This window comes from Vigna umbellata, chromosome 3 (genome assembly GCF_029865625.1).
Source record: "Vigna umbellata cultivar VRB3 chromosome 3, Vumbellata_1.0, whole genome shotgun sequence".
Classification (NCBI taxonomy): Eukaryota; Viridiplantae; Streptophyta; class Magnoliopsida; order Fabales; family Fabaceae; genus Vigna; species Vigna umbellata.
In genome coordinates, this window is record NC_142167.1 from 3,046,674 (window position 1) to 3,116,913 (window position 70,240).

The 70,240-nt window shown below is 35.5% G+C and overlaps 9 protein-coding genes across 26 annotated transcripts in view; 2 read left to right on the forward strand and 7 right to left on the reverse strand.

Annotated features, from left to right (window-relative positions):
• Positions 1-2,856: 2,856 nt before the first annotated feature.
• On the reverse strand, positions 2,857-7,437 carry TOM2B (tobamovirus multiplication 2B). Of its 4 annotated transcripts, XR_015784691.1 has the most exons (8): positions 7,246-7,437; positions 6,449-6,514; positions 6,283-6,347; positions 5,957-6,047; positions 5,579-5,676; positions 5,422-5,499; positions 4,250-4,359; positions 2,857-3,122 (listed from the first exon to the last, which is right to left on the reverse strand). XR_015784691.1 is itself a non-coding variant. In XM_047326722.2 (5 exons), the coding sequence occupies exons 1-5, from the start codon at positions 7,417-7,419 to the stop codon at positions 5,638-5,640; spliced, it is 435 nt and encodes a 144-aa protein (XP_047182678.1). In that variant the 5' UTR covers positions 7,420-7,435; the 3' UTR covers positions 5,201-5,637. The 4 variants fall into 4 exon arrangements, 1 of the variants encoding a protein (XP_047182678.1); XR_015784692.1 differs by lacking the exon at positions 4,250-4,359; XR_007029723.2 differs by lacking the exons at positions 2,857-3,122; positions 4,250-4,359 and having other exon boundaries at positions 5,201-5,499.
• Positions 7,438-13,828: 6,391 nt separating this feature from the next.
• LOC124848893 (uncharacterized) lies at positions 13,829-18,106 on the reverse strand. Of its 9 annotated transcripts, none has more exons than XM_088109865.1 (5): positions 15,892-18,106; positions 15,698-15,754; positions 15,561-15,611; positions 15,434-15,485; positions 13,829-14,594 (listed from the first exon to the last, which is right to left on the reverse strand). In XM_088109865.1, the coding sequence occupies exon 1, from the start codon at positions 17,188-17,190 to the stop codon at positions 16,015-16,017; it is 1,176 nt and encodes a 391-aa protein (XP_087965991.1). In that variant the 5' UTR covers positions 17,191-18,106; the 3' UTR covers positions 13,829-14,594; positions 15,434-15,485; positions 15,561-15,611; positions 15,698-15,754; positions 15,892-16,014. The 9 variants fall into 9 exon arrangements, with proteins under 9 accessions (XP_087965991.1, XP_087965989.1, XP_087965992.1 ...); XM_088109863.1 differs by having other exon boundaries at positions 15,561-15,625; XM_088109866.1 differs by lacking the exon at positions 15,434-15,485.
• A 1,868-nt stretch (positions 18,107-19,974) lies between these two features.
• LOC124848895 (uncharacterized) lies at positions 19,975-20,794 on the reverse strand. The gene has a single exon (XM_047326721.2). It carries the CDS (start codon positions 20,608-20,610, stop codon positions 20,161-20,163), a length of 450 nt encoding a protein of 149 aa, XP_047182677.1. The 5' UTR covers positions 20,611-20,794; the 3' UTR covers positions 19,975-20,160.
• Positions 20,795-24,778: 3,984 nt separating this feature from the next.
• LOC124848894 (uncharacterized) lies at positions 24,779-25,530 on the reverse strand. Its single transcript, XM_047326718.2, has one exon. It carries the CDS (start codon positions 25,326-25,328, stop codon positions 24,897-24,899), a length of 432 nt encoding a protein of 143 aa, XP_047182674.1. The 5' UTR covers positions 25,329-25,530; the 3' UTR covers positions 24,779-24,896.
• Positions 25,531-36,349: 10,819 nt separating this feature from the next.
• Positions 36,350-38,062, reverse strand: LOC148201406 (uncharacterized). Its single transcript, XM_088108862.1, has 2 exons — positions 37,937-38,062; positions 36,350-37,214 (listed from the first exon to the last, which is right to left on the reverse strand). Exons 1-2 carry the CDS (start codon positions 38,060-38,062, stop codon positions 36,441-36,443), a joined length of 900 nt encoding a protein of 299 aa, XP_087964988.1. The 3' UTR covers positions 36,350-36,440.
• On the forward strand, positions 37,444-41,911 carry LOC148201407 (uncharacterized). Of its 3 annotated transcripts, none has more exons than XM_088110239.1 (2): positions 37,444-41,025; positions 41,557-41,911. In XM_088110239.1, the coding sequence occupies exons 1-2, from the start codon at positions 39,529-39,531 to the stop codon at positions 41,767-41,769; spliced, it is 1,710 nt and encodes a 569-aa protein (XP_087966365.1). In that variant the 5' UTR covers positions 37,444-39,528; the 3' UTR covers positions 41,770-41,911. The 3 variants fall into 3 exon arrangements, with proteins under 3 accessions (XP_087966365.1, XP_087966363.1, XP_087966364.1); XM_088110237.1 differs by having other exon boundaries at positions 37,445-41,325; positions 41,557-41,910; XM_088110238.1 differs by having other exon boundaries at positions 37,446-41,353; positions 41,557-41,724.
• Positions 41,821-42,595, reverse strand: LOC148201408 (putative pentatricopeptide repeat-containing protein At5g08310, mitochondrial). Its single transcript, XM_088108864.1, has 2 exons — positions 41,961-42,595; positions 41,821-41,845 (listed from the first exon to the last, which is right to left on the reverse strand). The coding sequence occupies exons 1-2, from the start codon at positions 42,593-42,595 to the stop codon at positions 41,821-41,823; spliced, it is 660 nt and encodes a 219-aa protein (XP_087964990.1).
• A 19-nt stretch (positions 42,596-42,614) lies between these two features.
• On the forward strand, positions 42,615-51,043 carry LOC148201409 (putative pentatricopeptide repeat-containing protein At5g08310, mitochondrial). Of its 2 annotated transcripts, XR_015785088.1 has the most exons (3): positions 42,615-42,758; positions 46,522-48,285; positions 49,542-51,043. XR_015785088.1 is itself a non-coding variant. In XM_088110236.1 (2 exons), exon 1 carries the CDS (start codon positions 43,772-43,774, stop codon positions 46,238-46,240), a length of 2,469 nt encoding a protein of 822 aa, XP_087966362.1. In that variant the 5' UTR covers positions 42,766-43,771; the 3' UTR covers positions 46,241-46,339; positions 46,522-47,751. The 2 variants fall into 2 exon arrangements, 1 of the variants encoding a protein (XP_087966362.1); XM_088110236.1 differs by lacking the exons at positions 42,615-42,758; positions 49,542-51,043 and adding an exon at positions 42,766-46,339 and having other exon boundaries at positions 46,522-47,751.
• A 14,589-nt stretch (positions 51,044-65,632) lies between these two features.
• LOC148201410 (uncharacterized) overlaps positions 65,633-70,240 on the reverse strand; it is a 5,777-nt gene continuing 1,169 nt past the window's right edge. Inside the window, exons 2-3 of one of the 4 annotated variants that reach the window (XM_088110293.1) lie at positions 69,466-70,240; positions 65,633-66,490 (exon numbers count right to left, since the gene is read on the reverse strand). The exon at positions 69,466-70,240 is cut by the window's right edge and continues 135 nt beyond it. In XM_088110293.1, coding sequence (XP_087966419.1) covers positions 66,088-66,490; positions 69,466-70,240 — 1,178 coding nt within the window. In that variant the 3' untranslated portion in view covers positions 65,633-66,087. Of the gene's footprint in view, positions 66,491-69,333 lie in introns of those variants that run through there. The other 3 variants (XM_088110292.1, XM_088110294.1, XM_088110290.1) reach the window with 3 other exon arrangements.

A 70,240-nucleotide genomic window follows, 5' to 3' on the forward strand; every position in this document is an offset into this window, starting at 1 on the left:
AGCTTAGCTCGAAGGGAAGTGTTTTTTTTTTCTTTCTCCAAATGAAGTGCTCCCGCAAAGAACCCCTAAGGCAATAGTGCACCAAAACGCTCCGCATCACTAATTGGATTTCAGCCCACCAACGTTTGGAACAGCAGTGCTCCCAAAACACAGTCGTTTCCAGCAACCCAGCAGTGAAGTTCAAAAGCGTTTTCAGCACTTCAGTGCAATTTAGAATCAAGTGCAGTGTTCCAGGGCCCAAGTGTTTTTCCAACCGCAACCATCAACCCAAATGCTTTTCAATGTACATTGCACCAACGGCCCAATTGCCTTGCATCTGTAACCCAATTTTTAGGGCCTTTCTACAATAAGAAAATGAATTAATGCCCAAAAGAAAAATAAAAGAAATATTTCAGCAATTCAAAAATTAAAAGAAAAGTAAAGAAAAAGATTTTTATTAAAAGATTTTCTCTAAAAAAATTTAATATCCTAATTATTTACAAATACTAAAAATTACTTCTAAAAACCTATTTTTAACTATAATTTTATAAAACTAAATAATTAAGAGAAAAATATAGAACTAGCCTAATTCTAAGAAATTAAAAACTAAAGAAATCTAAGAAATGATTTTTAACAAAGAAAAATATGTAAATCTAGAGTGTTATCAATAAACCTCAACGAAGGCTATTATGGAAGAAAACTAGAATTCTATAGCAACAGAGGAAAAGAATGACTAGTTCTGTAACGATACTATGCAACAAGACCTTTTGTGGGTTATAAAATTTAGATATTAACTCTATGCATATGGGTATAGACTTCAGTTTAACCTTAAAGTAAAGTCTATACTTTGACATCTATGTAAAGCCTTTTAAAAACACAGTAATATATTTTAAAATATTTATATAATTATAAACTTTGACACTTTAAATAATAAAACCTATATTTATGGACATAGACTTTTGTCATACTTGAATAAATGCATATAGTTATGAAATATTTAACATGAATGTAGAAAACTGTCGGGAAGTAACATGAAGTACAAAAGCTCCGAAAAGTAATTACAGATTGTAAAACTACAAGTTTTAGCATTTAAGGGGTTAGTGATAATTGTTATTATGGTATTGGTTCTACCAAAAAAAACCACAAATAATGCATCATTTAACATGAGTTAAAATACACATTTTCTTACCATGTTAATATAATTTACTTTCTAAAACACTGTAGAAAGAAAGGCTAGCTACTTCTTGTTGATATAGAACTTAGTAACTATATCCAACTTTAAATAAAACTAGATATAATAATATAGGTATTAGATATTGCCTTTTTAAATTAAATTAATAGTTTGATTGTGATTGTAATTTTAATTATACTTTCTTATATAGTCTCATTCATTTCAAATATTTACCGATATTGTTCATGAGAATGTAGTTACTCACTTTTAATGAAATTTCCCTCTCAGCATGTTTTTTCCGTTAAAAACTTACATTCAATAAACCTATTTATTATAAACTTTAACTTTTATGAGAATAAAAGCAACTTGTCTAAATTTTCTCCTTTTGTATCATCATCATCATGGTTATTTCTTCCTCCATATATTTCATCATGCATCCCATAGATTTGTCAAATAACTTATTTACCTTTATCTTTTTTTCTTCATCTTCTTTGTTCCACACTCTTCATCTTCTTTTTCTATTGAAAAATATGTTATAATTTGCAATTTAAAATATGTTTTTATTTTATATTCCAAATTATGTATTCTGAAATTTAAAACGAAAACTCTAAATTAAAAGGTAAAATTAACATTTTTAAGTGTATGAGTGTACAGGAAGAAATGGCCCATCATTCCAAAAACAAATTGCATACAACAACATGATGTTGGTTGGTGCTGGTTAGAATTGTTGAGTTTTTTAAATTTGGACTAACAAAAAACTCTATTTTTACAGACAAAATTCGTGACGAATAGTTGATACCACGAATATTTACTACCTGCAAGTTGCAGGTACTTTAATATCCGCTTATAAACAAATTGGTTATGAGTTTTATTTTTATTTTTTAAATGGATATCTATACGGATAGCAATCGAGTAGTAGATGAATTTTTTTTTTTCAGATCAGGTTGCATGTAGACAATGAAAAAATCATCACCATCACCTTATATCTGCATTGTTTCTTGTCTTGTGTGTTTGAAAAAATTTCACCAGTCAAATTTTGTTACTGCAGTTGATTATAAGAAATATGTTTCATATGCCAAAGTAAAAAGTGAATTTAAAATATCTTAGTTCATTTAAATTTCAAATTTATCTAAGAATAGTTCAGACAGGATTGTATATTAAGAAAGAATTAATTTAAATGTTTTAATGGATGATTGGAAGGAAAGAACTTCATTTATATATCTTAACTACTATAAAAAAACATTTATTAATAAAATATATATTTCTCCTCTATGTGTCAAACTTATGATTGCAATTGGTGAAAACTCAATAACCTTAATTTACACCTTAAGATGAGAATGACTTTACCCTTCGGAAAAAACAATCAAACTGCTCACAAATTAAAAGGAAGTTAATAATAAAATATTTAAGAGACATAAAAAGATCAAAATAAAGATGAGTTGAGTGTCTTGAGATTTTGGTATAATAAAAAAAATGTTTCATATATAAGTATAATTCTTATTTACCTGAAACAAGTCCTGTTCCCCATGAATAATTTTAAACAATGAATACGAATAGCAACAAATAATTTCAAATATATTTATCTCATACAAATATAGAAATATTTTATCAAAAGTACATAATTCAAAAAACAAATTTGAAGGACAATCTAATAAATCTCAATACAAGTAATAAAATAAATCAATAAATTAAAATAATAATTAATAAAATAAGAAAGAAATTAGAGATGCAAATTAAGAAACGAATTTCATGTCAAAAAAATAATTAATTATAAATAAGATCGACAATGAAGATCAGACATAATATATTCAGTACTCTAAGTTATAAATCATCAAATAATACTAATAATTGTACTAGGTAGCTCCAAAGTCTTGCTTGTCATCATCAAGTGCTTACTTTCAAAGCAGTCTCAATATTTTCCACAATTTGACAAAAAAAGTTCAGCTGTGTGAACTTGTAAGGATGTTTCTTCCTGAAATACACCAATCGGATTTTGTTATTAGGAACACATTATATCAATTCCGAAAATATCCCACTCGTATTCTGGATCAAAATTTCCAGAAGCATGTGATGGTTGCAGGAAGAAACACCCACTTGGTAACTATGCTGATAATGGCATTAGTAAAATGAATTGGTGATAGGGTGTATCCACAAAAGAATAAGTTAAAAAAGGATTGATGAAGAATCTCCCAAAATACATGCTAAGGTTATGCAAATTGGTTGAAAGGTATACACTTTATTCAATAGGATCAATGATTAAGTTCAAATTGTTGTACATAAATAACACTTTTTTTTATCAGAGAAATCATGTAATTGGTTTCTTATATTAAGAGATACGGTAATCCTTTTTATATAAGTTCATGTATTTGATGTTAATATATTGGGTGTTAAAATTCCATCTTTTAGTACTTATTTATTTTAGTTATAACATATTATTAAAGTCGTAAACGAACATTCTAACTCAACCTAACCGGTCATTTATAAAGTTTTTAATTTTTAAGTGAAATGCAATTTTTTTTATAAACGAATTATTTTGGTTCAGTTTAAAAAAAATACTACATAAAAAAATCAAATATATTTTTAAAATTGAAATTATATTATTGAATTTAAATTTAAATTTTAGATATAATTTATTATATAAATGATAATGTATGTGTAAGAGCATTGAAAATCGTGTCTTAGATATGATGTGTTTTAAATTATGAGAATAAGTTCTTTTAATATTAAAAGTTTAAAATATGAATAAAATTTCTATAAACGAGTTTTATTATCTAAAATCACATTATTTTTCTAAACTTCTTTTATCCAGAGTTCACTACCCTCTTTAAAAATTTTAACCTCTTGAGTAACCCTGAGACAAAATCTTTAACTTTATCCAATCAGTTTCTGTAAAAGAGTAAATTGATTTCTACTTTTTTCCTTTGTCTGTGCTTTTTTTGTTTTTTATGTGCATGTGAGCAGTTCTAGCTTGCATGTGAGACCTTGAGTGTATGTTTTGACATATGAAAGTTTAGAGAGTAGGTATCGTGATGTACTTCCAGTCATTCAACTTATATAGTGATAAATCAGGTAAGAGAGAGAATGGTAAGAGGTCTTTACCCTGGACTTCAGATCTTCTTAGGTGTCAAAGATTAACCTCGTGAGTTGTAAGGTGATAACCTCCTGTGTTTATGACTCTACAGAGCATAAATACTATTACGAGTGCACACCTACAATAAAGTCCTATGTCAAAGCATGTATCCGGATAATTGAGTTTAGAGTCAATTGTATGTATGTTCTTATGAGTTATAATATTTTATAAATGTTGAACAAACATGTGATATGCTTAAATTGTTTTATGAAGTTTTTTTTTGAATGCGGGTTTATCCTACCTTCTTTTCTTTTTTATTTTTTTTCTCTTTTGCAATGGTCACATCTCGGTGTGAACACATGATGAGTTAAGTGCTGGCATGCCTTTAACGAAGGCCGAAGATGTTGTCAAGTGATATTTCATGTTTTAGCTAGCTAAATGTATAGTAGTTTCTTGTCTTTTGTAAAACTTGTATAGTTTCTCTATGTTCTTGTACATATACTATGTTAGTATAATTATTACACAAGATAACTGTATTAATAGGTAAGTGATCCACTTTATTTCTGATATTGCAATTCTGTACTTCAACAATGGATCAAAGTACCATAATAATCAGAAGAGAAACTGATTAGATTATGCACAAATAACAAAGGGAACTATAGCAACAAGAAAAAATCCAGTTCATCTAACAAAATCAAAAAAGACAAAATATAAATGTCACCCAAAGAATAATTTTCATCAGTTTTAATACTCCCCGTACTCTTCAAAATTGTTTTCCCCTGTTCCTTTTTGGATCGTTTTTACTGGCTTGATTAACTGCATATGAAAGTTAAACTTTGTCTATCTTTCTTAACTATATCAGCAAGGTGTCAAACTTTGTATTCCCTCTTTCTTCTATACACCCAAATCTCTTATTTATAAAAAGAAAAAATAACTAATAGTTGAATTTTTGTAATAACAAGAATAGAAACACAGGGGCGTATGTAGAAGTGCCATCATAGAATTGTTTTTTTTTTTCTCTCTTTGAAAATGGTGCATTCTGTAGCAAGTAAAACAAAATTGACTTACTTAAAAGATACACCACTTTCACATAACATTTGGCAATGCACCAGAGTTGAAAAGAAAACATAAGATTAAAATGGACGGAAGTACATTACAGGACACAGATAGCCAATTGTCACCAAGCAATTAAAAGCCTAACCTTGAGTTCTTTGGACAACATTCCCAATAAGAAACTTGGACACTGTGATTAGTACTCAACAGGTTTCTTGGTTGAACGCTTTATCAGAAGATGGAACATTTTGTTATTTGATGTGCAGGAAAATTGCAAGGAAACACAGCAGGTCTAAGATCCAAACCTTCCAAAAACTCTGCATGAATTGATTACAGGTGACACTCCAAAACTATACAAGTTTGTTTAACTGATCCGTTGAGAATGGTTTCCCGGTTCAAGTTCCTGTTAAGAAAAACAGTGAAAATGATCAGCCACACAGTACCAAAATCATCCACAAAGCTCACCTTCTACATTTTTCTTATTATGTTCATTATTCCTTTCTTTTATTCCCATGTAGAGCAAGGTTCATCTTAGAATTATACAAACAAAAAAGACTTTGTCGTAAAGTATACTAGTTCCTAGCTTTCTCCAATCAAAACATACACTCTAAATATTAAACTTTACTTTCAATTATAAAACAATATTTACAACTGTATAGGTAACAACGCTATCATATTTACACCTGCTGAAGAGGATGAGTTCGTGATAGTGCACTAAGCTGGCTACTTTCCATATTTGAAAGCACCTGAACCACAGTCTTCAGATGCGGAACACTGCAAATTCATGATCCACATCAGCCACAGTCAAAACAAAACCCACGCAATGCACTGAATTTCACACCAAATCATGATGCACTAAAAAAAAGAACAGCACTAGGCGTCAGCACAACATCTTTAAGATGCATAATTAGCACTATACAATTTAGCTCAACGTTTCAACTCAAAACACTTCATATGCACCCTAGTTCCAAAGTAAAGCTTATTCAAGTAGACAAGAGAAGGTTCTGACTTTTGTAGCCCATTTTCCATGTGTGCATCCAGAGATGATATCACCTTCGGTAACTGCTCCAAAATCTGTGCAACAAAAAACCGAAAGCAACCATCATTAAACACTTTTCCACATTGATGAGTCATCTCATCTACAACTATAACCCTGCATCACATAAATATAATACCTGCTCTGTATTCTTAATGGTGGGAACCATAGCCAAAAGGTTCTTAGGAAGCTTAACCAGTTGAGCCTGCAAACGATACAAAAAGGGCAAAAAATCAGAGGTTAATTTTGACACACTCAGCAAAGCTAAAGATTTTGGTTAACAGTGTACACATTTTTACTGTCAATTACTCTTTGAATTTTGGAGTAACTTAATTGTTCACTTCCAATTTATAGACTTTCATCGTCAATCAATCAGACATTACCGTAAGCACGACCTTCAAAGAAAGAATTCACTGTAAAATAAACAAATTTAACATATAAAATAGCACACGAATGCGTAAAAGTGTTAAAAACTTTCAAGGCAAACAACAGGTCTCTAAATGCTAAAATTGATAATAATTTATTTTCTGAAAAAAAAAAACATTCTTATTTAATCCTAAATGTGTAAAAATATTGCAATGCATCATGCTGTACAATTCAATAATAAGTTGGTCTCTCATTTAGTATCAAAATTGGTCCTTTAAAAATATTTCATTGGTCCTCAACCATTAAAGCCTAATAAATAAAATGATCTTGCAAATCCTAAGTACAAGTCGTCACTGTGTCAATATTTTTCACAGATAATAAATCAGAATTGTCGCCCAATCATGAACTAAACCCTAACATCAAACAACAACATACAAAACAATCAAAACTGGTCTCCCATCAAAAGGTCATCTGATCAAACATCAAAATTTTATTATTGAAAGCAAAGTTTTATTATTATTTTTTTTTAATTTTTGAAATTTCAATGAATTGATAGTGTAGATGTGGTACCTGGGCAGGAGAAGAGTGCTGCATAAGATGGAGGAGGTTGGAAGTGGACTGCACCGCCTGCGAGATCTGCTCAGCTACCGTAGCCTTCGCCGTCCCTCCGCCGCCGATCGATTCAGGTGCCGCCATTCTTCGCCAGAACGAAGTTTGACCGTTTATTAAATTGTCGAGGTTCATTTGTCAATGCTTTATTGGTTCATGCTAATGGTTTTTTTTTTTACTGGTCTGAATCAGAATTATGGCTGTTAATTCCAATATGGTGAAAGATTAAACTGTTAAAAGGGTTGATTTTGGGGACAGTTAATTATGCCCATTAACTCTAATTAATTAGTATTAGTTTTTTTACATTTAAGACTAGGCAAAAGTTAGCAAAAAGGAAAATAAATATAAATAATAAGTTTAAAATATTAGATTTTATATCATAAAAGAAATAAGATAAAAAGATTACGATTTTAAAAAGTTTAATAAATTCTTTTTAAAAAAATTAAAAATCACGAAATAACACGTGACACATTTTGTTCATTTATTGTTAACAAGTTAGACGGTGTTATGAAAAAGGATTAAATTAAACATAAATTATAAAAAATGAGACTATATTAACATTAGAAAAAGGGATATCATACTGAACAAAGTTCACGAAAATAGAGACCAAAAATGATGTTGAGCCTAATTTTTTAATTATTATTACAATAAAAAATATTATTAAAGGATAAAATAATTTATATTAATAAGTATAAAATTAATTGTTGTTCTTACTCGAATCTTGGGCAAGTACTTTTGGATAGGTGGCGAGATCATAATAGTAGTTGGATTTCTCTTTTTTGTGTGGAAAAAGACTTCTTGCATTTGAGGGAGAAGATTGATGTTGTGTAGGTTCAATATACACACATATCCATAGGTCTCCACACTAGTAAGCCCTCATAGATTTGTTTTTGGTACCACTCCAAAAGGCCTCTTACTAAAGGAGATATTTATGTGTATATAGACTCATGTTTATTTCATATTTTATCCGATGTGGGACTTTGTTTGTACCCAACAAAGATCCACCTGCAAAAGACTTTGTAAGCAAGTTAGAATCTTTTATAATAAGGTCAGAGGGATTATGAAGTGAATATTCCTTAAAGAATACTAGTTGTATTTATAAGATTAACATAAGTCATAGACTTATGTTTTTATTAAGAAAAATACTTACTTGAGGAGTATAATAACAATATAATAAATGGTAGCAAAATGCTAAATAATAACCAACATACCAAAATATCGAGATTTAGTTATGTAAATATGGCCTGTATAGACATATGTTGGACTATTATACAATGAAGAGGCTTAAAAGGTCTTGTTGGATCATGTTTTTTAATATATCTATTAGGTTGGGTAGGAACATAAGCCTCCCAATCTCGAGAGTTTGGTTTGGAATATGAGGTCATATCGTACCTTGAGCCTACTTGTGTAGTTTGTAGATGGATAAACAATTGGGTATGTGGATTGGCCTTGAGGACCCTATTTGCAAGTGGATTGGCCCTAAGGCCGTGTTTGCAAGTGGATTGGTCTTGGTCGTTTAGACTGAGCATATTAGGTGTGCATTGGTTGTGGATCTTATTCAATTTTGACCATTGAGGTCGAGCTTATCTAGCATGGATTTGACTGTTGAGGCCGAGACCATTGAGTATGGTTTTGGTTGTTGAGGTCGAGTTCATCAGTGTGGGCTTACCCATTCAGGTTGAGCTTTGAGCTCTTTAGATAGGTTGGCTATTCGGTTGAGATCCTTGACGCGATCAAATTAATACCACTAAACTATAACAACTTCGGTATTGCTAAGATAGTAACCACCAAAATAGAAAGGATAAATTCAACCCTAAGTTATCTCCTAACGAACACAAAATTAATTTATAACAAATTAGTTCTTATAAAAACTATACAAAATGGGTTAGTCAAATAAAATAATAGAAGTAATAAAAGAAATTAAAAGATTAAAGAACAAAATAAGAAAAGATAGAAAGAAATAAATCTATAAAAAGATTTAAAAAGATAAAAAAACAATGATAAAAAATAGGTTGGTTTCACTGTTTTTTCGAAATAAGATTCATCAATAGTTATCTAAAGATTATTGTTCAATTAATTATTATCTTAGATTTTCAAATTAATAAATGTAAATTCTCAATTAATTTGTTAGTGTTCTCACTTTTAACCAAAATACATTCTCAATTAAAAGCAAAAACTTTGTAAATTAGTCATGGTAAATTTAACGAAAGTACATTCTCAATTAAATATTATTGTGCCTAATTATATCTATTATTTTACCTTTTATATCAAGTAAAAAGTTAATTAGCCAAAGTACATTCTTGACTAATTCTTCTTAAAGTTTTTACCACTAATCAAAGTACATTCTCAATTATTGGAAAAAACTCATTCAATCACATATAAGCTTCTAACTTTAATCAAAGTAAATTCTCAATTAAAATTAAAAATTGTTGGACTCATATGATTGATATCTTATGTAGATTTCACACCATGCTAACTTGCTATAATGTAAAAATCATTACTTTTACATGATTAAGAAGCAAAAAACATAAATAAAAATAAATCACAACAAGAATTAAAAAAATAATTATTCATCTAATCTCATAATCTAGTTAAGAAATTACAGCATAATCAACCTCGACTTAATGTTGGAAGTCTCACATTGACTAGAGATAATGCCAATTTATAATATATAAGTGGGTGTAAACCTCACCTTACAAGTCGGTTTTGTGGGGTTGAGTTAGGCTTAAAGTCCACTTCTTAACATGGTACCAAAGCTATGGTTAGAGTTTATCTATTAGGCTAATTTATAATATATAAGTGGGTGTAAACCTCACTTTACAAACCGATTTTATGGGGTTGAGTTAGGCTTAAAGCTCACTTCTTAACATTTAACACTCCATGAAATGTGGAAATAACATGAAAATATAACAAGAAATGGTGGACAACATGAGATAAGAGAGACAGGATGAAATTTGAACACCCAAAGGGTTCCTAAGCTCCCCTAATGTGTTTCCCTAAGTCTTCTATATATAAATTGGATTGAGCTTTCTTCCAGGCTTTTCTGTTGTTGTAATATTCTTTATGATAATGTAATCTTTTCCTATTACCTTCTAAATAATTCAATATTTTCAATATATATTTGAATATTTTCAAGATATATTTGATTACTGTGGAGATCTAAAAATATTTGAGAAAATATTTGCTAGATTAAAATTTTTTTTGCAAATAATATCTTTCGATATTTATTTATATAGTTAAATAAGGTAATTATTTAACAATATCAAATAAAGTATCTTAAGATATATTTTTTCTCAAATTATCTTTAATCATAAACATTTATCAATTATCAAAACCCTTTTAGTAGAAAAAATACAGAAAACCTCAAGATCCAATTTTTTCTTGTATTTTCCCTCTCCTTAACTTAGTAAAGTTTCTTCAGTTTTTCATGTTATGCTTGTATTGACTTTTTGTGGTCTTGATTATTTACTATTCTTGGATTTATCTTTAAGGTGTCATGATACTTTAACTAATTTATTTCCACATCTTAATGAGTTCAACTTAGTTGTAGCTGCACTAACATACTTCAAAATATCCAAAGAACATTTATGCAGCTAAAAAACTATTTTTAACATGTTTTTGTATCTCATGCTAAATAAACCCAATTATAACAAATCTTAATTAAAATATTCTATTAAAGTACATAGCCTGATTAAGAATCCAATATTAAAAGTCAAATGAAGGCATAAATATGCACTCATCAACATTCAACTCAACTTGAGCCGAATAACCAAGTATTTGAGTTCTCTTCGGAACTTACAACAAATCCACAGATGGATTTTCTACAAGGTACAGACGATTAACTCTCAACGAGAGGATATATGTTCAAATACAATACAATCTGTAACACTTGAAAGTGTTTCTCTCTTTTCAAAGATTTTTCTCTCAAAAGATATTGAGTGTAAGACGATATAAGAACTCTTTAAGCTTTTCTCTCTTTTCACATTGTTATTCTTCTTATGTTATCTTTCTTGCGTTTTTCATTAACAACATCTTTTCTCCAAACTTTCTTCTATATATATAGCTTCTCTTGAAATATGATTGTTAGACTTTAGTATACTTTGTAGGGTCCAGAGCTTTTTCTCATAGCCTTAAGCGAAACTTGAGCTTGTACGATGTGACAGAGCAAATGACTTCAAAGAAACATTTCCAAAATGTTCTTCTCCTCTCACAACGTCTTTTTCTTGGGTATCATATTCTTATAATATCTTTATGCTTTATTGATTTGCATGGATATCAAGAAACAAAGTATACAAGCATCGAAGTACTTTTTTGTATATGCATTAAATGTTTTGAACGTTGATAAGTGTTAACCAATGTACCGTGTTCAAGACATTTTATCATTTGTCATTTCATTAATAAATGCATCATTTGACAAGACAAATATATATAAGATGTTTTCTCATGGCTAAAGCGTTTAGCGGTCACTTATCAAACAATATTTTCTCTTGACAACTTTGCTTGATATAACATTATATTGAGTGAGAAACTTATTTTAGCTTTAGTGTTATATAAGAAAAAGACTTTTGTTTTCATAAGAAACTAACTTATTTTTCTCATATATTCTATTAAGAGATTTCAATGAGAGATATTTTCTTTTAGACGTTATTTATGATTTTGCTTTAGACAATCTATTCTCGAGACAATTTTGTCTTAACAAACTAAGGCTACGCAAAGAGTTCTAAGCTCCCTAATGCATTTTCCTAAGTCTCTTTATATAACAATTAGACTGGACTTTATTTAATCTTCTTTATGATAATGTAATATTCTCTAATTATCTTTTAAATAATCCAATATATGCAAGATATATTTGGTTGTTGTGGAGATATAAAAATATTTGAGAAGATCTTTACTAAATTAAAAAAGATTTGATAAATATTATTTTTTGATATTTATTGATATAGTTAAATAAGATAATTATTTAAAAATATCAAATAAAATATCTACAAATACATTTTTCCCAAATTATCTTTCATCATAATCATTTATCAATTATCAAAACACCTTTTGTAAAAAAAATAAAGAAAACCACAAGATCCAATTTTTTTTGTTTGTTCTCTCTTCTTGACTTAGCTAAATTTTTTCACTTTTTCATGTTTTTCTTCATGCAATTGGCTTCATTTCTAATGAATGATTTTGATTAATTAATATTCTTTAGTTTATTTTTAAAATGTCATGAAGCTTTAAATAATTATTTTTTACACTTTCGTGAACTTAGTTCCAATTGCTCTAAACACTTCAAAACATCCAAAAAAAAAACATTTACGCAACTAAAAAATTATTTTTATCATAAATATGCCTGCTCAATTCAAGTAAAGTCCAATTTTCTTGGATCCTTCTAACTATTGCCCTGTTGTTTGGCTAAGAGTTTGTTATTAGTGGGGGAGGTAAAGGTGGTTATTAGTGGGGGAGGTAAAGGTGGAATAAGAAGATGTGGAAAATGGGATGGAGGTGAAGGAACAAAATAGGGTGGAAGTGAGGAGGAATATGGGTGCCGGTGGAATTGGGAGAATGGGTCCCAAGAGGTGGAAGAAATTAGGGAGGTATAGTAGGAAGGAAGAAGGAAGAAGATGAGGACAAATTTGTCTTTTTATTTTGTTTATGGAGGTGAAGAAATAACCCTATAGAAGTTATGGACTAAGCCCATCACTACTCGATCTACCTCTTTACTCTTTCCACATTTCTATTTTTTCGAACAAAATCAATTTTTTTCAATTTAAAAAAATAAAATTGAAGAAAAATTACTCACATTGCTAATTAAAATTAAACACTAATTTAAAATTTTATATGTAAAATAAAAATACTAATTACAAAATCTAAAATCATGCTCATTTTACATGTATTAGAAATATATTTACAAGTACTTTTTCATGTAGGACAAGTGGAAAGTTCAAATTTTCAACTAAACAGGTAGTTGCATTTCGTAATACATACTAAATAAGAGATTGTAAACACTATTATTGTCGAGGCTGCCACGGTTACTGTCGTCATATTACACAGGAAGAAAAGAATGAGAAAACACGAGAAAAAAAACTTACTCTAGAAAGTTTTTTAAAGATTTGACTTTCGAAGAAGTTACCATACTAAGATGACTTTCAAAGAAGTTACTATAAAGCATACAAATTTAACATAAGATAATACATTATTGCATCACTATTAAAAACTTTTAGGGTAAATAACCATTTAGGTATCTTCAGAGTAGTAATTGATGATAATATTTAGTTCCTAGAAAAAGCAAAAACTCTTATTTAATCCTAAATGTGTAAAAAATTGTTGCAATTGCATCATGCTGTACAATTTATAAATAAATTAGTCCCTATTTTAGTTTCAAATCGCTCCTCGGAAAATAATTCACTGGTCCTTAATCATTACAGCCTAATAACAAAATAATCTCAGAAAACCTAAGTACAAAGTCATCGTCGGGATACTTTTTTTCACAGATAATAGATCAGAATTGCCGCTCTATCGTGATCTAAAATTAGTCATTGATTATTATACACTCAAGTATCAAAATGATCATTTATCATTGTAATTAAATTCTGATTACAAAATTTAACATTTATAAGCAATTGTACACTTTCACTCTATTCTCATAAAATTCATAAACAAAACCCTGACACCAAACAACAAGCAAACAAACTTGCCCCTATCAAAAGGGACATCTGATTGAACATCAAATTTTCAATATATAAACCAAAATTTTGCTTATTACTTTAAATTTTTGAAGTTTCAATGAATTTGCAGTGTTGATATGATACCTGGGCATGAGAGGAGTGCTTTATAAGGTGGAGGTTCGGAGGTGGACTGCACCAACTGCGAGATCTGTCAGCAACCGTAGCCTGCACTGCGTCTCCGCTGCTGCTGACTGAGCCAGGTGTCATCATTCATCGCCAACTTGTCACCCAATTTCATAAAATAATAAGTTAACCATACAATATGACATTTGAGTGGCTGACCGAAACAGCAAACTCCATCTTTGAAGCAAACAAAAACAGAAGCTGCCGAAATGCATACTCAGCAGCAAATCCTCTGATTTGTATATCACTATCCTTTCAATTGTTGTAGCTATCACTATATAACTCCACTTCATAAGCCCTTTAATAATTCCAAATCCTTCCCATGCAAGAACATTAGTTAAAATAACAATATTTCATTTGCTAGCTATCACCTTAAGGAATTGCTGATGCCTATAGAGGGCCTTATGACTTCAGAATTTGGAAACTTCACATTCATATCCTATAAGCAGATGACAGGAAGAATGCTGACAAGACCTGCATATGTCCAAGGACTATATAAACTATTTCGAGTTGGGTTACATGTTGCACCTGTAATTTCAATATCAGCATGGACAATTTCTTCTTTAGAATTGTATTCCCACTGCCTTTGCAATTGGATTTTTAGTTTCATAAACATTAATAAATGGGTTCATGTTATCTGAGAATATTTTATATCTCGTTAAAATATAAAATCTATATCATAAATTTCAAGGTGTAGGAACATATTATAATTGAATAAGTTCAATTTACTAAAACAATCACACAATTATTGTAAAAATAAGGGGCAGTGAATAACAAATCAGTTGCAGATGTAAATGTAATTCACGCAGACACATTCACAGTGCAATGCTCGGCACAACCTTGCTGGCTACACCAAGAGAGCAAACCACATTATTTGTGTCATCAGAAGTACCTGCTATATTCATCACTTTCAACAACTGCCCCAATCAATATCGTAACATATAATATAATAATATAATATAACAGTATAATAATACTTTCACTTTAATTACCACCAAATCAAAACAAAACAACAATCCATACAAAAATTTGACATTTTTTACAAAAAAAATGAATATACTCAAAGATAGGTTGAAAAAAGATCTCAGATGAGTAAGGGAAACATCATATCCAGTACCAAATAACCACCTTCAGCAGTTAAGCGGGCAATTATTTTATCAGGATCTGTTAACATAGATTTTTCATCTTCATCGTTATTCCTTTTACTTCAATCAGTAGAATATTTTCCCCCTAAACTTCAATATAAGTATATATAAAATGAGGATTCGAAGTTAAAAGAAAAAAAGGGAACATGTTGAAGCAATCATTCTCACAAAATTATGACAGGGCTCCATACAGCCACAATTGCACCAGCATCACTTTTGACTGCAGAATAATCAAACCTTTATCAGACACATTAACTGACCCATTATGTGACCAAAACAATTAAATGCACCATACCTTTTGGAAAAGGTCATTTCATTCATACATCTCCTCACCAAAGTCCAAAATCTGTCGGGTACGAGCTGCATTGGCCACTAAGAGTAAGTTGCTAAATAATAAAATCAAATTAAAGTATTCGAGGTTGTTATTATTACCTCAACTGTAGCTAAGCAGATACTCACATGGTACACAATTTCCAAAACAATGTGAGCCTATAATGCAAGAAGTTCAACATATTTATATATATTAGGATGAATATACTAAAGCAATTAAATGCAAACAACAAGAAAAAAGGAAGCAAGGTAATAAGACATACATTAGAACTGAAACCTGGATTTCTGGTAATCACCTGAATATTTAGATTCTAGGCTGAACGATACACAATGTGACCTCAGCATGTGAGCTGACTGAAAACAAACACATCCTAGGACTAATTGTATCACATCACATCATGGACTCATGGGGGTGGTTGTCATTTGTCATCCTCCAAAACACTATCAATAGCAACAGACAGACACCCAGAACTCCCTTCCCTTTCAACAACACACCGCACAATCTTACCCCACATCCCCATCTTGGGCACAAACCCCTTCCCCACCATATCCCTAACAACCCACTCAACCTCCCCAACCACCCCACTCTCACAAAATCCCTTAACCAAACCCTTATAAGACTCAAAACTAGGCACAAAACCTTCTACCCCCATCCTCTCCACAACCTTCTTAGCCTCGTCAAACCTCCCACCCTCAACCAACCCACACAAAACCTCATTATAAGACCCGCCATTAGGGGCCACACCCTTCCCCATCATCCCCTCCAACACCCTCCACCCCTCATCCACCCTCCCTCCCTTCCTCAACCCCCCAATCAAAATATTGAAAACCGCCACATCAGCATCTACACTTCCACCCTCCATCCTCTCCAACAACCCAAAAGCCTCCTCCATCCTCCCTCTTTCAGACAACCCCTTCATCAGTGTCGCATAGGTCCGTGCATTCGCCTCACATCCCAGCCCAGGAAACTCCTCCAGCAACTGATACGCTGCATTTAACTCCCCCTGGGCACAAAGCCCCTTGATGAGGATGTTCAACGAGCAAGCATCAAGTGTCACACCGAGCTTTGGTGCATGGAGGAAGAGGTTGTGTGCCGCACAGTAGAGACGAGTGTTAACCAGAAGGTTGAGGACAAAGTTGAATGTGCGTGTGGAGGGGGGGCAGGGCATTTCGTGGAGGGTGCGAAGTGCGTCGTCCACACGCTGAAAGGAGTGAGCATAGGCTTTGATAAGGGTGAAAAAGAAGTTATCAGAAAATTGACGTCTTTGGGGGCGAGGGAGGGTGAGGGCATGGTGGAGGGTGAGGAGAGGGTTGAGGTGTTGGGCCTGGGCAAGCTTGGCAACAAGGGTGGTGCAAAAGGGTTCGGTGGGGTCAAAGTCCTTGCGGCAGGTGTAGAGGTTAAAGAAGGAGAGGGTGGAGGAAGGGTCTGTGAGGGAGGTTAAGAGTGTGGTGGCTTCTTTCGGAGTGAGCCAGTCTTTGTGTTTCAGACGCGCCAGGATGGCGGCGTCACTATGAGGGGTTGTGGAAAATGGGGATAACAACCTGAGCAAGGTGGGTTTCAGAGGGACAACACGACAAAGAATTGGTGAAATCATTTCTGTTCTTGCTATATGTGGACTGGTCTTGGATTGATTAATATAAATATGGCTAAATTGGATTGATCACGGAAGAACATAAGAACTAATCACTCAAACCTACAAACCAATGATAATTTAAGATCATTTCCCAGTTAAACAATGCTATGATAAGACATTATTTGTTATCCTTTTACGAGATTAAAAGGATTTAAAAGAAGTAAACAGGACACCAATCTATCAAAGACCTAAACTCCAAAGACCCACTCTTCTCCATTGAACAACTCGTTTCATTCTCCTAAACACAACTCGTTTTATCACCAAACAGAGAATCACGAAGAGGAATCATAGAGTAACTGAAAATAGAGAGCAAAGCTTGAACAAGAAAAACGTCCCGGTGAAGCTCCGGCGGTGGCGTCAACTCCGAATGGCGCGGTGTGTCTGACCGTCGGAGATGCGGTGGAGACGAGCTCTGGTCTTGGGAGTGCGGAGGAGCTCGCGTGAGAGAAGAAGAATGAGAGGAGAAGTCGCACGCCACTAGTTCGCGCCGGCGACGGATCCAGTATGAACCGGAGGTGAAAGCAGCGACGTTGGGCGGTCACCGGAGGTGCAGCGGCTGCGGGTTCAGGAGGCAATTTTTTCTGCGCGTTAAGGAAAAAGTAGAAACCCTCAAGGTTTTTGAAGAAATGGGTTGGGCTGACCCTTGCTTCGCACACACCCCTCCTTTCATCCCCAGACCCCCTGAGTTTTATAAGCTCTATTATTTTACTTACTGCAGCACCCTTATTTGTTGAACCCCATCCTCTGTTTTGATTTTGTGTTTTGAGCCTGTTCTTATTCTGTTGTTTGCACCCGTACGTTTTCACTACTTACACTCCATTACCTTTTGGGGTTAGGTTGTGTTTTACTTTTCACAAACCTTATTCTACTACTCATGCTTCTACCTTTTTTATTATTTAGCATCCCATACTAACTTTTTATTAAATATAAAAAATAAATGTTTTAAAGTAATAATAAATATATAAAATTAAAAATGATAGTTTTTTTTTTGGCTTTTTCTTTTATGGATATATATGCAATATATATTTCGTTAATTGATAATATATATGCAATTGATAATATAGCTGCGAGATAATATATTCAAAACCGTAGTTAATTGTTAGATTTATATAATTGGAGTTTTCAGAACTGCCAATAATATAAATAATTTATTTTTTTTATTATTCAAATGATTTTGCAGTGTCTTAATAATAAATCAAAATAAAATAATATGAAACGAAAATAATATTATATAAAATTATATATTACAACACATTGCATAATATTCATTGCAAAAGAAGAAAAAATCAAATAGTATATGTAAATCATCTAAGCATTCATGTCAAATAACACTTCTATATTTTACAAGAATGTTTTGAAGAACATTTCATTTTAACTGTTGGGTACAAACAATGTTATGGACAATTGTTTAAAGAGTGCAATTTATTGAACTACTAACAACAGAAGTCATATTTGTTGATAGAAAGCTTACCCTAAGTATCTCGTTAAGTTGTTGACATGGCAATATAATTTACATTGTAGTAGAGAATCTGTATTATTTGGGAAATTTTGTATAGAAACAAAATAAAATATATAAATAAGGTACTTTGTGTAATTAATTAAGAGACAGAAAGAAAAATAATGTTTGTAAAAGTATTGTATGATGTGTTAAAGTCCAATTACAAATAAAGTCTTATATTGGAAATGGAAGTTCCAATATAAGATATTCCAGATACACTAAATAAATTCAACTACAATTACAATCAAATAGATATTTCGAAATCGAAAATTCTAGGTCCAGTAAACTAATATAATTATAATAAAATTTCATTGATGAGACCTACATTTTGATGTGCAATTCCAAATCCCCTGTCAAGTATGGTTATGTGAATATGTGAAGAGTATGTGTAAGACTTCACACTATCCATAAAATATAATGAATTAAAGAATAAAAAAATAGATTCACAAACTAAATATTAGAGCACCCCAAATGCTATATTTTCCAATAAAAAAACATTTTTTAGCATATATATATATATATATATATATATATATATATATATATATATATATATATATATATATATATAACTCCCTTAATCTCATTTTATTTGATGTTTAAGATTTGGAAACTTATATTTTAACCAAAAACTGTTAGTGGAAACTTATTAGTTAAAAAAATAAAAAGAAAAATAGCAAATCAAACTAAACATCACATTTACTTTACTTTACTCTTTCACTAACAAAGGAGGGATGAAAGTGAGTTAGAAATGGAGAAAATGTAATGGAAGAGGGAAATGTTACTTTACTTTACCCTTTCACTAACGACCCATTTCACCTGCTTTTTTAATTACAACAACTCACATTACTTGCGTCTGCTAAGCCCATCCATAATATTCATTTTCTTAATTTATTATATTATTTAAATTAAGTTTTAGTTAAATTAGTAGTGTCAAAATAAATTAAAATTCGCGGATCAATCTGAACTACTATGAATTCGGACTGATTTAAGTTTAAAAAAAATATAATTTTTTTATACGATATAGATTTTAATAATTTTCTTTAAAGCAATCGTATACTTTCTTTATTTTTTTTTCTTTTCTTCCAAAGTTGGACCTATATCGATTAAAGAAATAGAAAGATGAACCAGAGTAGAAAAATTGGAAGAAAAAATATATGATAAAATATATATATATATATATATATATATATATATATATATATATATATATATATATATATATATATATATAAAGGAGAAAATGATTGAACAATTACTTTAGATTCCTTTGCTTGTTAATTCAACATCTAGTGAGGGCTTGCCATGCCAAAGAGCTTTCTTCTGCTCATACTGAAAATCTCATCCTATTTTTTTTTTATAAAAACATTTTGAGGGCTACAACATGGATGAATTTACATGTTAACATGGAAACTAATTATTATTACAAGACATCAATTGCATGGCATGTCTTGCCACAAGGAATTGTAATTATGATCTCCCATGTAGTTGTTTGGGAAGACATAGTGTTCCTCTCCACAAGGGTCAAAACACCAACTCCTATCTTCAAATGGGTATGATGGCATCAAATCACCAAATTCATTTGATGAATTACCCCAATCAATTTCTTCCATTTTCCATGATTCACTTCCACACTCTTCCATGTCATTCCTCTCAAACTTTTCAAAACCTGTGGATGATGCTGAATCATCATCGTCCTCCTCCATCTTATTGCTTCCTCTAATTTCAGCCTCAAAAGCCCTAATCAAGCTATCCAATCTCTCATCATCACCCTCATCACATAGTGATGGTTCTTCCATCAATGACATTAGAAGAGCACCATTGATTTGCAACCCATCATCCCCCTTGATGAAAGCCAAACCCTCACAAACTTCAGATGCCATTTTTTTTGTTTCTTGTCTCTCAGGAAAAGAACAAAAAGATAAACAATAATAGAGAGATAGAGAGAGAATTAATGTATAGTAAGAGATAATTAAGAAGGTTTAGATGAATGAATTGAATGAGCCAAAGGGGGGTTTATATAGCCACTCAAGAAGGGGACATTGCACCCACCATGAGCCAGACAGCCATGTGAACATGTGCACTCAAGAAAACTATGTTATATTATTGTTTGATCATGCATGTTGCATATCCATATAGCATAGAGAAATTAAGAAAAAGTTGTGGCAATAATTAAGAAAATGTGTGTCTATGTGCTCGTGTGCTCTGGCAATAAGGACGGCTTGAAGTAAGCAAGATCTCATGGAAAAGAAAAAGCCATAGAATCTGACCCAAAAACCTCATTTTTTGTGAGTGGGACAAGGAAACATGAAAAGACAAAGCTTTTAGTGGATGAAAATGAAACCTCTACTTGCAATAAAGTGGGGAATAGTTTTTTTGCATAGTATATAGTAAATGGGTTTTGCATAAAGTGGGGAATAGTTTATATACAATATCACTTGATGGGTGTCTATGTGCTATGGCATAATTAAAGAACAACTTCAAAATAGATAAAATAATGCTATTCCTTTTAATAATTCCTTCTATATCTCTCTTATAAAAAATATTAACATTTTAAAAGGGTACATATATAGTTCTTTAACTAGAGCAAGGACTTGATCAAATATGGAAACAATAGTTGACTAGAAGGACACACGATCCTTCAACTTTTAAGCATAGTAACATGAAATTGATTACTTGTGGAAACTATCTGTCTACCATGAAAGCTAGATAAGAATATAGTGAGCATTGAATACTAAATTGGAAGCTTCACCAGTGATAGTTGACAAGGTTCCAAAATGATAAGAGTCATGAAAATGAAAAGGATAAAAAGGTAAGCAGTCTTTTTTTTTTTAGAAGGTGGAGGAGATGTATACTTTATGATTATAATTAGAGTGAATTATCAAATAATTATTACATGAACATTTCTTATATAACTAGATAAGATATGCAACACTAATATTATGGTCATAGATTGTAAATCTAAGTTGTAGATGTATTTTCTCATAATTTTTAAAGTTTTCACTTAATTATTTTTTTTCCAGAAAATAAACGAAAATAACGATATTTAATTTTTTTTTGCTATAAAATACTTTATTTTTTTGTAGAAAGAATATTCTTTTTTTAAAATGAAATATTTGAGTATAATTTGTTTTCTTAATAAGTTTTTATAACTTATTATTTTTTTCCATAAAAGCTGTCAATTATCGTATTTAAAATAAAATAATGTATAAACCTCTTAAAAGTTGATTTAATAAAGCCTATCATCATCCTTTATTAACGAAATAGGCTTTAAAACTTAAACATTTTTTTCTTCCTATAATCCTTTATCAAAATATTTTGTTCTCCTATCATGATTTTTATATTAAAAAAGAGAATATAAAATGAATATTGATAAATATAAAAATCCTTTATCACCAATATTATTTTTTCTCTCATTTTTTTCTTGTTATTATTGGTGAGTGTTTATAGTTTTTATTTTTTATTTTTGTAGTTATATATGAGCAAACTTTGAAAAAAATTTAAAAACTAGATAATTCTTTGCCAAAAAAAATACTTTTAAACATACACATCCTTATTTATCTTTTAAATGTCAATGTTTAAAGTAAAATCTTCTTTACTATCTATGCTTAAAGATCTAGTGTCTTTGGTATGAAAGAACACTTTAGTATATATGAAGATTATCTTTTCCCCACTTGAAATTCTTTAAATTTAGATAAGGTTCCAATGCAGAAAAAATAGATTCCACTTAAATTGATATACATGTAAAATCTCTAGAATAGGATGGGAGAAGAAAAAAAATCTCCACATCATCCACATTATATAAAAATTGTAGGCACCTAAAATCTGGTTTGTGGGGTTGTGTAAGATTTTGGGTAAGTTTTACATTTGTGCAAGAAGGATTTTGAAAAGATATGCCTCCAATGAATAGTTAAGGCATGAAAGCAAGTGGACCCAATTAAGCAACAAGAGATTGATGATAAACCATTGTTTGTGACCACCCAACTCACATTTAGATGTTTGTGGGGTTTAATTAAGATACCTAGAATATATCACTTTAAAATAATGGATGGTGAATGAACCACTCCCATGTGATGTGCATCATTTATTGGGGAATTAAGCATATATTATATTTTATGTTAATGAATTGAATGTTGACAACCAATGCTACTCTTTCAGGCATGAAGCCAGAGTATCTTGTACCATGCTTTATTGAAAAAAGGGTGACTCTATATGCCACCACAATAATATATATATTTAATATATTAGTCAAAAGTCATTGTAACAAGAAACATGATCATGGATATTCTAGCAACAGGATCCATGCTTTGCACATTAATTTGTGCTTAGTGCTTTCCCCTCATTATGCATTTCTGCAATAATGACCAAGATAAGCTTCTCATCTCTTTAGTGTATGTACTTTTGAAGAGAAATATGCCATGATGTAAAAGATAGTTTTTTTCAAAGATAATTCTCTTTTACTCTTTTTCTTTTAATTGTGTAATTTTAGTACACATTTTAAGTTTTTATTCCATCAAATTGATTTTATTATATATATTAATGTTTTAATAAATTACTAATGTATTTAAAGTTATAAACTGAAAAAGGGAGAGAGAGAATTATCTTTGTTTTTCTTTGCTGATCTTGTTCATGTTTTTAGACGGCGGAAAAATGAATAATAATTAAGTATCAAAGGAAAGAATAATAAAAGTTATATTTATTTGATTGTTTTTTAATATACATCTTATGAAAATCATTCCACCACAATGTCCGTGCTAAATGAATGAAAGAAGATACGTTGTAAACACTGCATATAGGTATACATGTTTTTTTTTTGTAATTTTTAAAATTTCGTGGAGGCATGATTAGGTTAGCCTTGGACCATTAATGAAGAAGGATCAAGAAACAAGTTGAAAACATGAATTGAAGGCACGAAGAAGGAGGTCCCACATAACTTAGAAAAGCATTTTCAAGACTATTTTTTATTTTTGACAGAATACTTTTGTCAATGGTTGTAAAATTGTATTTTTATTCTCATATCTTAAGATAAATGTGTAAGGGTAGCTACTTGTAATTATCAATTTTTTAATTACAATTATTGGTTGGTAAAAATTGATTACAACTTCACTCACTTTAGATATAATAGTTCGAGATGTGAACAAAATTCTTGAAAATATATTAAGAAAGATATAATCTTCTAAATCAAAGAAAAATTGATTCTGTTTTCGTTGTGGAGAACGAAGACAATGGTTTAACATCTTATAGGTTATAAAGAGTCTGAATGTTAAGTCCAACTGTTATTTTTATTATAGTCAGAAATATTTTGATGCAAAAATCAGTAAAAATTTCACAGATACATGTAAAATCACTTATTTCCTTACTTTATATTTATATTTAATAACGACCTAATATGATCTAATTGAAAGTAATTATATCTTACATTAAGTTATTCAATATTAGGGATAATTCTTTGTCGCATTATCGATTGGTCTAACTTCATAGCTATTTGGTCACGAGTAGCTCAATGGAACATTCATCAATACATATTTCATCATACAAAATGCTTAAAAAGTTTATTACAATAAACACTTATGAAAAACACAAGCGAGATTAGATAGATTCCACTGTTTTGGAAAAACTAGTGAAAACCACACTTTATTACAACCACATTTCACATATAACACAAACAATAAAGATACAAACCAAAATTCAAACGTAATTCGAGGAAACACCAAACATAGGTATAGAAAAAACTCAAATACCACTTTATATTATATTTCTTATGAAACAGTTTTTCTTTATCATAAGGAAACGAAAAAAAAAAATCTTTATCAAATTAATTTGAGTTATCGGTAAATACAAAAATAATTTTGTTTGACGAATCGCCAAAGTCACCTTACTCGAGAACAATTAATGAATGAATATGCTTTTTCTTTAAAGTACTTATAATCAAATTTTTTTTAAGAATACATAAAGGACAAATTGCGTCTCAACTTTTTATATGACAAGCTATATTGCAGTGGTGATGATGAGATGAAAAGAAAACTAAAATTGTAAAATAACAAGTATGAATTTTAAAATTCAAAAGCATTTAACTTTGTATTCAAATGCTCTCATTAATTTTTTTAATAACATGTACACGTAGTTATGAACACATTCACAAATTTTCTTTTGGAATACTAAATTGATTTCAGAAAACTACATCACTTGGCCCTTGTGCCAAATAATTAGTGTCTCTGTGTTGTTGCTCCAAGAAAACTCCATAGCACAACTGAAAGTCTTCAACATAACTTGCAGCTTCAAACTCCATTTGTGCATGCTCCATCATCTCATCTCCACAAGGGATCCATGCATTCATCTCATCAAAGGGCAAGGAAGAGATGATGTTCATCTCAGCCCAATGATCAGGTTCACTGTCTGATGTGGAGAAATCCTGATCATCCATTTGAGCTATTTCGGTGTCACTGATCTCAGCCTCCAATGACTGAATCATGCTCACAAGTCTATCATCACCATGATAATACTCTTCTTCCTGTGTTTCTTCCATCAGTGACATGAGAAGAACATTGTTGGCCTCTGAGAACTCCACGCCCAACTCAAACACACACTCTGAGGAAGACATGTTTGTGAAAAAAAAGGAGTTTGTGAGAAACCCTTTTTTGTTTGGTTTATGAATATGGTTAAAGTGAGAGAAGTAGAAGAAATTAAGGTTGTTGCAGATGCAAGATGAGTTTGAAAGGTGAAGAAGGGACTCTTATATAGAGAAAGAGTGCATGGTACACTAATTAATTAATACAAGGTGTGGGGTAGGTATGCTTGTTGATGGTGCATGCAGGCCAAATGAATAATAAATTATGTAGTGAAAGATAAGCTAAGATTGATATAATTGTGGTGAGATATATATAATAATGAGATATATAGTGTTGATAGCAAAAAAAACTAATGGTTTGACCCATCGGTGTCTACTTGTCCAGCAACAAATGAAGGCATTCCAGGTGAGAAATATACGGTATTTGGGTAGCTATAATGCACCACTAAGGGTTGCAAGTTGCAACAGTACTGGGACATCAGAAACTAGACAACGTGTCCAACCAATAATTAAGTGTAACATGCACAAGAAATTAAAAGCATAAAAGCAAAGGTTTGAATGGACACGCATATAAATGATTTGAAAGGAAAAACAAAAGATAAGAAATCAATCAAGAATTGATTATAATGAGTCTATATGAGAGTGATTATAAGTTATTATATTAGAGTAGCACCAAGGGTGTCGAAAACATTTAATTTGAGAAATCCAATTTACAAAATTATGTAAGTTTATGTTATTTTAGGTCTACTTAAATATATTATTTTTGAATTTAAATTTATATTTTTCCAAGTTTATGTTATTTTATTTCTATTTAAACATATTATTCCTAAATTTAAATTTAGATTTTTGAATTGATTTATTTAATTGGATTTTGGACTTCAACACCAAGGTATGTTTAGGTCAAGTCAAGTTATTATAGGTTCAAGTTGGTCGAGTTGAAGGTTGAACTAAGTCAATTGGATTTAAGACAAAGTTGAGTTGGCCTTAACTAAAGATTTAATTGAGTTGGCCTAAGACAAAGATTATATCGAGTTGATCTAAGTCAAAGAAATTGAAGGAAAAGAGATATGGAGAAGGTAGCACGTCACTTGGGGGACGGACCAACCCAAAATGAGTTGTAGTTGCCGCCACTTGAACTAAGGTTCAAGATAAGACTAAGGGGTAGACTCACTCTCAAAGAGAAATCGATACAACTAAAATTGACTATAGTAACTTTACTTCTTCATTAAAAAACCCTTTACAAGTGGATAAAATGTCCTCTTAAATAGGCCAAGAGAGAGGCCTTTTAGTAATAATACAAAGATGATGGACTACCTAGCAAAATCACAAAGTAAAAGCCCTAATGATGAAAGAGAAGGAGAATATTCTTAAATCACTTGAAAAATCTTCAAAAAGGTGCATTCTCTCACTTTCATGTATGCATAGTGGTCCCCACACCAAGATCTTTCAATATGCTCTCCCTTTTCAACTTCCAAGTAGTCTTTCTTCTTAACAAAATTATAGGTGTGGTGAGTACACTCCCTTGGGCTAGACTTTTCCATGGCCCTTCATTCCCTTAGAAGATGACAACCTAAAAAATAGGAGGTGCTACTAACAAACCTACAAAACACAAGACACATATACGAGTTCTAAATTTTGTTTAAGAAAAAACTAAATAAGGCAAAAAGAAATAGGGGTTAGGGGATCATAAAGATTGAGGTGAGTCAACCCAAGCCAGGGACTAGCCGAGTTAACCCAAATTTATGTCTAACTAAGTCAGTGTGAGCTAAGGTCAAAACGAGTTGAATGGGGTTGAGATCGAGGCAAGTTGGCTGAATCAAGGTTGAGGCGAGTTAGCTAGATTGTTTTCGATGCTAGCAGGCTCTGCGCAAGTTGAGTCGAGTAGGCTAGGCCCAAATAATTTACCCAAGTTGGCATGGGCCTCTATGTCAAGTTGAGTCGACTCAAGCTCATTTCAAGTTGAATCAATTTAGACTTAGATTAAGACGAGTTGTCCTTAACCTAGGTTGTGGTAACTCAATTTGACCTAATTTGAGGCAAATCGGCCTGAACCTAGGCATAGGACTTTTTGTACGATGTTTGCATGTAATAAGTGTCGTTTTAAGTTTGTTCCCCTTTAAAATGGTTCTACCTTTTAATATCCTCGCGCTACAGTCATTTTATTTTAGCTTTTAAGTTTACGTTCTCACTATCATTACCCCTTGATTATTCATCGTTTTCGTCTCATGGTAGTTCCACCACTAGTCCTGTCGTTGTCCTTTATCGCTAGTGTTATCGCCTGTCAACCTCGCACAAAGCTTTTGTCCAAAGTGATTTGCCTACCTCCACTACCTTTGCATATTGTGTTGCCTTCACAATTATCAGTTTTCCTTTATGCTTGCTTCGCGGTGCTGCATCATTTCTTCTTTGCACCCTTTTTCCACTTTCATGACATTCTTCCTTTTACTTTTTTTTAGGTTTAATATCCTATTTTGTCCCAAGTTTCGTTCGAAAATGTCAAATTAGCCCATCCTTTAAAAAGTGTGTCAATTATGTCCTCACTTAATAAAATTTGCATCAATGAAATCTCTTTCGTTAAATCCGTACAAATGACGTTAACTATTTTTCTCTCTCTTCTATTTTTCTGTCAAATGCAGGTTTTTGTCAGTTTTTTTTTTCTCTTATACTTTTCTTCTACTTTTAAATATTCTATCCTCCCACTCAAATACTCTCTCCTCCCATATCACTCACGTAGCCCCTTACCTCTCATGCATACTGTTCTTTACTTTCCATGTGAGGGTTCAACATGCTGTTATTTTTGGCAATTATTTTGTATCAAAATGTTGTTTGTCCCTTTCGTACACAAAAATTAATGTGGTCCGTTTATTTTAAATAATAACTTGTTTAGTAGAATTTATTTATGATTCTTACTTTTCAATAAATTTTAACTAATAATGTTCTTATAATGTTATTATTTTTTTTCTATATTTTAATTCTTTTATAACTTATTTGTTTTTTCAATTATGAGCTATTTTTAGATTAGAAAAGAAACAACTTTTGTATTCTTCCTTGAAAAAACACTAGTTATTATATTTATAGATTTAAGAAAAGAATTTAATTGCTAATAATAAGAATCATGGCTTTAAAAAAAGAACAACGTAATGAAGCTTATTAAGTTATGATATAATGTAGAAAAAAAATGAAATTATGAGTTAAATTAAAAATATCTTTGGTTTTTTATAAATTTTTTGAACTTATATATGAAGAAAAATGTAAATGTAATTAAGAATATTTTAGGAAATTTTGCTGCTATTAACTCAAGCTTTTTAGTTTTTACTATGAATTTCAATTGGAATATTAATACTGTGTATTATTTGTCGAATAATTGAAATAAGTATGGCCATTAAAAATGTTATATTTTAGATCATCAGATTTTATTTCAAAAGTATTTTCTCCTGAATTATCTCTAATTGAAACTTAATATTAAAAAAAAAGACATTGAAACAATATTAAAAAAAAGTGATGGAAAATACAATCTGAATTAAATGAAAAGTAATTGGGAGATGACTCTATAAATAAAAAGATACGAGTTAAGATTTTATGTTTAATAGCCTTCTTTCTTTAATCCCATTCTACAATTTTCTCTCTGCTCACCCTACCCCCATTTTATTGGACCAATGAAACTAAAAGGTTATTATGCGGACTAGAAAAAAGAATGGTTAAAAAAGTTCTATAAAGAATTTATATTAAAATGTATATTAAGTAAAATCTGACAAAAACCTGCTAAAACCTGCGTTGCACAGAAAAAGTAAAAGAGAGAGAAAAATAGTTAACGTCGTTTGTACGAATTAACGGAAGGATGTAATTGACGCACTTTTTAAAGGATGGACTAATTTGACATTTTGGAGTGAAACTTGGGACAAAATAGGGTATTAAACCTTTTTTAGGAAACTATCTCCTAGATATCTTGGTCCTTACCAGATCCTACGACGTATAGGACCAGTAGCTTATGAGATCGCCATGCCACCTCAGTTAGCAAACTTGCATCCAGTGTTCCATGTATCTCAACTGAGAAAATACATGTCTGATCCTTCTCATGTGCTTGAAGTTGACGATGTGCAAGTCAGAGAAGATTTGTCAATTGAGGTGCAACCAATAAGGATTTAGGAGAGTCAAAACAAGCAACTTAGAGGAAGAACTGTCAGACTTGTCAAAGTTATCTGGAACAGTGGAATGGGCGACTCTAAGTGGGAGTTAGAGGACGAGATGAGAGAAATTTATCCCCACTTGTTTCAATAAGCCAAATTTTCGAGGACGAAAATTTTTGTTGTTGGGGAGAATGTAAGGAATCGTTTTTTAAAAAAAAGAAAAAAGAAAAAAAAAACAAACAAACAACGGGGGAAAGGGGGGAAGGAAGGAACGTTGGCCACAAGGAGACAGCCAACGTTGCTTCCCCATAGAAAGGAAAAATGGGAGGCTTGTGGGAGATAAAAAGGGAGTATGGGTTCTGCGCTTGGGGTGGAAATCATTCCTGCAAAACTGAGAGAAGGTGAGGTGGGGAGCTGCTGAAGTGCAAGGAGGCTTTGGTGCTGCATCTGGAGGAGTGGAAGAGTGGCTGCAAGTTCTGGGAAAGAGGAGAAGTGGAGAACTTTTGAAGTTGGAAGGAGATCAAACCCTTTGGAGATAAATTCAAGGAAGTCTTCAAGAGGTAAGGGGAGCTAGATCTTTTGTTTGATTGATGATATATGTTGTGTTTGATGCAAATATGGGGAGGAAGGGATGAAAAATTGGGATTTCTGGGTTTTCTGGGTTTCTGGAAATCTGGTGCGATCTGCAGATCGCACGTTCGTCCAATTTGATGAGCCAAATTGGACGTTCGTCCAAATTGCTCGACCAATTTATGAACGTGCGGTTATTTTCTGAACGTTCGCCCAAAGTAGCCAAAATTCTGAACGTTCGGTTGTTGTTCTGAACGTTCGTCCTAATTGAAAAATTGGGACGTTCGTCCACACAGTGCTCGACCAAATAGTGGTCGACCAAAATAGCATGAGCGTTCGGTTTTGTGTTCTGAGCGTTCGCGTTCGTCCTTAAGTAAAGTTAGTAATACACTAGACGTTCGTCCAAACAATACCCAGTGAATTAGTAATGTTAGGCGTTCGTCCTTAATTAGATGAAATTTGTAGCGTTCGGTCTTAGTAGATTAGAGATTGTGAGCGTTCGTCCCTGATTCGGTATGCTATCCTAAGCGTTCGGTCTTGGTAGAAAGTATAAGCGTTCGTTCCTAACTTGATAGTGTTAAGTGTGAATCTTGAGTGTTCGGTATTTTTATGTGATTAGTAAAATATAGCGTTCGACTATTCCGAGGTTTAGACTGTAAGCGTTCGGTCTTGATAAGGGTTGATCTTTCAGCGCTCGGCCTAGGATCTGATAATGTAACATCCCGATTATATAATAACAATTATTACATAATAAAGACGTCAACATTCCAATAAAGAGAACAGTCGAAGCATGACGTGTAATTAAATGTGAAATTACAGTCATCCAGAAATAAAAGAAACGGAAATTCAAACTTAAACAGTTTAAGGATTCGAACACTACATGTGTTCAGATGGGAAACTCCTAAGAAGACTACTCCGCAACCTTAGTATCCTCCAGTTCTTGCTCCAAAGGGATCTCCTCAACAACGTCTGCTCCCATCCAAGTGGATGATCATCGCCAGAGAAACATACCCAAACAGCACACAACACAAACAATGCAAGGGTGAGCTAACAAAAAATACAATTCATATACATCATAAATATACTCATAATAACATACTATCATCCACACCTTGACCACATCAAACTATATACCCAAGTACGAATTATGCTTCAACCTTATGCATATACCAATATGTATCAAAATATCAAATTAGAATGCATACACCAATATGCATTACAAAATAAATCAGACTACATCCACCAATATTACAGATCAATCAAAATACATACACCAATATGTACTAGCGTCACTCCCATCACTCTTTTCAGAGCTTCCCCGGGCCGTTACACATTACCCCAATGTGTAGTGCTGCTTCCCATCACTCTATAGGGAGATTCCCCGAGCAAGTACACAAGTCACCCTCCATCACTTTGATCAAGAGCTTCCCCGGACAAGTGCAAGTATACCCCTCATCACTCGCCTAAAGAGATTCCTCGGGCCCACAAGCACAACGCCAATTTAATTATCTCGAGCTTCACCGGACTAGTACCCCACGTCACCCCCATCACTCTTACATAAATGTAAGAGATTCCCCGGGCCGTTACACATTACCCCAATGTGTAGTGCTGCTTCCCATCATTCTATAGGGAGATTCCCCGGGTAAGTACACAATGTCACCCTCCATCACTCTGAACAAGAGCTTCCTCGGACAAGTGCAAGTATACCCCCCATCACTCACCTAAAGAGATTCCCCGGGCCCGCACGCACAACGCTTACTATCCACCACTCGTTTAATAACATCATCTGACCAAAATACCCATATACAATAATCCTTACAATACCAATCCAACCATACTATAACGCCCATATCATATCATCATCACATCACAGCATATATTACACAGAATTCCATTCAAGAGGAAATAGAACTTAAAATCCAACATATTTGTAAATTACTATTTGAACGAGCACTGTTCACCCAACACCATGGAACGAACGCTACTGGACGAACGCCATTTATTAATAGGCCGAATGCTATTTCACTGGTCACACCATTAGGACGAACGCTTATATTGATACCTAGGACGAACGCTAAGAAATTTAACAAAATGACCGAACGCTCTATGCCGAACGCTAATTCCTGAATACTATAAGAACGGACGTTATCAGATCCTAGGCCGAACGCTCATAATCACAGCAACACCAAGGCCGAACGCTCACATCACAACTATACCAATGTCGAACGCTCAAGATCACTTCCTATAAATACCGATTTGGGAACGAACGCTCATAATCAGAATCAAGCCAAGACCGAACGCTCACAATTAGAATATCTCATCCCAAAACCGAACGTTCAATACTAAAAATAAGAACGAACGTTCGAGCTCTTAAACTAAGAATGTCACCTTATACTAATACGCCCAAAAACGAACGTTCCATATCCAAACCTAGAAATACCAAATTTAGATCGAACGCCTAAATTATTAAGACATCAAAACCGAACCCTCAAGACTTAAGCCTAATTATACTAAATTCAGTCAAACACTGCAATCACCCATGCACAAATACGATTTCTAGGCGTTCACCAAAACAAGCCCAGAACGAACGCACTCTGTTTGGACGAACGCTAAGGAACGAACGCTCAGGGTCGAACACTTCTTTGGAAGAATTTTGTGGAACGAACGCTCAAGGTCGAACACTTCTTGGACGAACGCTAGGATTGATACTTAGGCCGAACGCTCATCATCGAACCCTAAGAATTTCCACCTTAAGACCGAACGCACACTCAGATTGAAGGACGAACGCTACACTTTTATGAAGGACGAACGTTTCACTCATATGGGAGGACGATTCTGGCGAACGCTCAGAATAAAAACCGAACGTTCAGAATTTAGCTTCTTTTGGTCGAACGTTCAGAAAATAACCGAACGTTCATAAATTTGGACGAGCCATTTGGACGAGCGTCCAATCTGGCTCATCAAATTGGACGAACGCGCGATTCTGCAGAATTCTGCAGAATCGCAGATTTTCCAGAAACCCAGAAAACTCCTCTGTTCATCCCAAAATTCCCAGATTTACTTCAAAGACAGTAAAATTCAACAATCAAACAAACAAAATCTAGCTCCCCTTACCTCTTGAAGACTTCCTTTGCAAATCTTGAATCTTTCTCCAAAAGATTTGCAGTGTCTGGATCTCCTTCCAACTCCAACAGTTCTTCACTTCTCCTCTCCCAGCAAGCCTTGCACTCATCCAGATGCAGTACCGAACACCTTTCAATCTCCTCCAAGACTTGTAATCTAAAGCCTCGTTGCAACTCCAGCACCTCTGAACTTCACCTCCTTCACCAATTTGCAGCAAGAGTTTTTCTCTCCCCATTAAGCACCCAGCACCCCTTTTTATCTCCTACATCTGCAGCTTTGTTGAATGGTGCCCATCATGAGAGAAAACCCGGACGTGTGTCTCCCCAATTTTTCCAAATAAAACAAAACCCCACCTCCCCCTATGGCAGCTAGTGTCCCCCAGCATTAAATGCTTCCCCACCCCTTTAAGAAAACAAGGTCCTTACAGATAACGTCCGTTCTTATAGTATTCAGGAATTAGCGTTCGGCAGAGAGCGTTCGGCCTTAAACTTTGGGTCTCGAACGATCGGTTTTGGAGTATTCGTGAACGTTCTGTAGATCGCGTTCGCCAGATAGTGTGCGTCAGATAGCGTTCGTCCAATATGGTGTTCGGTAAAATAGCGTTCGTCCTAAGTATTAATCTAAGCGTTCGTACTAATGGAGTGATCGGTGAAATAGCGTTCGGCCTATTGGTAAATAGCGTTCGTCCTAAGTATCAATCTCAGCGTTCGGCCTTGGTGTTGTCTGATTATGAGCGTTCGGCCTTGAGTTAGTATTCTTAAGTTTCCCTCTTGAGCGTTCGTCCAAACCGTAGCCGATACAATATGACGTTCGGTTTTAGCGTTCGGCCAAATAGTGTTGAATCTAATATGACGTTCGATTTTAGCGTTCGGCCTAATTGTGTTCAGGCGTTCGGTTTTAGCGTTCGTCCAACATAGTGGCGTTCGGCTTATAACGCTCGGTGGAATAGTGTTCGTCCATCCAATGGTCTGCAAATGGTAATGGGTTCTAAGTTTCTTTGCTCTTGGATTGAATTATGTGTACCAATGTTTGGAATATATGCTGTAACGTGAATTATGTGAAAATATGTGAATGTATGAGATACGTTGGATTTGTTGTGATAATATGGTGGTATCTGGTTATTCATCGCTTGGGTTAAGGTTCAAAGTAACAGTATGATTCATGAACGTAATTCCATGATCCTCAAGGAGAGGATACATGGTGGTGTTTTGGGGTTGTATAGAACGATTACATGGTAGCTCAGTTTTGGGGGTCATCCTGAATCTTCAATGGTCTTTCTTCTCATGTAGAGAGGATTGAACATGTGGTGATGAGTAGCAGGAGGTCCTAGTCTTGGATGCTTCCATATGATCCAAGGTGAGTGATAACGGATTAACCTCGTGATTGTGGCCGGGCGGGAGTGCCCAAAAGTTCCACCAGGCGGTAGTGCCTAAGTTTCACAAGGCGGTAGTGCCAGGGCGGGAGTGCCCAAATTTCATAAAGCCACCACGAGTGCAAGACCCGCTATAGCTCGGTAATCATTCTAGTCCGGACGAGTCGGTCTATAAAGCAACAAGTCGGGGTTTAAAGTAACAAGTCTTGTGACGTCAGTTTACCATGTTTGGATGAATGTTTACATGTCATGGAAGTATGTGAAATATGGATCAATGAGTATGCTTTAATTGTTCTTTTATATGAATCTATGAATGATTGCATGAATTAACTGTGCTGTATGTATAACATGCTTTTTATATCTAGCTCACCCTTGCATTGTTTGTGTTGTGTGCCAATTTGGATATATTTCTTTGGCGATGATCATCCACTTGGATGGGAGCAGATGACGGGGAGGATACTTTGGAAGCAGCCATTGATGGAGACGGCAATGCTGCAGCTTAGATTAGCTAGTCTAATTTCGTAATTCTTAATGTTTGGAAGAACTCGTGTGTGTTTTAAGTTTTAAATTCTCCGTGATTTTCATGGAGAAATTCTAATACTCTTGTTGTCAATTCCGCACTATTTTGAGGATGACTGTAATCCTTAAAATTACTCTTGACTGCTTTCCTATATTATGCATGATGACGTCTTTATTAGATATGCATGATGTATATAATTGGGACGTTACAGTAACAAATTGAAAATACAATTCCAAACATCTTTAGAACTTAAACAGGAAGAAATAACAAAATCAATATTAATTATAGTTTACCATTGATAATTTATTTTATTACAATACATCTATGAAAACTCTAGAGTCTAGATTGACTTTTTTTAATGGAATGAATGGCGTTAAATTGGCCAGTTTTTTATAGGATAACTCTCATGATTATTGTGGATGTTTTTCTCTACTATATCTCAATTTCGGAGAATGCAAATATGAGGGGATTCCGAACACTGGAGTTATACACTACTATCGCAGTGAAGAGGGAAGCACGTGTTTATATAACTTAAAATTACACTACGTGTATTGATTTTTAAAATTACACTACGTGGTGATGATGGAAGATTAAAGTGTTTTAAATACTCTAAATCAGTTCAGCAAATCAATCAAATTCTAAGAAAATGTGTTTTAAATGTTATATAAATTAATCCAACAAATCAATCAAATTTTAACAAAACATAGTTAGAATACTTCTACAACTCTAGTATATCTTTTTCTTCTGAGTTACGTTACTCTATCGGAAAATCTAGTTGTCACGTGGAACACGGTAGCTTAACTCATGACTTCAGTGACAAGAAAATGACTCTAGTAATCTCTCTAAATTATTTAATCTAATCTATTTTGCCAATCCATTTTCAAATTCAGACATGTAATAGTTCCTCAAATTTCAAAATTTCCCAGTTTAAGCTCACCATCAGTTGAATATCCATGCTAGATAAAGGAAAGGACAATTTTTTTTTACTTTCAAATTAAAAAGTAATAAACGTCTACTAGAGGAAGAAAATGAAATGGGAAAAATCACATTTACATGAAGTATTATAAAAAAATATATAACAGAAAATTCGTCACTGTGTGTGTATCTTAAAAAATTTCGAGCTCTCGTTGTGTTTGTCCAACAGAAAACCAAATATCAATACATTGTAAACGATTTCGCATGACTACCGGAAGAACAACATAGCGCTCCTTTGATCAACTGTTATGTCTCTTTTTCTCTTGTATTCTCTTAGGATCCAAATCAAGTAACGTGTATCTTTGAAAATTCCGGAGCTCAAGTTCTTTTTGTAGGCAAATTATCTAAGAGTCGCATACGTTTCTTTTTGTGTACATTTGTTTCTTTTCAAATGCTTCAATTTTTACTTGTCCGATGTAACATTCCTTTGGCAGTGGCATAAACAATTTGATTAACCTTTATAATCCGACGTTTATCAAGCAATGCGTAGGAAGTTTGCCCTCTTCACTTAAAACTTTCATACCAGAGGATGTTCTGTGATCCTTGGAAAATTTGTCTATTGCATCCATCACAACGGGGTAACTTTTATCATGGGATTCTGGGAAAAATCTTGAATAAACCATCTCCTTAAAAATCTCAAATGCAGAGGCCAAGTCCATATCAGACAGAAAAGCACTGAGCAATGCAATATAAATGAACGAGTCGGGCTTCATTTCTTTCTGTTCCATCTCGTGTAAATAATGGAGTGCAGCAGATGACCTCTTGCAAATGCAAAGACCATAAATAAGTACCATAAAAGCAACTCGATTAGGAGAACAACCTTTTCTTTCCATCTCTTTCCAAACCAAGAGTGCATCATCAGGCCTTTCTTCTCTGCAAAACCCATCCACCAAAGTTGAGTAAGTGACGACATTGGGCTCCCTGTCTTCTTCAGACATTTTCGACAGAAGAGACATCGCCCTATCAACAGAACCACTTTTGCACCAACTATCTATGAGCAGACTGTAAGTCACAACTGAGGGACAGAGGCCCTTTACAACAATCTCATCCAACAATTTTCCAGCTTCTGCAACTCGGTTAACCTTGCAGAGCCCTCTGATCACTATGTTAAAAGCCACCACATCAAGACAATGGCCACGAGAACACAAATCCCTGAGCAAGTTCAATGCTCGGTCTACTTCTTGAATCTTGATCAAACCACCATTGCTGCAGAATAGGAAACTGATAACACTCTAGATTTACATATTTTTCTCTGTTAAAAATCATTTCTTAGATTTCTTTAGTTTTTAATTTCTTAGAATTAGGCTAGTTTTATGTTTTTCTCTTAATCCTTTAGTTTTATAAAATTCTAGTTAAAATTAGGTTTTTAGGGGTAATTTTTAGCATTTGTAAATAATTAGGATATTAATATTTTTTAGAGAAAATCTTCTAATGAAAATCTTTTTTCTTTACTTTTTCTTTTAATTTTTGAATTGCAGAAATATTTTTTTTTTTTTTTTGGGCATTAATTCATTTTCTTCTTATTGCAGAAAGGTCCTAAAAATTGGGTTACAGATGCAAAGCAATTGGGCCGTTGGTGCAATGTACAATGAAAGGCATTTGGGTTGGATTGGGTGCTCAAATTGCTGGAAACTACTGCTGGAACGCTGCTATTGCAAGCATTGGAATGGACTGGCTGCACATTTTAATTGGAGTGCTGATTTCACAATGGATTGGCTGCTGATTGGAAGCCCACTTAATCAAAACGCTCAGCTAAACTTGAGTGAAACGACTGCGTTTTGGGAGGGCTGTTGTTGTAAACGCTGGTGGGCTGAAATCCAATTAGTGATGTGGTGCGTTTTGGTGCACTGTTGCCTTAGGGGTTCTTTGCTGGAGCACTTCATTTGGAGAAAGGGAAAGCAAAACCCAAAGCTAGGGCAGAGTGAGAGCTGAAGAAGAGGAACACATCACTTACCTGAGGTTCGTGCCATTCCACCGAAGTTGCACACGTGTTGAAGAAGATGACCAGTGTGAAAGAAGAGCTGACCGGAGCTGCCACGTGAGAGCTCGAAGCGTCACAGCAAGGTTCTTCATCTCCCATTTTTTTCTTTTTCCCCTTTCCTTTTCCCTCTTTCGTTTTCTTTTGTTTTTCTGACCCTATAAAAAGAGCTTTCACCTTGTAAATATATACTTTTGCACACTTTGAGATACATTTTCTGTTCATAGTTCTAAGCTCTGTAGATTAGGGTTATTTTCCACTTTCTATAGAGTAGGATTCCGTTCTCTTTGCTTTTAGAGCGCACATCACGGTGGTGACAGCCGCGGTGACTCTGATTGAGCATGTATTCGGTACAATTTTTGTAATTTTTCTTTTCTCGTTAATAATACAGTTTGTTCTTGATGTTTCACATGTTCAGTGTTTTGATATTCTGTTATGTTTCGTGCTTGTGTGTTTCTTGTGTTGTTTCAATGAATAAACGAATTGGACTGTGATTCTTTGCATTCTATATTTCCTTTTGGAATCAAATGACTCTATTTTGAGCATTCACTTTCGAGATGTCTTCTCGAGCCAAAGATGAGTCCAGTAAATAAAAACTCATTCAGTTTTGTGTTTTTATTCTTTTTCTTCTATTATTTTTGTATGTGATTTTAAATCTGGAATTGAATTTTATTTGAGATTTGTGAAGGAAAATATCCGCATTTCTACATCTGTTTTGGATGTAATGTGACTCCATAGTGAGCATGACTTATCAAGAGGTCTTCTTGAGAGATGTTAAGCTTCATAATTGTCAGATTAAATTCAATTTCAGTGTTGTTATATTGTTCTTGTTTTGTTTCAATTATGATTTCTGCTCCTATTTTATATTTGATGATATATAGATTAGGTTCAGTTTTAGTTTTGTTTTCCTTGTGCTGTTAACTGTTAACATTCATAGGTTAGTTTTAATTGCATTCAGTTCTCATTTTAGTTTAGGTTCTGTTCTGTTATACATAGATTCTATAGTTTAGTTTAGGTTTTATTTTCTTGCATTTTATTTTTCTTCTTTTCTTTTTAAAACAGTTTTCGTTTCTTTACTGTTTTCTTTTAAATTTTCTTTGTTTTAATTCCGTTTTCCCACCTGTGAGTTAGTAGTTAGTAAATAAAATACAAGAATTAATTCTACACTTTAAGCTTAATTTTAGCCGAGTCTTTGGATTGATACCTAGGTTGTCCCTATACTTCATTAGTGGGGAAACTTAGTTTGTTCTGATTTTAGGCGAAAAAAAATCAGTTTAACAAATGGCGCCGTTGCCGGGGACTCAGCGAGTTAAGTCTTAGAGTGTTAGGTTAGTCTTGTTTAGGTTTGTTTTCTTGATTTTATTTCTGTTTTGTGTTCATATATGTTCCTTTTTAGTTTAGGATCTGTTTGTTTTGTTTTCATTTTTGTATATTAGGATCTGTTCTGCAGAGTAGAAATTGTGAATATAGCTTGTATAGATTTTCTTTTCTTTCAATTCTTTTGTTGAATTCTGTGATAGAGGCTTTATTGGTCTGATTGGTTTTTATCTTGTGAGCAATTGTTAAGCATGGATCACTCCTCTGCATATGGTAATTTCTCATTTCCTTATAATGCTCAACCACCAAGATTTGACATGTTTTATGAGCCTATTCCTGAGGTTTTTATGCAGCCAGCCAATCAAGCTTTCCAGCAGCAACCACCACATTGTTTTCAACCATATCATGAGCAACCACCCTTGCAAGTGCAGCAGCAGCTGCCACACGTATACTGGGACCAATATGCTGAACCAGAGCAAGAGAATTTCCTGTCGGAACAGCCACGGCAGCCATCTTTTTTCCATTATGATGCACCAGAGCAAGAGGAATTCCAATCAGTACAGCCATGGCAAGATCCATTATGTGATCAGCAGCAGGGGATTCCAGCATCTGAACTTCAAGGACTGACTACTCAAGTGGTTCAGTTAGCTGCTGCTGTCAACAAGCTGATTGAGAGAGTTGAAGGAGAGAAAGAGGCATCAACCAATGAAGCACCACTAATGGTAGCTGCTGCCGCAGAGTTTCAAGAGATTGAGTGTCCAACCACCTCTGTAACTGTATACTCTAATCCTTCTTTCATTGATTCACATTCTACTTTAAATTTTGATGATGATAATTCCAATTCTCTGATGAGTGATGATTGTATGAGTGCATCTGTTGATATTTCTGAATGTGTGTGTGAACCTTATGACCATAATTACACTGATACTCATTTTGAAAAGCTAGTTGATGGTTTTAGGGAGTTGGCTGTGATTCATGATTGTAATAGTTTTGTTGTTGTTCCTATATCTGATTTTACCACTGCTAGTGCTCAATTAAGTGAAAATGTGTATTATGATGGTGATAGTATTGAACCTCATTCTTGTTTCAAGGAAATTGATTGTACTGCTGATTTAAAAGTTGAATCTACTGTGTTGAAAGTACAAACTGATTTCAGAAAGTCCAAAGAGTATTTGAAAAAAATGAGGGAAGCTGCTGACCATGTTTTGGTGCTTCAGTACTATGAAATGGATTTTGATGCTGATGTGTGTGAGCCTGAAAATGATTTCAATGTGTTTGATCATATGCATGATGTGCCTGTAGAAGTTGTTGATTTTAGTCCTTGCTTTGATCATTCTAATATCATAAAATTAGCATTTTCCATTGATAGAGTTCATATACCTGCATCTACTGCTTTTTATGATTGCACAGATTTAAATGCACTTCTTGATGATGAATCAGATGCTCATGATGATAGATATGTAGTTTTTGATGATGTGAAAGTTGATATGGTTGATTTTGAAAATGCTTGTGCTGATTTAGGATTAGAACTTGAACTTGAGTTTGCTGGGTTCTTAAACTCTTTAGAACTGAGTAATGAAAAACTCACTGGTTGTACATGCCTTGGGGGTGGTTGTGAAATTTGTGAAGAAATCAGTTCTGCCATATGTTATGCTTCTAACTATTTTGCAGGTGCCAAGGAAGAGATCATTATGTTCAAGCTGGATGGAAATGACCCTGATGAGGTAGCTAGTGATCAGAGAACACAGGTTTATTCTGAACTTAGCATTCCCATAGAGTTCTCTAAGGTTCAATATGAATTTAATGCTTTGGATCTGTTTAAAGTTGAACCCATAGAACCTACTCTAGATTATGTTCCTGTTATGCCTGCACACACTCATATTTTAGATTCAGCCTTTTCCATTGAAAATATTGACATGCCTTATGCTGTTTCAGAGTTATGCACTGGTTTTGACATTATTCCAGTTGATGATAGCTTCACAGTAGGTGTTCATTTAGCTGCTGATTTGATAGATGCTAGTGAGGTCATTTTTGAGGAACCAGTCCAGGTTGAATCTGACTTTAATCCTTCTACTGGTATAGCTGAAATGCACACTTGTTTTCATGTCTTGCATGCTTTACCTGATGTTCCTGATACTTCTAAGCATTTTAAATTGCTTGATGAAATTTCTGTTGTGCATAATGTAAAGATACCTACTGATAGGTGCTCTGAATTTAAGTCATTGTTTTCTGATAACCTGTTTGAGAACCTGCTGAATGACTGTAATGTAAATACACAGGTTATGATGGAGACACATGCTGACTTCGAATTCAGTGATGGCATTGCAGAATTAAACAAAGAGGAAGCTGCAGAGACAAAGGCAACCCTGGTGGAGGCAATAGATGGTGTCAATATTGCTAAAGGAGTCTTGAACGTGCAGAAGCAATTGAAAAATTGGAATGGAGAACTGCAGTTACTGCAACAAATGGGAAAGCCGATATCAACTTCGTAAAGATTCCAATATCTGGGGCAACCCCAAACTGCTTCATCTCCGAAAGCAAGCTCAGAGCTCTCTGAGCATCATTACTCTTACACAGTCCTCCAATGAGAACATCAAATAATGAAACAGGAGGAGTGAAGCCAACCCGACACATTTTCTCAAACAATTGAAGGGCCCTATCAACCCGATCCTCCTTGACAAACCCATGAATCAAAACACAGAAAGTCTTCTCACTTAGCCTCACCCCCTGTCCATCCATCCTCTCCACCAACTCAAACGCTTTATCCACATCCCCCCACTTGGAAAACGACAATGCCAGCACAGAGCAAACACGCGCATCAATCAAACCCTTTTCCTTCATCCCATCATAAACCCTCAGAGCCTGATCAAACCTGCGAGCTTTGCAATAAGCTTGCACGACAGGCGTCAGCGTGAACTTATCAAATTCCCATCCAAACCCCTTCATCTCCTCCAACCTAGCCTCCACCAAATCAACCTCCCCGGCCTTGGACAGAGCCTCCAACAAGCAGTTGTAGCAGTAAACATTGGGAACGCAAAGACCCTTCACCCGCATTTCATCGAACAGGTGGTGGGCTTCCTGTGCAAGGCCCACTTCACCCAAACACCGAATGAGGAAGCCCAAGGCACCGGGCGTGAAGGAACAAGGAGCGGACTCCACGAGCTGTTTGACGACTGTTTTGAGATGGGTGGTTTGGCGGGAGCGGGAGAAGATAGAGGCGATGGTATTGTAGGTGTAACAATTATGGCGGTAGCCATACTGGTGTTGATCGGAGGCCCACTGGAAGGAGAGGGCGAGTTTCCAAGTGGGGAGGCGCATGAGAACGGACTCGACAAGGGGAGGCGTGAGGATGGGAGCGAAGAGGTGTAGTTCGGGCCCGGTGGCGTTGGGTTGTTGGGTGAAGACGGAGACGAGGTTGTCGGGATGTTACAGAAGGAGATCAAGAACACTGCATTTCAAGATCCAAGGAAGTCTTCAAGAGGTAAGGGGAGCTAGATCTATTTCTTTGATTGTTGAACTATGCTGTGTTTGATGCAAATCTGGGAATTTGGGGATGAAAAATGGGTTTCTGCGTTTTCTGGAAAACCTGGTGCGATTCTGCAGAATTCTGCAGAAACGCGCGCTCGTCCAAACGGTGCTCGACCAAATAGTGGTCAGCCAATTTCTGGACGTTCGGTATTTGTTCCGAGCGTTCGCCCGACTCGGCCAAATTGGAACGTTCGTACGTATAGTGCTCGACCAGTGGTCGGCCAAACTAACCGTTCGGTTTTGTATCCTCCAGCAACGAACGTCAGTGTTCGTTCTGGGCTTACTTAGTGAGTGTTCGGCGATCGTTTTCGTGTAATAGAGATTCTAGCGTTCGGCCTTAAATCTGATATTCATGGGTTTACAATCTTGAACGTTCGGTTGGGTGTATTATGGATTTTAGCGTTCGACCATAACTTTAATATTATTAGGATTGAATCTTAAGCGTTCGGTCTTCGTGAAATAGTGATCCTAGACGTTCGCCCTTAAAAAAAAAAGGAATTCTCAGGTTTAACTTGTAAGCGTTCGGACTTAATTATGATTCTTAGGTTTGGATTTTAATCGTTCGTTCTTGGTGTATAAGTGATTTGTGAGCTTTCATTCTCAATTTGGTATTTTAGGTTTCAACCTCGAGCGTTCGGTTTTGATGTAATAGTGGTTGAAGGCCTCTGTTCTTAAATTGATGTTTGCAGTAATCTTTAGCGTTCGGTCTTGTTTCTGTTGAGCGATCGGTTATTGATGAGTTATTCTCTCTTGTGAGCGTTCGGCCTTAGTATTGTTGTGATTGTGAGCGTTCGGGCTTTAGGGGTTGGGGCTTTTAAAAAACCCCCTGTTAAGTGGGCTAGAAAATTGAGGCTTGATTTTAGAAGGGGTCACGGTCAACCCATGGATCAGAGGCTCAAATGACACCTCTATACATAGGAATGTAATGCAAATGTCAATTGGAGTGGTTCGTGCGAAAGAGTGTTAATGGCCGTCGCAATCCAGAAACTCAAAATCCCTTCTATTTTCTCTGTAATCGCCAAACTCTCATATTCGAGATCACCCCATAACAATCTTCATTATGATTCTTCTATGGCCGACAACCTCGTCTCCGTCTTCACCCAACAACCCAACGCCGCCGGGCCCGAACTCAACCTCTTCGCTCCCATCCTCACGCCTCCCCTTGTCGAGTCCGTTCTCACGCGCCTCCCCACTTGGAAACTCGCCCTCTCCTTCTTCCAGTGGGCCTCCGATCAACACCAGTATGGCTACCGCCATAATTGTTACACCTACAATACCATCGCCTCTATCTTCTCCCGCTCCCGCCAAACCACCCATCTCAAAACGGTCGTCAAACAGCTCGTGGAGTCCGCTCCTTGTTCCTTCGCGCCCGGTGCCTTGGGCTTCCTCATTCGGTGTTTGGGCGAAGTGGGCCTTGCACAGGAGGCCCACCACCTGTTCGATGAAATGCGGGTGAAGGGTCTTTGCGTTCCCAATGTTTACTGCTACAACTGCTTGTTGGAGGCTCTGTCTAAGGCCGGGGAGGTTGATTTGGTAGAGGCTAGGTTGGAGGAGATGAAGGGGTTTGGATGGGAATTTGATAAGTTCACGCTGACGCCTGTCGTGCAAGCTTATTGCAAAGCTCGCAGGTTTGATCAGGCTCTGAGGGTTTATGATGGGATGAAGGAAAAGGGTTTGATTGATGTGCGTGTTTGCTCTGTGCTGGCATTGTCGTTTTCCAAGTGGAGGGATGTGGATAAAGCGTTTGAGTTGGTGGAGAGGATGGATGGACAGGGGGTGAGGCTAAGTGAGAAGACTTTCTGTGTTTTGATTCATGGGTTTGTCAAGGAGGATCGGGTTGATAGGGCCATTCAGTTGTTTGAGAAAATGTGTCGGGTTGGCTTCACTCCTCCTGTTTCATTATTTGATGTTCTCATTGGAGGACTGTGTAAGAGTAATGATGCTCAGAGAGCTCTGAGCTTGCTTTCGGAGATGAAGCAGTTTGGGGTTGCCCCAGATATTGGAATCTTTACGAAGTTGATATCGGCTTTTCTAGACAGAAGTGTGATTACCAAGTTGCTGGAACAGGTTCTGGAAGATAAAGAGGAGAAAATTATCGTTTTGATTTACAATGCTGTTTTGACTTGTTATGTTAATGAGGGACAGGTGGATGAAGCCTGCCGCCTTCTTCAGATGATGATTCAGAGCAAATTCACTGATGTCGAGATGGATGATTTCTTCAAGGACAAGAGATTGGTTTTCCCAAATGCCGCTTCCTTTAGCATCGTGATTGATGGCTTACTCACAAATGGTCAGTTGGACCTCGCTCTAAGTCTTTTCAATGACCTTAAACAATTTGTTGGTAGGCCAAGCGTTTTGATTTACAACAATCTGATCAATGGTCTCTGCGGTTCTGATAGATTGGACGAGAGCTGTGAGCTGTTGAGAGACATGAAAGAATCAGAAATTGAACCAACTCATTTCACTTACAACTCAATTTATGGATGCCTGTGTAAAAGAAAAGATGTCGTAGGAGCTATCGATATGTTGAAAGTGATGCGTGCTTGTGGGCATGAACCGTGGATAAAAAATTCCACCCTTCTTGTGAAAGAACTGTGTGATCGTGGCCGGGCTGTAGAAGCATGCGATTTTCTTGACAGCATGGTTCAGCTAGGTTTCCTTCCTGACATAGTTTCCTATTCTGCAGCAATGGGGGGTTTGATCAAGATTCAAGAAGTGGACCGAGCATTGAACTTGCTCAGGGATTTGTGTTCTCGTGGCCATTGTCCTGATGTGGTGGCTTTTAACATAGTGATCAGAGGGCTCTGCAAGGTCAACCGAGTTGCAGAAGCTGAAAAATTGTTGGATGAGATTGTTGTAAAGGGCCTCTGTCCCTCAGTTGTGACTTACAGTCTGCTTATAGATAGTTGGTGCAAAAGTGGTTCTGTTGATAGGGCGATGTCTCTTCTGTCGAAAATGTCTGAAGAAGACAGGGAGCCCAATGTCGTCACTTACTCAACTTTGGTGGATGGGTTTTGCAGAGAAGAAAGGCCTGATGATGCACTCTTGGTTTGGAAAGAGATGGAAAGAAAAGGTTGTTCTCCTAATCGAGTTGCTTTTATGGCACTTATTTATGGTCTTTGCATTTGCAAGAGGCCATCTGCTGCACTCCATTATTTACGCGAGATGGAACTGAAAGAAATGAAGCCCGACTCCTTCATTTATATTGCATTGCTCAGTGCTTTTCTGTCTGATATGGACTTGGCCTCTGCATTTGAGATTTTTAAGGAGATGGTTTATTCAGGATTTTTCCCAGAATCCCATGATAAAAGTTACCCCGTTGTGATGGATGCAATAGACAAATTTTCCAAGGATCACAGAACATCCTCTGGTATGAAAGTTTTAAGTGAAGAGGGCAAACTTCCTACGCATTGCTTGATAAACGTCGGATTATAAAGGTTAATCAAATTGTTTATGCCACTGCCAAAGGAATGTTACATCGGACAAGTAAAAATTGAAGCATTTGAAAAGAAACAAATGTACACAAAAAGAAAGGTATGTGATGAGTCGATATTTTCTTCACTTCACTTAGTTTATTGTACCAAATTTAATCAGGGAATTGTGCTAAAATGTCCGGTATTTTTCCTTTTTTACTAATTGTGCTTAAATTGACCAGTAATTCTTATTTTAACTAATTTGAATTATCTGAGCTAATTATTTTCGTTATTGATTACAAGGAAAATTTTGGAAATGCAAATTGGGACATTTGGAAGAATATTCATCTGCACACTGCCATTTCACTTGGAAGAGGCTACACTTGATTCAATTATTTTTAGAAAAAGATGTGCTAATCCGTTTTGGAGGAAGGAGTTTAATTTTTCTATTGGACTTCTTTGGCTACGGTTTCATCTACACAAAGGCAGCAGCTCCACTCATTCCATTATTTATTCTAGGGCCCGTTGGAAATTTCATTTTGGGAAAGAATAAGTTGGAAGTCTGGTATGCACGGCTGAAAATGGGATGTGGACAATCCACGTTGGAATTCACGGCCACATTTAGTGGAAATTTACGTTGGGAAGTTGTTTCCCTTACCATGTCACGGTTACATATCCTAGGCCCATGGACAAGTTATTTTGATGAAACATTCAGCAAAATATCTTTTTGAATGTGGGAGCCGCCACACCTTTGGCTTGCAACGTGAATTATAATTGAATTGGCAATTGGGAAAAGCAACCAAAGAAGCCCACGGCCATTCATCTTATTCAGCCTTAGTTGGAATGGAAGACAAGGGCCAACATTGAAGCACACGGCCCACACTTGGAAGTAGCACAGCAACACCACACAGTTTTCGGTCCAGCAAAAAGAAGTGGCAGAAAAGAAAAGGAAGCTTTCATTTTTGGAGAGGGGTGCACACGGGATTCCAGCATTCCAGCACACAGCCACGTCCCATCCAGCAAGCGGTAATTAGGAAAAGAAGCTTTGAAGTCCAGTAGCATCCAGAAGCACATGGTCCAACACGCAATGGGGGTGTCTAGGCTTGGAGCTGGAGGTGACGTCTAGCAAGAGGGAGCTCTCGGATCCAGCATTCCAGCTTGGAAGCACGGAGGTAAGCAAGTCCAGCTTGGGGGAGAAATAAGCAGCTACCGAGAGAAGCCGCCACTCTCTGGTTTTTGGGGGGTTTTTCGTCCAGGAGGAGAGTAGCCACCACCGAAAGGGAGAGTAGAGTTGGAGAGATGGAAGGTTACGGGTGAGGGCTGGGGCACTAGCTGAAGCCGCCACTTACATGTTTTTTTAGATGGAGCTTTCTTAAAGATTGTTTTGAAGGGGGCCTGGAATGGGAAGCACGGTTATGTGCTCCAGCCGCCACATTTACTGAGTTTTTTTTTCTCTTCCTGAACGTTTGGATTTTGAGAGGAAAAATTGTGAACATTGTTACGGTTGAATGAAAAGCATCTACTTTAATTTTATATTGCTGATTTTACACATTGCCATTTTCATTTGGTTCATGCATTTTCTTTATTGAGGTTTTTAATCTATCCATGAAAGAGTAACGTTGGTGTGCACGGTATCCAGCAGAAGAAGCCTGCACCGTCCATTCCAGAAAAACTCACGGTCTTGCTGCACAGAGGAAAAACAATCCAGCTCTTCACGCTACAGCTCACTGCCACACATGAAGAAGCAAGCAAAGAATGCAGCTCCCATCTAGCACATCTGGCAGCAACGTCCAAATCCAGCAAGCTTGAAGAGAAGAGTGTCACGGCCCTGGTCCAGTGTTGGAAACGGAAGAGAAGATGGAAGCTTGTAGAGGAGTAGGAGTAGGGTAGAGGCTTCCTAGTTTTCGGCTCTGTGTAATTTTTCCCCCTCCCCCTTGGGGAGGTTTGGGGTTTCTTTTCCATTTCCAGTGATCAATATGATGTGATGTTAGTATAATTTCTTGTTTTCTGTAATGAACTTCAGTGTAATTTGCAGTCTCATTTCAAATTCCGCTTCTGAGCTTCCAGGTTTGTTTACTGTTTTATTTCTGTCGCAGTTTAATTTCCGCCAGTCTCATGCTTTCTGCGATTTTAAATTTCTGCTGATATGATGTTTTACGCTGCTGTTTGAACATTTCATTTTCTCTGATGCACTTTAAATTTTCGTTTTTATTATTCTGCTGCAAATTTCTCCTTCTGTTTTACTGTTTTGAAATCTGAAATTACATTTTCTGCAAGCTGTTTGCTTTTCTGAACCAAAGTTTTATGAACGTTTACCATTCAGTCATGTTTTCCAGTTTCATTTTCATTGCACTGTGTTGATTTTCGTTTTTACCATTTTGTGATTTTACTGTTTGCACGTTTTTTTTTTACTGTTTCGGTTTTTACTGTTTTAATTTATTTTTACTGCAATTTATTTCTTTTGTCCACAACAACAAACTCAAAACCCCCCACTACTTGTTAGACCTAAGACTAAACCACATTTGGTCCTTGAGAGACGACCTAGGAGTCACTTCCTAGCACTATACTGCATTCTTTTATGCACAACTTTTGGGTGTGAGTTGATTGTGTTTACACTTGTTCCCCATTGCTCCTCTATTTCTTTTGGTTTATAGCTTCTCATCCATATGTTATCCTCCCATGTCCTTGGCCCCATTACATCCATAAAAGACCTTTTGATTTGAACATGCGTATGTGCTTGAGTGTTGATATTAGAGGCTTGCCAAGTCTGTTGTTGCTTGCTTTTCTTGAGTGCATTGAGTTGAAATTGCTTACCGTAGACACTTGAGAGAAACACTGATAGTGCATCTGTGAGTTTTTGTTACTTTTGATTCACCTCTTGAGCTGATTGATCATTTTGCCATGTCTTGAATTGCTTGGATGATTTCATGAGTATTTGCTTTCTCTGATTGATTTTGTGTTGGATATTGTCTACTTCCTTTCTTGGTCCAGATTCCTTGAGAACTGTGTAATTCTGTTTCTGTCATTGTTAGTCTTTGTTTTTTTTTTTTGTGTGTTGAGTGTTGTGTCACTTCCCTGGATGTCCTCTGAACTATTCCTTGGTCTTGATTTTGCCGAGGAGTGCAAAAGACTAAGTGTGGTCTATTTTGATGAGTCGATATTTTCTTCACTTCACTTAGTTTATTGTACCGAATTTAATCAGGGAATTGTGCTAAAATGTCCGGTATTTTTCCGTTTTTACTAATTGTGCTTAAATTGACCAAAAATTCTTATTTTAATTAATTTGAATTATTTGAGCTAATTATTTTCATTATTAATTGTAGGAAAATTGTTGGATAATATTTGGGACATTTTGGAGGTCAAAAGAAAATGTGACATCAATTTTGTTTAAACTAAAACGTGAGAGGTGTGGATTTACTTTTTGGAGGTGCAACTGAAATTCTGGTCCAGCTTGGCAGCAGCTTGTCACGGAAGAGGGCCTGGTCCAGCAGTGTTCTCCACATTAGAAGAAGAGCTGGCGCGGATGGAAAGCACGTCATCGTCCAGCAATCCACACGGCCCACAAGGGGGAGCGTCCAGCAGATGGCACGCACGGCCTGGTTTGGATTCACGCTTCCAGCAGCTTGGGAGACAGCGCACGTCCAGCACACTCCACACGCACGTCCAGCAGAGTGGATAGCAGCGTCCAGCTGGGGCAGCAACGGACGTCCACGCTGGGTTCACACAGAGACGGCCCATGGGGAGCGTCCAGCAAGCAATGAAGGCACCACGCGTCCATCTTTTGAGCAGCAGCAAGCCCAGCAGAGAGAATACGCACGTCCAGTAAGGATGAAGTGCTACGTCCGCACATGTGACGCACGCGGGCAGCAGCTTTTGAGAGAAGTGGCCAGCAGCTTGGAGAAGAACGCACGTCCAGGAGCAATACGCACGTCCAGTAAGGATGAAGTGCTACGTCCGCACATGTGACGCACGCGGCCAGCAGCTTGGAGAAGAACGCACGTCCAGGAGCAATACGCACGTCCAGCAGCCTTCACGGTCCAGCATCCAAGCAGCAGGGATGAGAAGCTTCTCTTCCTTTCTTCCAATAAAGAAGCGGTGATTATGTTGAGTGAAGGAACACGCGGACAACATCAACACGAACTTGGTCCAACATCAAGGCCCACCATGGCCCAAGGCAGGAGAAGACCTTCAAGCTTGAAGAACCAGCAACACGCAAGAAGCAGGCCCAACAGTTTGGAGGGCTTCATGAGGGTTTAAAAAAGACAAAGGAGTGAAAAGAAAGGGGGTCCTGGAAGGAGGTGTCTCGGCCTGGAGCTGCATCCAGCCGCCACTTTCTGAGTTTTGGTTTTTAGGCTTTTGGCTTTGAACGTTTTAGGAGAATGTAGGAGAAAGGGTGTCTTAGCTTGGTCCTGGAAGGAGGTGTCTCGGCCTGGAGCTGCATCCAGCCGCCACTTTCTGAGTTTTGGTTTTTAGGCTTTTGGCTTTGAACGTTTTAGGAGAATGTAGGAGAAAGGGTGTCTTAGCTTGGTGCTGGAAGAAGGTTCTCGGCCTGGAGCTGTAGCGGCCACGGAGGCTTTTCTTTTTCTCACTTAGGAGAATGTAGGAATTTGATGTTTTTGCTTTGAATCAGGAAGATCCGCCACCTTCATTTTGTGTTACTAGCATTTTCTTTCTTTTGTTCTAGAAGCAGCAGGGGAATTGAATTTTCTTTTCTTTCTTTAGAAAATAGCACGCTGACTCATGGGAGAAGAGACGTTACGGTCTGGATGAAATTTTTACAGCATATATATTTTGGCTTTTAAATGGAAGCGGATATTTTATTTTTTTTTTTGCTTAGAAAAATGTAGCGCATTAAATTTGAGAAGGGTGGTGTCACGGCTGGGCTGGAGAGAAAGCACAGGTGCTGATTCATTTTCATGGAGAAATGAAGTGGTGTTGTCACGGGTCCGGAGTTTTGGATGGTGGAAGAAACACACGTGTGCTTAGGGAGAAGGGCTCCTGCTGCCATGTCCACGTGAGATGAGCTCCAAGGGTCCTCTTTCAGATTATTTTAAGGAAAATGATACTTGAACAACCACTTTTGACAACATTTAGACACGCCACACGTGTCTAAATTTGAGTGGTCCAGTTGGAAAAATTAAATGAAAATGAAATATGACGTGGAAAGGGAGTGGTCAGGGTTTGCAGGTCCGCGTTTCAAATTTGAAATTGAATTTGGAACAATTTTAGAGAGAGAAGCGCGAAGGTTCAGAGATAGAGAGTGTAACCTAGAGAGGCCGAACGACTTGGAGAAAGGGAGTTGGAGAGAGAGACGTCCGACGGAGTGCTTGCCGGAGTGTCGCCGGACAACGTTGAAGGCTGTCTGGGAGCTATCGAACCCAGGTCCGCCACAGGTCCGACGTTGGCGAAGGAAGGGAAGACGCCATCGTCTTTCGTCCGGTCCGGCCCAGCGAACTAGGGGCGCGTTGAAGGTCTCGCGTCGTCCCACCTGCTTCTGTCCCTGTCCCGGAGTGCCGGCGGAGTGCCGCCGGAGCATCGCCAGAGTGTCGCCGGAGTGTGGAATGTTCGGTGGACCAAAAAGAGGGGTTTTCCGGGTTGTCAGTCCCACCCACACCTTTATCTTCGTCTGTGTTCCAACCGCCGCACCTCGTGCTGAGTGAAGGTTCGTTTTTTTTTTTTTTATTTCAGTGGAATGAAGGTTTCGTACATGCATGATGTTGTTTGTGGATGGTTTTGCTTATGTATGAAATGTCTCCCAAGTGGATTTTGTTGTGTTACTGATTTGTATACTTGTTGTTTGCTTAATCTTACATTGTTGTTGTAATTTTTTTCGATTGGTAGTAATGGACTGCGTTGGCCTTGCTGTGAAAAAAAACAAGCCACCTCAAAATGAGAGTGGTGAACCTAGTTGGCCTTGCTGTGAAAAAACTTGAACCCAATTACCCAGTTCATTCGGCTTTGGTACGAGTTATGTTGGTGAACCCAGGGTCCTAGAAAATGTATTTTTATGTGACACGAATTTGTTAAAAAAATGTTAAGAAATTGTTCCCAGATTACTTAGAAGTAGCTCAAACGAGGGAAAACAAACAAGGCACCCCAAAATGAGAGTGGTGGACGTAGTTGGTCTTGGTGTGCAAAAATTGGAACCCAGGTACCCACATATTCTGCCTAAGGTACCAGTTATGTTCCTGTTCCATGAGTGTTAGAAAATGTATTTTTATGTGGCACGAATTTGTTAAAAAAATGTTAAGAAATTGTTCCCAGATAACGTAGAAGTAGATCAAATGAGGGAAAATAAAGAAGGCACCCCAAAATTAGTGTGGTGGTCGTTGTTGGCCTCGGTGTGCTAAAACTTGAACCCAGGTACCCAGTTAATTTGCCTTAGGTACCAGTTCTGTTCCTGTACCATGAGTCTTACAAAATGTATTTTTATGTGGCATGAATGATATGAATTAATAAATTAGTATTATTTTTTTGTTCTCTTTTTGGTTGTCTTTTAACAAATGCTGACAATGTTTGTTATCATTTCCATTTTGTTCTTTTACTTGATTGTGTTGGTGTAATTTAATTTAACTTTTTGTGTTGGTGTAGTGTCATGGAGGAACTTGGTGAACAAAGTAAAGGACGTGATAGAAGGAAGATGGTACGCAGGATTCGTACTCAACTAAGCGTGACCGTCCGCCCTATACATCGAGCCGTTCGTCCTCTTCAACGGGTGACCATTCGTCCTCTATCCTTAGCGCCGTTCGTCCTCTACCCTGCGCAACAGGTCTTTGTTGGCCAACATCGAGACCGTTTGTCCTCTTCACCGGGAGACCGTTCGTCCTCTACCGTGCACTACTGTTTTACGTTCAGTTCCTTCCACCTGCATGCAACCGTTCGTCCTTTATTGAATAATATCATAGACATTCGGCCGTTCGTCCTCAACCGTTCCGCCGTGCCGTCTTATTGACGTTCGGCAATTCTCAGTCTCAAGCATTCCTTCGTTCGACCGTTCAGCCACTCAGGTAGCGAGCGTTCGGTCTTGACTTATTGGTGTTGAGTTTAATATGGCGTTCGGTTTTGAGACTTTTAACGTTCGGTCTTGATGTTGAACGCTCGGACTTGATGTTGAACGTTCGGTCATGATGTTGAACGTTCGGTCTTGATGTTGAACGTTCGGTCTTTTGTTGTTTAACTTCCGGTCATATTATGTGTTAGAGAACGTTCGGTCATGCTTATTCTTAGTGAACGTTCGGTCATGATGTTTATTCTTAGTGAACGTTCGGTCATGATGTTTATTCTTAGTGAACGTTCGGTCTTGATTGAGCGTTCGCCCAAACAGTAATTTGTTTTAAAATGGTCGTTCGTCATTCTATCGTTCGTCCTGACCCTCATCACTTCTTACCGCTCGTCCTGATCGTTCCCCCATGTCTGCCGCTCGTCCTGATCGTTCTCCCTCTTCTACCGTTCGTCCTGACACTCCTCACTTATTACCGCTCGTCCTTTTCACTATCCCCTCTCGCCTTGGTCGCTCCCCTTTGTTTAGGGCCCAGAAATGATTCCCACTATCTTCCACTAATGATTCCCACTTCACCAACCCTCCAATTATGTCTACCAAATTATTCCAATGGTCCCCAATCAAAGCTACCGACAGTTTCATCCAATGAGGCTTGCCGACAATTTTGAGTCTTCTGCCGATTTAAGGAGTGCACTTCGTCTTGGGGGGACAGGACTGAACGGCCAACATCTATCTCTTCCCCACAGCTCACGATCAGATCAATATCCTCTTCCTGATACCACCTCTAGGATTCATCTTCAACCTATCCTCACCCTCCAATACCTCACGGCCAACACCCTTAACCTCAACAAATCACTTCCTTTTCACTCCCAACTCCATTGCCTTCAACCCTTCATCCATTACTTTCAGCTCCATACACCGTCTCCAACACCTATAATCTTCATCCCATCTCTTCCTCATCACTCACGGCCAACACCACCATATTCACTCCAAAACTTCCTTTTCATACCCAACTTCAACTTCATCTTTCAACTGTCAAAAACCCCCAACCATCAGACTCTCACTAGCCATCACGATTCATCCTTCACTTTTGCCAATAATCACAAAGAATCCAACAATTCAAAAAGAAGAAGGAAGGAATCAAAAAACTGGAATACTAAAGAGTACATTGAAGGCAATCGTCGGCGGTATCGTCGGCGACATTGCCAACACCGTTTCTGGCGCGGGCGACACCACTGACGGTGGCTTTTAGGAGGCCAAGGGGTGTGCGGTGACGCTAGCCGTGGAGCTGTCGTGGACGATGAAGAAGTGAACCCTGGCCGGCGCGGTGGCCGAGCTCGCCTGGGAGGCGATTCACGAAGGAAAGTGTCCCCCTCGCGCGCAAGGAGTAGAGGAAGGAGGAGGCTCGATTCCATGGCCGGCGACGAGCTCGACGGAGGGCAGCAACCCTAGCTTGGTGGCATCTGTAACTCTCGACGGTGAACGGCTGGCATTGTTCCAGAATGAGAAGGTTTATCTCGCGTGAAGAGAAGGGAGTGAAGACGGAGGCCAAAACTGCTCCGACGATGGAGGTTCGAGCGGCGGCATCGCAGTCCACGCTTCGCGGTGTCCGAGCTTGCCTCACGAACGCATGGAGGGTGCGGCGGTGCTCCCAGCATGGGTGATGACGCCGGCGACTTTCTCGGTCGGCCACGGGGATGTGCGGCGGGCTGGTCGAAGATGGTGGTCACCGTTGGTGGTGAAGAAGTAGCTCCCGTTCCCATTTGTTTCATGTTTCTGGATGAGAAAGAAGACCTTAGTGGTTTCTGATTGAAGAGGATAAAAGAGGTATTGGGCCTGGACCAGCAAGTGTCATCCCAATATTTCAATTGCACCCCTTCCATTCGGGCTTAAGCCCATTTTGTGCAAATAACATAAAATAAAAAAACAAAAAGAAGAAGAATTGGACCTGGGCACACATTTCGGGATGCACCTCCATTTTTCATCCTTACACCCCTGACAGACACGGAGAAGAGAGTATTGGCCCAAACAAAGGAGCTTCAATTTTATTCGGCACCTCTGGTTTTTATCTCCGTACCTCTAATCCTGTTGAGTTTTTCTCTTGTTTTATTTTTATGTTTTTTTTTTCTTTCTTTTTATTAACTTTTTATTACATGTAACCCCCTTGTAAGATAACCCCACCCCTTTGTTTTAGTGGACTTGTTCACTTCGTTTTATATAAAATTTTCAAAAAAGAAAAAATAAAAAATATATAAAACTTAAGAAAAAAATACGTGTAATAAATATTGGTATGAGTACTTGTGCGATCGTACGCATAGGCCTAGTACTTATTACCCAAAATATAAAATAATGAAAAGTCGTGTGAGTGCTTGTGCGATCGTACGCTTCAGCCTAGTGCTCATTACGCAAAACAATAAAAAACATTGAAAAAGCCGTGTGAGTGCTAGTGCGATAGTACGCATCAGCCTAGTGCTCATTACGCAAAAATTTAAATATTATACAAAAAATACCAAAAAAATATATAAAATCTTCAAAAACCAAAAACATCAACATTTTCAAACAATAAACAATCTTGCTAGCCAGAACTACGTGATCCTTGATTCTCCATCAAAAGTGGAGATACGTAGGAGCAAGGCCAGTCCTTGTCAGGTTCACTTTCCCAAAAATCCAAAGTCATTTTCTCAAACAAATTTCTCAAACAAATTTTAAAGCAGTTTTCTAAAAGAACTACGGAAAACTGATTTCTCATTCTTAATGAGAATACGTAGGAGCAAGGTCAATCCTTGTCGGGCCCAAAAAACTAAAAAATATATTTTGTTTATTTATAGTTTTATTTTAAGGGATGGTTAAACATTTTGAAAACCACATTCATATTCGTGTATTTAGTTAAAGGTACTGCCTTAGGGCAGGCGTTGTAGGGTGCTAACACCTTCCCTACACGTAATCGACTCCCGAACCAATAATCTCAGTTTCGCAGACCATGCCTTATCATTTTATGGTTTTTCCGTAGTTTTCCAGAATAAACTATGGTGGCGACTCCAAATCTCTTTTTCAAAACCCCGCGCGTTCTTTTTTCGGGTCGTCGTCCCGTCGCGATCCCGGTTGCGACATTAACAAAGATAAAATGAAAGCTGGATAAAAAATACACATGATTTGTGATTACTTGTATGATGATATTATGTTTCTGGTCGTTAAATTTTGTAAAAAGGAAAGCCCATGGGCTGGCCCTGGCCTATAGGGCTTTAGGGATTTTTAGCCTTGTGGGCTTTTTTAATAAAGAGTTTTTTTGGCCTTGTGGGCTGTTTTGGCCCCAACCCACATGGGTTAAGGCCAAATCTTATTAAAGGGGCTCATTTGACAGCTCTACCTATGTACATCTTTGACGTCAAAAAGAGAAAAATGATTACATGTTTATCCTAAAAACAATGTAATAGGCTTTTGTAAGTATACAGGCAAATTTAAAATAAAAATTATGGATTTAGAAAAAAAAATTTAAAATTATACAGGATTTTGTAAGTATACAAAAGTCTGTCTCCCACCACTTCATTTTGACACATTATTAAAGATGAAATCGTCCTTTCCAAAAACGATTTTAAAGTATAATCGATTATCACACATATTTTTATTAAAAATTAATAAAAATATTAAAATTGCAGGATTGACGACTTCTATAATGTATCCCACATTTTTACTTTTCTATTTTTTTATTTCTTTATTAATTAAAATGATGATTTATAATTTGTAACTAATGTATTTAAATATATTTAAAATAATGTAAATTATATTTAATTAATAATTATTTTTTTAATATTATTAAATAAATAAATTTTATAATTTTAATTACTTTTATAATTAAATTAAACTTTTTATAAAAATTTTAATTAAATAATTTATAACCATAATTATTGTAATTATGTAATTGAAAACACTTTATAAGAAGTTTAATTTAATTACAATAATAATTAAAACTATGAAATTTATTCATTTAATAATATAAAAACTTTAATTGTTAGTTAGATATAATTTATATTGTTTTAAATACATTAAAAATATTATTTATAAATTATAAATCTTTTTAATTAATAAAGAAATTAAAAAATAAAAAAAGTAAAAGTGTGGGGTGCACGACTTCTGTAACATCCCAATAAATAGTAATTACCATTAATTAGAACTAATCACATTTACAGAGTTAACAGTGCAGTCTTAATTACAACAGCTCAAAAAAAAACGAACGTACAACACTTACAACGTTCAGAACTTTCTACAAAACACCAACTCTGGACGAACGGCTTTCCAAAACTAAGTAACCGAACGTCCCAAAAATACAGTCCAGAACCACTAACTACTACTAAGAAGCGAGCGCTCTACTGCTCGGCTTTAACCTCCACCTCGACCAGATTGGCGTCCTCCAAATTTTCTTCTTCCAGCATTTCTTCAAGTGGCGCCTCTCCATCTGCTCACATCCACACGGATGATCATTGCGTAGACAAGACGGACGTACATAACCAGTAGACAACACAAGGAATTGCAAGGGTAAGCTTAGGTAATTTAATTCATACAACCAACATAAACTTTCACATACATAATCAATCATACAAGTCATACAGCACTATATCAAAGCATATAATAAATCCTTCCAACTCTTATAAGAAAACTGTCCGGACTGTATGAAGCCATGTATCTACAGGCGTTCTTGCACCCGGGTGGTGTGGTAACTGGGAAACACTCAACAGCTGCCACCCGAGGTTAACCCTATCAGTCCAAACTATTCAGTAGGACTAGGGCCTCCTGCCATTCCCACGCATGACCTACTCCCCTCTACGTGAGGATGAGCACTCACGGAATATCAGGATGAACAGCCATCAGCAGCTTTACCATGGTCATACCACATAAACTCTCATATTCAAATCATAGAGACGTTCCTCCTTGGAACGCTCGTTCAAAATCCACTTCCAATAATTTACTCAAAATAACATTTGCACACATTAACCATTTCTTTTATTCACATTTTCATTCTGTGTTCCGCTTTCATAAATTAACGAACGTTCATCCTTTAATAAATAAGGACGAACGTATTACAGTACACTGTATTCTCGTTTCTGAACAAAAGAAACGAACCATTATCCACTAACGTACGTTACGACGCTTAAATAATTGGAATAAACTGATTTTAGAAGATCTGAATATTACTTAGAAAATTTTGAGTACAAAGACTTTAGGTTGAATCAAAAGGATAAATTCATTACAAAATAACTTAGATAAATAACCAGAGTATGATTTAATTCAGAATACAACACTGCCAGTCAATGACCGAACGTCAACTAATAATTTGGACGAACGCTATTTACGTTCGCTCAGGAATCAATGATAAGGACGAGCGTTCAGTTATAAAACCGAACACTGCTTAGGACGAACGCTAGGTAAATGACCGAGCACTAAATAGAACGAACACTCATTTAGAACGAACGTTCGGTATTTGACCGAACGCTAATTAGGACGAGCGCTCAATCTAAGACCGAGAGCTCATTTGGACGAACGCTCAGTATAAGACTAAGCGCTACCTATGACGAACGCTGGAATATAAAACCGAGCGTTACTAATACACTTCAATTTATTTCAATCGTTGGACACGCTAGGCTGAGCCGAACGCTCAAACCTAACCCTTCACACAAAGGACGCTCGCTCTTCATCAGAATCCTTTCCAAATGAAAGAATTCTTATTCTAAGTCATTTTCAAGGGAGACCGAACGGTATAAGACCGTTCGACGACGAGCGTGCATTATCAAGCAAGACTATGATATTTTCCAGATTTTTCATCTACAATAACTTCACAGTTTTCATACGATTCATATCTTATAATTTATCTCCACCATAAATCTCATACATTACAGAATTCATATTATCATCTCATACCATACAGAAATTATCCATTTTCCAATTCAAACATTTCATCATCCACATACAGTTCAAGCAATATCACAATTATATACATCCAGCACCACCATGTTCGTTCATGCATACTTAAACATCAAATATTTCATACATTTCAGACATCCAGTACACTTCATGCTTTCATACACATCAAACAAGTATTAAATTAAATTACTAAAGCTTCCCTTACCTGGTCTAGCAGTGAACTCCCTAAGTGAATGCTTTTTAACTTTGTCCAAATACAGTTTCCTACCCGCAACGTGCTTCTCAAGTGTTTCACTAAGTCTAACCACAAGAAATGTAGAAGGACTTAGCTTATATTCTAACATGCAGCAGTACTAGGGTCCGCATGCAACTCAGAACGAAGCGTTTTAGGGTTTGAGAACTTACCGGATGCAGAATTCTAAGATGTTCGGTTCTAGTGAAAGCTCACGAAGCCGTGAACGTTCCTACGGTGTCTGAAACGGAATCGGAGAGGTTGGTGGTGAGTTATCTTAGAGAGAAGATGAGTAATTTTTAGAGAGAAGGCAGAGAATTTGAAAGCTGAAATTCTGGGAAGAAGGTGAAGCATGCAGAAGGGAGAGGAAGAGTTTTCAGAAAATCCATTCCCCTTCCCACGCAGGACGAACGTCCATTCTCCGCATGCCACTTGTCTTCCACTAACGTTGTTAGAACGTTCCAGCAGTGACACTTGGCAACCGCATGCAGAGTGGAAGTGAGTGGGTTTTGACGTGGCACGGTGCAATTAATGGGATTCAGAGTGTGGATTTGGGTGCGTTAATTAATCAGGTTCTCACAACTTCAATGGGAGAAGTCCTCTAACCCTTACAATTTTAATATTTTTATTAATTTATAATGAAAAGAGGTGTGGTAATTGATTAAAGGCCTGATAATCGATTATCACGCCTTAAAATCTTTTTTGGATGCACGACTTCACCTTTGATCACTGTTCGTGCAAGTGGTGCGATTTCTTCATTTGAAATCGTCTAGGCCTTCCACGACTTGCCTAGATCTGTAATTTCAAAAGTTTTTGCCTAGATTGGTAAATTTTTGTTTAAATTTGCCTATATACTTAAAAAAAACCAATGTGATAACCATTAAACAAATGTTGAAGAAAAATATATACATGTATGGGATGTGTCGCAACCGGAATCGCGACGGGAGGACGACTCGAAAAAAGATAACGGGTTTGAAAAAGAGATTTAGAGTCGCCACCATAGTTTATTCTGGAAAACTACAGAAAAACCATAAAATGATAAGGCATGGTCTACAAGAACCAGATTCTAGGTTCGGGAGTCGGTTACGTGTAGGGAAGGTATTAGCACCCTACAACGCCTGCCCTAAGGCAGTACCTTTAACTAAATACACGAATATGATGTGGTTTTCAAAATGTTTAAATATTCCCTAAAATAAAAATCTAAAGAAACAAAATATATTTTTTAATTTTTTGTGCCAACAAGGATTGACCTTGTTCCTACGTATTCTCATTTAGAATGAGAAATCAGGGTTACGTAGTTCTTTTAGAAACTGCTTGAAAAGTTTGAGGAATTGTTCGAGCAATTTGTTATGGATAAATTTGGATTTTTGGGAAAGTGAACCTGACAAGGACTGGTCTTGCTCCTACGTATCTCCATTTTTTATGGAGAATCAAGGATCACGTAGTTCTGGCCAGAAATATTGTTTCTTGTTTGAAAATATGGATGTTTTTAGTTTTTGAAGATTTTATATTTTTTTTTGTGTTTTATATAAGAAAGGAAAAAATGTTTTAGCACAAGGACGATGCGAGGGATCACACGTGTGCTTAATCTTTAAAACATATTTTTGTGATTTATTTAAGAAAAAGAAAAGATTTTTAGCACAAGGACGATGCGAGCGATCACACGTGTGCTTAACATTTAAAACATATTATTTTTTTTTTAATTTTTATGTAAAACGACAAAAACAAGTGTAATGGATATAAATAAAGCAAAGGGGTGGAGTTATCATACAAGGGGTTACATGCAATAAAAACCAACTAATAAAAAGAAAACAAATAATAAAAAAACGAGAGGACATCCCAATAGGAATAGGGGTGCAGAGATGAAACCAGAAGTGTGGAAAAAAATTGAAGCTCTTTTGTTTGGGCCAAAACCCCTCTTTTTTTTTGTATCTGTCAGGGGTGTGAGGATGAAATTTGGAGATGTCATTGAGTATTTGCTGGTCCAGGCCCAATACCTCTTCTATCTTCTTCAATTAGAAACCACTAGGGTTTTCTTTCTCATCCAGGAACGTGAAACAAATGGGAACGGGAGCTGCTTCTTCATCATCCATGGCAGCCATAGTCCAGCCCGCCGTGCGTCCTCGTGGCCGGCCGAGAAAGTCACCTCGAGAAGAAGAATGTGGAGGGACAACAATTATATTTAGTATGATATGGACAATTTTAGGACAATTACTTCAATATATTTTTTTATTTTATTTTATTATGTCAAGTAACTTTAAAATATCGGGATAAATATATAAATAAAAAGATCAAATATAAACAAGCTGTAACAAATTGAAAATACAATTCCAAACATCTTTAGAACTTAAACAGGAAGAAATAACAAAATCAATATTAATTATAGTTTACCATTGATAATTTATTTTATTACAATACATCTATGAAAACTCTAGAGTCTAGATTGACTTTTTTTAATGGAATGAATGACGTTAAATTGGCCAGTTTTTTATAGGATAACTCTCATGATTATTGTGGATGTTTTTCTCTACTATATCTCAATTTCGGAGAATGCAAATATGAGGGGATTCCGAACACTGGAGTTATACACTACTATCGCAATGAAGAGGGAAGCACGTGTTTATATAACTTAAAATTACATTACGTGTATTGATTTTTAAAATTACACTACGTGGTGATGATGGAAGATTAAAGTGTTTTAAATACTCTAAATCAGTTCAGCAAATCAATCAAATTCTAAGAAAATGTGTTTTAAATGTTATATAAATTAATCCAATAAGACAATCAAATTTTAACAAAACATAGTTAGAATACTTCTACAACTCTAGTATATCTTTTTCTTCTGAGTTACGTTACTCTATCGGAAAATCTAGTTGTCACGTGGAACACGGTAGCTTAACTCATGACTTCAGTGACAAGAAAATGACTCTAGTAATCTCTCTAAATTATTTAATCTAATCTATTTTGCCAATCCATTTTCAAATTCAGACATGTAATAGTTCCTCAAATTTCAAAATTTCCCAGTTTAAGCTCACCATCAGTTGAATATCCATGCTAGATAAAGGAAAGGACAATTTTTTTTTTACTTTCAAATTAAAAAGTAATAAACGTCTACTAGAGGAAGAAAATGAAATGGGAAAAATCACATTTACATGAAGTATTATAAAAAAAAAAATATAACAGAAAATTCGCCACTGTGTGTGTATCTTAAAAAATTTCGAGCTCTCGTTGTGTTTGTCCAACAGAAAACCAAATATCAATACATTGTAAACGATTTCGCATGACTACCGGAAGAACAACATAGCGCTCATTTGATCAGCTGTTATGTCTCTTTTTCTCTTGTATTCTCTTAGGATCCAAATCAAGTAACGTGTATCTTTGAAAATTTCGGAGCTCAAGTTCTTTTTGTAGGCAAATTATCTGAGAGTCGCATACGTTTCTTTTTGTGTACATTTGTTTCTTTTCAAATGCTTCAATTTTTACTTGTCCGATGTAACATTCCTTTGGCAGTGGCATAAACAATTTGATTAACCTTTATAATCCGACGTTTATCAAGCAATGCGTAGGAAGTTTGCCCTCTTCACTTAAAACTTTCATACCAGAGGATGTTCTGTGATCCTTGGAAAATTTGTCTATTGCATCCATCACAACGGGGTAACTTTTATCATGGGATTCTGGGAAAAATCCTGAATAAACCATCTCCTTAAAAATCTCAAATGCAGAGGCCAAGTCCATATCAGACAGAAAAGCACCGAGCAATGCAGTATAAATGAACGAGTCGGGCTTCATTTCTTTCTGTTCCATCTCGTGTAAATAATGGAGTGCAGCAGATGGCCTCTTGCAAATGCAAAGACCATAAATAAGTGCCATAAAAGCAACTCGATTAGGAGAACAACCTTTTCTTTCCATCTCTTTCCAAACCAAGAGTGCATCATCAGGCCTTTCTTCTCTGCAAAACCCATCCACCAAAGTTGAGTAAGTGACGACATTGGGCTCCCTGTCTTCTTCAGACATTTTCGACAGAAGAGACATCGCCCTATCAACAGAACCACTTTTGCACCAACTATCTATAAGCAGACTGTAAGTCACAACTGAGGGACAGAGGCCCTTTACAACAATCTCATCCAACAATTTTTCAGCTTCTGCAACTCAGTTGACCTTGCAGAGCCCTCTGATCACTATGTTAAAAGCCATCACATCAAGACAATGGCCACGAGAACACAAATCCCTGAGCAAGTTCAATGCTCGGTCCACTTCTTGAATCTTGATCAAACCCCCCATTGTTGCAGAATAGGAAACTGATAACACTCTAGATTTACATATTTTTCTCTGTTAAAAATCATTTCTTAGATTTCTTTAGTTTTTAATTTCTTAGAATTAGGCTAGTTTTATGTTTTTCTCTTAATCCTTTAGTTTTATTTTACACTCATGATGAAAATAAAATACAGCAAACCTATTAGTCAATCCGGACGAAATTGGGTGTTTGAGAGTTAATAATAACTTATAATCATAATTGATTCATGTGTAATTATATTTTTTTACGAATAAAATTAATTTTCTACTTCATAACTGTTTCTATATTAATTAGTTTAATAATAATGCTTTTATATAATTATTCCTTAATTTTCAAATTTTGTTTTGATAATTTTTTCATCTTAATTTTGGTTTGTAAATTTGACGGTTCAGAGATATCCACATAAAATAGGTTTAAAAGTTAAAAAATTTAATTTAATTGGTAAAATTTTGATGGACTAACGAATTTATTTATAGATGGTAATCTATTTTGTCACTAGTTTAAAACAATGTCATTCGATTAAGATTTGTGATCAAAATTACATTATTTTTAATTGGTGTGAAGATGTTAAAATTTTGACTTAATAATAACTTTTTAACTTTTTAAATTTTCCAAATTTAATAAAATTAATATTTATTATTTACAAAGTTATATAATTCTTTTAAAAAAATATTATAAAACGTATAATTTAGTCATTTACATCAATTTATATATTTTTATGTCCTTTTCATATATTTTATATTGTATTCATTTGTCTTTTTTATTAGTTTCTTATTAAGAGAAATTGATGTAATTTATTTATTATTATAATTATTATAATTTTTATTTATTTTATATGTTAATAATTAAATACAATAATAATTTTAATTTTAGTATTATAAATTATAACATTATATTTATTTAAAAATATTGTATCCATTATTTAATTATTTTTTATTACAATCGGCTCAATTATGATAAACAATTCAATAAAAACGATCTTTGTTGAATAAAGATAAGTATGATTTTAGAATATTAATTTAATCTAAGAGGTAAGAAAAAAAAAATCTGATTTTATAACCACTAGGATTACATCTAGATCTTGTATACTAACATTTATGATATTTATAAGAATTTTGCCTAACAAGGATTTTCACTAAAAAATTAGTTCTTTTATTACGTGAAATTAATTTTAAACTTTACAAAGTTTGTGGTTTAATTTTTTAATGCATATATATCTATACAAAACATTCAACAAAAGAATTTTATATGACAAACTATAAAAAATAAAAATTTTACACCGATATTAAAAATTCATCCAATCAATAGATTCGAATTTAAAATCTATCCATAATTAATATTTCAAATATTTATATAGATATCAGAATTCAATTATTGAAAAATCGAATTTTCAACTGTGTTACTTTTATAATTTTTATTTTGAAATTTTTTCATTTTCTTTTAAATAAAAATAATAATAAAAATTTTCTTTTCAACTTTCCAAAATAATAAAATTATATATTTAAAATATACTTATAATTCAAAATTTATTTTAAATAAGTTTTTATAAAATCAATATTTATACATTTATATTTAATTAAAAAGATATTAAATATCATGTAAATTTTGAAAATTATTAAACTTGTAAAATAAATAAAAGAAATAACTAAAAATACATTAAAAATGAATTAATTTAATTTGGGGCTAGCCCCATCCTAACCCTACCCCAGCCCACTTTGTGTGGGGCTTTAGGGGTTGGAGCTTTTAAAAAACCTCCTGTTAAGTGGACTAGAAAATTGAGGCTTGATTTTATTTACTGGACTCATCTTTGGCTCGAGAAGACATCTCGAAAGTGAATGCTCAAAATAGAGTCATTTGATTCCAAAAGGAAATATAGAATGCAAAGAATCACAGTCCAATTCGTTTATTCATTGAAACAACACAAGAAACACACAAGCACGAAACATAACAGAATATCAAAACACTGAACATGTGAAACATCAAGAACAAACTGTATTATTAACGAGAAAAGAAAAATTACAAAAATTGTACCGAATACATGCTCAATCAGAGTCACCGCGGCTGTCACCACCGTGATGTGCGCTCTAAAAGCAAAGAGAACGGAATCCTACTCTATAGAAAGTGGAAAATAACCCTAATCTACAGAGCTTAGAACTATGAACAGAAAATGTATCTCAAAGTGTGCAAAAGTATATGTTTACAAGATGAAAGCCCTTTTTATAGGGTCAGAAAAACAAAAGAAAACGAAAGAGGGAAAAGGAAAGGGGAAAAAGAAAAAAATGGGAGATGGAGAACCTTGCTGTGATGCTTCGAGCTCTCACGTGGCAGCTCCGGTCAGCTCTTCTTTCACACTGGTCATCTTCTTCAACACGTGTGCAACTTCGGTGGAGTGGCACGAACCTCAGGTAAGTGATGTGTTCCTCTTCTTCAGCTCTCACTCTGCCCTAGCTTTGGGTTTTGCTTTCCCTTTCTCCAAATGAAGTGCTCCAGCAAAGAACCCCTAAGGCAACAGTGCACCAAAACGCACCACATCACTAATTGGATTTCAGCCCACCAGCGTTTACAACAACAGTCCTCCCAAAACGCAGTCGTTTCACTCAAGTTTAGCTGAGCGTTTTGATTAAGTGGGCTTCCAATCAGCAGCCAATCCATTGTGAAATCAGCACTCCAATTAAAATGTGCAGCCAGTCCATTCCAATGCTTGCAATAGCAGCGTTCCAGCAGTAGTTTCCAGCAATTTGAGCACCCAATCCAACCCAAATGCCTTTCATTGTACATTGCACCAACGGCCCAATTGCTTTGCATCTGTAACCCAATTTTTAGGACCTTTCTGCAATAAGAAGAAAATGAATTAATGCCCAAAAAAAATAAAAGAAATATTTCTGCAATTCAAAAATTAAAAGAAAAAGTAAAGAAAAAAGATTTTCATTAGAAGATTTTCTCTAAAAAAATATTAATATCCTAATTATTTACAAATGCTAAAAATTACCCCTAAAAACCTAATTTTAACTAGAATTTTATAAAACTAAAGGATTAAGAGAAAAACATAAAACTAGCCTAATTCTAAGAAATTAAAAACTAAAGAAATCTAAGAAATGATTTTTAACAGAGAAAAATATGTAAATCTAGAGTGTTATCACACCCCCACACTTAGACAACTGCCCTCCTGGGCAGGGACAACTAAAAATAAAAGGCAAAAGCAAGAGACTCTATCTAAAAAGAAAAGACTAAAGACACACAACAAGGAACACTAGACTCTTATCACATTCAACTCAACTCTGCTAATTACACAACTACCAGCTATTTTTCTCTAATCAGAACTGCACAAACAGAATCACCAACTCTAAATCTAAGTTTCAGTAACTCTAGCAAGTAAACAACAGTTAAATTCGACCAAACCAAACAGAAAGATACAATTCAGAGAAGTAGCAGCCCAAATTCAACCTCACAGGATAAAGTGTTTCTCTCAAAGCACTCAAGTACTTAGGTCAGCCTGTGTTTCACTCCACATAACATGATAGACCACAATTCACAACTTTGGAAAAATTCTAATTGACACTGCTTCAATCAAGATAACTCTAGATCACTAGGACTTTCATGGCTTGTAATGTAATGGAGGATGGAAAGGCTAGATGTATGGGAAATAAAAGCAGAAACTGGAATGGATAAGAGAAATGTGAAAGAGGACAAATAGAACTCACTGCAGGTATTGCATTCTTTTCTTGGCCATAATCTCTTTTTTTTTTTTCTCAGGTCTTTTTCTCAATCAATTTTCTCTTTTTCTCTTTTCCAGACCTTTTTCTTCTATTTTTCAGATTAGATTTTTTTTCTTTTTAGAGCTCTTTTCTTTTCAATCTCACCTCTGACCTTACTCTTTTCTGCTTTCTGAGTTCTAAATTCTCCTTACTTCTCACACATCTCTCAAGGTTGTTTATTGATGGGGGAAATGGTTTATAATGGATGGAAAGCAAAGAAAAAGGCTAAGGCTCAAATGAGGGTACAATGGAAAGAAATGTGAATGGGAAGAAGAAAGAAGGCCTACATCATTTATTAAGTTCTACCAAGATCAAGCACATCAAAGAGAATTAATACAAAATCAGAACTATGACTATACATGCATGCATTCACACTAGAAAGAAAAAATTGGCCCAAAACTCTCCAGGGTTAAAGATTTGTAAAAAATGGAATTGCTACTCTCTATCATGCAAAACCTGCTTATTTAGACTGAACTAACTGCAAAAACTACTGCTAGAGCTACATCTACTCAAATCTAGAGCTAAAGACACTGTTGGCAATCTATCTTAAAGAAATAAAGCTAAGAAGTTAAGTAAGTCAGCAAAAAGTTAAGTAAAATGTGAAATAGAATCTAGAAATACCTGCACAACATTACCTAAAGCTATTTACAACCTAGACAAAGTAAAACTAAACAGAATGCAACCAGAAAGAATCTCAACTAAAGCTCTACAAAGTAAAACAGCAAAAGAGACATCTAAAGCAGAATGATATTAAGCTAACAAATCCTAATTACAAGCCTGGAAAGAAAACAGCAAAAGAAGAAAGAAAGAACTCTAAACATAACCTAAACCAACTCCCATCTAAAACGCTTCTAAAACAGAAAGACAGTAAAAGGAAAAAACAATCAAAGAGTTAACTCTGAACCTAGCTAAACTAAAACAGACTCGAATTTAAAAGAGAAAAAAAAAACTAAGAAAATCATAACAGTAACAATGAATGGAAGAGATCCTAGAAAATTACTGAAAACCAGAACAGGACTCAGAAATTAAAATCTCAGAACAGAACCTATAAGGTAAAATAAAACTGAAACAAATGCTAAAACAGAAATTAAAGAGTATCTAATTCGTGAAATAGAAGGCAAGAATATAAGCAGAGAAAGGAAATTCTAATATGAATTCTAATTACAGAAACTATAAGCAAAAATAAAGTCTAATCCTACAGCCTAAAACATATTCTAAAAGCATAAAAAACTAAGTATTGACAAACTAAATTCAGAAAATTTTACAAACAGTAGCAGAAAGAAAATAGAAACTAATTATGAAAAGAAAATCCTAATTGAAAACTTGAAACAAAGCATGAAACTAATCAAGAGCTTAAAACAGAACAAGTAACTACAAAGGAGGAGAAAATAATAGAAATAAGCAAAGAAAAAGGGACCTAAAAGAAGTTCTTTAACAAAAAAAAAAAAACAGTAAAAGAACCTAAGCTAAAACAACATAAACCAGAAAATGAATGAACTTTAAAAGACCTAAGAACTATTATCAACAAAACTAACAACTAAACTAAAACAGATCAGTAACAAGAGTAAGTATTTACAGACTAAAGAAAGAATAGTAAACTACTCTAGGGATTTATAAACCAAACCAGACCTAAACTAAGAGAAAAACAGTTCAGAAAAAAAATACCCCTATTTTATTACTAAAACAGATACTAAACACATCTATCAAAGTAAAAGCAAAAATTTTAACTACAACCCCTCACCCCCACACTTAAGAGGCACATTGCCCTCAATGTGTGAGTGAGTAAGGTTTTCTAATCAACAAAAACATACTCAAATCAAACGGCAACAAATATGTACAAGAATAGAAACTGAAAAACACAAAAAGAACAACAACTGAACAAGAATAGAAACAAGACTAAAAAGTAAAACTATAAAACTAAAGAGGAAAAGAACTTATTCAGATTGGCCACAAATCAAAGTTAATTCGTTTTATTTTTATGAAAAACAACATATTATCTATCCTACTATTTATTATGCTACTTAAAGCTATGTAAACTACTATAAAAGACCTGTAACTACTATTTAAAAGAAGGGAAAAGAAAGAGCTTATTGGATTTTCTCCATTGTGCTCAGCTCCTTTGTGTATTGTCTCCATGGCTGCATTGAAGTTCTCCTGCTTAGGCATTTGTTGCAGTAACTGCAGTTCTCCATTCAAATTTTTCAATTGCTTCTGCACGTTCAAGACTCCTTTAGCAATATTGACACCATCTATTGCCTCCACCAGGGTTGCCTTTGTCTCTGCAGCTTCCTCTTTGTTTAATTCTGCAATGCCATCACTGAATTCGAAGTCAGCATGTGTCTCCATCATAACCTGTGTATTTACATTACAGTCATTCAGCAGGTTCTCAAACAGGTTATCAGAAAACAATGACTTAAATTCAGAGCACCTATCAGTAGGTATCTTTACATTATGCACAACAGAAATTTCATCAAGCAATTTAAAATGCTTAGAAGTATCAGGCACATCAGGTAAAGCATGCAAGACATGAAAACGAGTGTGCATTTCAGCTATACCAGTAGAAGGATTAAAGTCAGATTCAACCTGGACTGGTTCCTCAAAAATGACCTCACTAGCATCTATCAAATCAGCAGCTAAATGAACACCTACTGTGAAGCTATCATCAACTGGAATAATGTCAAAACCAGTGCATAACTCTGAAACAGCATAAGGCATGTCAATATTTTCAATGGAAAAGGCTGAATCTAAAATATGAGTGTGTGCAGGCATAACAGGAACATAATCTAGAGTAGGTTCTATGGGTTCAACTTTAAACAGATCCAAAG

Bases quoted from the DNA above. Each gene is read 5' to 3' on its own strand.
- TOM2B (XM_047326722.2), bottom strand. From the start codon at position 7,419: ATGAACCTCGACAATTTAATAAACGGTCAAACTTCGTTCTGGCGAAGA. The intron at 6,515-7,245 runs GTACCACATCTA...TATCGTTTGCAG, and splicing joins AGCACTCTTCTCCTGCCCAG to GCTCAACTGGTTAAGCTTCC. The intron at 6,348-6,448 runs GTATTATATTTA...TTTGTTGCACAG, and splicing joins CCATTAAGAATACAGAGCAG to ATTTTGGAGCAGTTACCGAA.
- LOC124848893 (XM_088109866.1), bottom strand. From the start codon at position 17,190: ATGATTTCACCAATTCTTTGTCGTGTTGTCCCTCTGAAACCCACCTTG.
- LOC124848895 (XM_047326721.2), bottom strand. From the start codon at position 20,610: ATGGCATCTGAAGTTTGTGAGGGTTTGGCTTTCATCAAGGGGGATGAT.
- LOC124848894 (XM_047326718.2), bottom strand. From the start codon at position 25,328: ATGTCTTCCTCAGAGTGTGTGTTTGAGTTGGGCGTGGAGTTCTCAGAG.
- LOC148201406 (XM_088108862.1), bottom strand. From the start codon at position 38,062: ATGGGAGATGAAGAACCTTGCTGTGACGCTTCGAGCTCTCACGTGGCA. The intron at 37,215-37,936 runs GTAAGTGATGTG...ATGTAAATCTAG, and splicing joins TGGAATGGCACGAACCTCAG to AGTGTTATCAGTTTCCTATT.
- LOC148201407 (XM_088110237.1), top strand. From the start codon at position 39,529: ATGGATCACTCCTCTGCATATGGTAATTTCTCATTTCCTTATAATGCT. The intron at 41,326-41,556 runs GTTGAATCTGAC...GTAAATACACAG, and splicing joins TTTTTGAGGAACCAGTCCAG to GTTATGATGGAGACACATGC.
- LOC148201408 (XM_088108864.1), bottom strand. From the start codon at position 42,595: ATGCGCCTCCCCACTTGGAAACTCGCCCTCTCCTTCCAGTGGGCCTCC. The intron at 41,846-41,960 runs GTTTGTCAAGGA...GGACTGTGTAAG, and splicing joins TTCTGTGTTTTGATTCATGG to AGTAATGATGCTCAGAGAGC.
- LOC148201409 (XM_088110236.1), top strand. From the start codon at position 43,772: ATGGCCGTCGCAATCCAGAAACTCAAAATCCCTTCTATTTTCTCTGTA.